Source organism: Peromyscus maniculatus, chromosome X (genome assembly GCF_049852395.1).
Source record: "Peromyscus maniculatus bairdii isolate BWxNUB_F1_BW_parent chromosome X, HU_Pman_BW_mat_3.1, whole genome shotgun sequence".
NCBI classification, from domain to species: domain Eukaryota; kingdom Metazoa; phylum Chordata; class Mammalia; order Rodentia; family Cricetidae; genus Peromyscus; species Peromyscus maniculatus.
The window spans coordinates 29,202,350-29,274,438 of NC_134875.1; positions in this window are offsets into that span (position 1 = coordinate 29,202,350).

Sequence of the window (72,089 nt, forward strand, 5' to 3'; positions counted from 1 at the left end):
ATATAAGGAAAACATCCCCCTCATGACTCTCCTCTGGTTGAGCCAGAGGGAATGTTGTTAAAAATATACCATGGACCTGATTCAGCTCATAAAGCCTTTGATGTTTCAAGTGTGACCCTGAATTCAGGCTTCTTAAGAGGAGGATGTTACCTCTCCAATGTACCCTGTGACTAGCCTAAAAGAGTCACAGTAGTTCATGATAATATTATAAATATGCATTACTGTTCTGGAGAAAATGATTTTAACCACAAGAGTCAAGGAAATATGCTAATAAATAAATGATGTCAGGTGTTAATGGGAACAGTCTAGGAAAACGGATTAAAGCAGAATCACAGAAATCCACAATGACCTCATTTCTAACAGCTGGACCAATACTGTAGGAAGTTGAGAGGAAGAAGACACAAGAAAAGGGGATAAGCAGTGCCAACTATTGAGAGAAAGCTTTTAAGTTATGTTGCTTACAGAATGATAGAATAAAAACCTGATATATCCTGCATAGGATGTAGACAAGTACAGAACATAGAATGAATTGATTCAGCTTCAGCTGGTGAGTTGACTGTGAGACTTAGATTTTACCAGAGGTAAATTTTAACCACTAAAGGCAAAACTCTCTTTCACTTTGCATGATGCTATTACTACAAATGCTGCCAACTGGGCACACTGTTCTACTTGTGGGTGTGTCTAGTTAGAAAACACCCTTTGTCGCTTGCAACACTGCTTATACTTCTAACATTAGAGCTATGAATCAAGTAGGTAATGATTACTGGTGGGAAAGTTGGAGGACAGAAGGGGAATGGGGTAAAGGAACAAAGTGGCAATTATTTTAACCATTATTAGAAACATAGGAAACAAATTTGATTGTAAAACTGTTCATGCAAATTACTGAAATAGTATAAATAAAAATAGCCCAGGCTATCTGGGACCACTTGTTTGAAACATGTGGTCATAGTTTCTTTGATGTGCCAACTTCTCACATCCATCCCAGGTCATTGAACCCATTTGGAGCAAGGCTTCCTGCAGTATGTACTCACTCATAAATGGATATTAGGAGTAAAGTACAGGATAACCAACCTGCAATCTACAGCCCCAGAGAGGCTAGATAACAAAGAGAGCCCAAAGATGGATGCATGGGTTTCCCTGGAAAGGAGAAATAGAGGAGATCTTCTGGGTAAATTGGGGCAGGGGTGAAGGGGAATGAGGAATGGGAACTTGAGGGAATGGGTTGGGCCAGCTGGGCCACAGAGGCATATTGTGGGCTTGATGGAGGATGAGAGTAATGAAAGAAACATCTTAATGGTTGGGCATTTCAGGGTTTGGAAGAAACCTGGTGCCAGACAAACTCCCAGGAATTTACAAAGATGACCTTAGCTAAGACTCCTAGCAATAGTGGAGAGGTTGCTTGAACTGGTCGTCTACTTTAATCAGACTGGTGACTACCCTAATTGTCATCAGAGTGCCTTTATCCAGTAACTGATGGAAGCAGATGCAGCCACAGCCAAGCACTGGGCTGAGCTCTGGGAGTCCTCCTGAAGAAAGGGAGAAGGGATTTTAGGAGCCAGGGGGGTCAAAGTCAAGATAGAGGAACCCACAGACACAGCTGACCTGAGCTTGTAGGAGCTCATGGACTCTGGACCAACAGTTAGCGAGCTTGCAAGGGACCAACCTAGGTCCTGTGCATGCATGTAACAGTTGTGTAGCTTGGTCTGTTTGTGAAGCTCCTAGCAATGAGAAAAGGACCTGTTCCTGGTGCTTAGCTCACTTTTGACAACCTGTTCCCCATGCTGGGTTACCTTCTCCAACTTTTATGTAGGGGGAGGATCTCAACTTACCTCAACTCGATGTGTCATGCTTTGTTTAAGCCCATGGTAGGCCTGCCCCTTTCTGAATGGTGATGGAGGAGGAATGGATGGGGAGGAGGTAGATGGGAGTTGGGGAAAGGGAACTAGGAAAGAGGAGGGAGGGGAAACTGGTTGTTATGTAAAGTAAATGAAAACTGTTAATTAAATAAAAACAAGTAAATAAAAATTTTAAAAATTAAAAATAAAAAAAAGTTGTGTACCTATATAATTCAATCCCAGCATATGGGGCCATCATGGCTTAAAGTTTGGCATCCTAGCTGCTACATTAAAAATTAAACATATGAGTGGATAAGCTTATTTCATATGCATGTAATTTATCACTCTTACAATGGGAAATGTAATCCTAAAATACAGAAACAGTTACATAAACCAAACAGAAAAATATCAATTTACAAATAATTTCCTTGATGACTAAGGATGCTAAGTATTTCTTTTAAGTATTTCTGAGCCATTATGTTTCAACTTTTGAGACCTGCCTATTTAGTTCTATACACCATTTTAATTTGTATATTTGTTTTCTGGAAGTATACTTTTTTTCATATTTTAAAAGTTAAAGATATTTCCACATTTTGTAGCTTCCTGCTTTGTCTGAGTGATGGTGTCCTTTGTCAAAAAACAGATTTTAAATTTTTTGATGTTGTATTTATTAATTGTTGATCTTAGTGCCTGGGCTATTTGTCCTATTCAGAAAGTTTTTTTTTCTGGTGCCAATGAGCACAAGACTATTTTCTAGTTTCTCTTCTATCACATTCATGTTATCTGACCTTATTTTGAGGTCTGTGATCCATTTGGAGTAAAGCTTTGTGCAGGGTGCTACAGAGTGCTAAATATGGACTTCTTTGCATTCTTCTACATTCAGTCACCCAATTAGAAATTCTTGATAAGTAAACAAAAGATATAATTTAAAAATATACAAAAGAGAAGTTTAAAAAGGGGACAATTTTGATATTTTGGGAATATTTTGAATTACCCTGATCTACCATTTGAAAGGAGGTTTCTTGTTCCTAATAATGAGGTTTTCTTAGTCTGTATTCTTTTGGGGATCATTATCAGCCCAAGTAACATGCACACACATGAGCATACACATACACACACATGAATATGTATATACATACACACACACACACACACACACACACACACACACACACATATATATATTATCTTTAATTCTATTTAAATACAAAATAATATAATTCTTTGAGGATTGATCCAAAAAATTTGTGTTATTTTTCTCTTCTGTATTGAGCTCCCTCCCTCCTTGTCAGTGTAGCTTCCTCCCCATTTTCCTTTTCAGACGTAATTTGACATGTATTCTGTTATTCCTCTCCCAAGCCTCCTCCATGGTCTCATTATACTTTCCTGATTTATGTAGTTGTTCCATGTTATATACTAATAACTGAAGATTTAGAACTAGAAACTACAGATGAGAAAGAACATACAGTATTTTGCTGGTTCTGGATTATCTCATTGTATATAAACTTTTCTAGGTCTGTCCATTTACCCGAAAATTTCATGACTTCATTTTTTTGTAGCTGATTAATAATCACTTGTATATATTTATCTCACTTTCATTACTTATTCATCTGTTGAAGAACGTGTAGGTTGTTTCCATTTTTTGGCTCTTGTCAATAGAACAGCAATGAACATTAACTAAGAACCATCCCTAGAGTAAAATGTTGAGTCCTTTGGGCATATGCCAAGAAAGATTCAACTGGGTCATATTATATATTTATTTTTAGATTTTGGAGGATTCTCCTCTCTGATTTCCAGGGCTACACAAATTTGTATTCCCACCAACAATGAATGAGGGTTTTTCTTTCTCTATAAGTTTTTTAATTATATGCTGTTGCTATTTTTTATTATCTTAGCCATTCTGACTTGGTTGAATCAAATCATAGTTATTTTAATTAGTGTTTCCTAATTACTACGTATGATGAACACTTTTTTTTGGAATATTTCTTAACCATTTTTATTTCTTCTTATGAAAACTCTGTGATTGAATCTGTTTATTTAATTTCCTGTCATTTTTTCTTTGAGTTCTTTGTATATTCAAGATATTAATACTTTGTCAGATATATAGCTGGCAAAGTTTCTTTATGATTCTATGTGTTTTGGCTTCACGTGCCCATTTGGTTACTTAGCTGTACAGAAGCGTTTTAATTTTATAATGTATCAATGTCAGTCATATATAATGTATCAGTATTAATGGGACCTTAATTCATCTGGGGTGCCTGCCACCCAGCTCCCAAATAATTACACTGAGACTTATTGTTTCTTATGAATGCCTGGCCTTAGCTTGGCTTATTTTTAGCCAACTTTTCTTAACTTAAATTATGCCACCTATCCTTTGTCTCTGGGCTTTTGCCTTCCTCTATTTCTGTGTATCTTTTCCTTTCTTCTAATTTCATGTCTGGCTGAGCATCTGGGTGGCTGGCCCCTTCTTTTCTGACTTCTCCATTCTCCCTTCCTAAATTTCTCCTCCTATCTATTCTCTTCCTGGAAGCCCCACCTATCCTTTCTCCTGCCTTGCTATTGGCCATTCAGATTTTTATTAAACCAATCAGGTGTTTTCGACAGGCAAAGTAACACAACTTCACAGACTTAAACAAATGCAACATATAAGAATGCAATATATCTTTGCATCATTAAAAAATATTCTACACCATAAACATATCTTCAACTAATATTCTACAACAATCAACTGATGAATAGATAAGTACAATGTGATGTGACTATTAATAATTTTACATTATTTCATTGTGTATATTTACCAACAATATATTAGCATGAGCTGCATTATTATTAAATTCACACTCCATTACTCTTTTTTATCTGCTTCTCACTCATGTCAACACTCTTCTTCCCAACTATATACCTCATAATCTCTTTCCCATCCCAACTTTCCATTCTCTCCCTTTTGCTTTGTGTGAACTTAAAGATCTGGTAAATCTTTTGAATTGTATGCTTTCATTTGTAAAACATTACTAGTGGAACATCCAAATCAAAGAGCTATTATAAAGATATAATGAAAATTTAATGCAAAACGTTCTAAAGCATCTGTCATATAATAAATTATAATTATAATTTTAATTACCAGAGTATTAGCTTCACACATGTTTCAGTTTATGAATATATATATATAAAAGAACATATGACATAGACTAACAAAACACATATATCCAATTACTTGTTCAAAATATTTATGGATTCTTGTCATCTTTCTGTGTATATGCACATAGTCATTCAGACTAAGATATAAGATTTAAAGTTGACTTAAATTGAAGAGCAGGCTCAGTGGTTAAGAACAATTGCTGCTTTTGTGGAAGATTTGCATTTGGTTGTCAACACTCACATGGTAGTGAAAAACAACCTGTAAATCAAATTTAAGGTGAACCCATGGCTTTTTCTGGATTCTGTGGGCACAAGGCATGCACGTGGATCACATACATATGTTCAGGAGCTCATGTAAACGTATAAGATAAAAACAAATATTTCCCTCTCATATATGGATGTTAGCTTTGATTATTTAAATATTTTTATTTAAATTGGAGTACCAATGGAAGTCAGAACAACAGGAAGGGGCCATGACTTGGGGGAACTTTCAAGGGAAGGAAGTTAGAAGATAAGTGGAATGAAGAAAGAATAGAAGGTAATAGAACAAGAATTGGTAAGTGGGTGGGGTATGGAGGAAGGGCAGGGTAGAGGAGGGAAAATGAGAAGCGATAACTAATACTAAATTCCTTTCAAAAACTCATATAGAATCCTATTACTGTATAAAACTCCTAAAATACAATCATATGTGCATATTAAAAGAGTTTATTTGGAGCTACCTTTTATTAACAGGGCAATGCCTCTCAAAGTTACCACAAACTATCAGATAAAAATCTCAGTGCCAGAGATCACTTATGTCTCTAGGAATTATTGGTCATTGGGTTCCCATAAAACCCAAATATAGTAAGTACTTGGTTATCTTCCAAATCTTCATGATACAATCCCTTTCATGAAGACAACACATACTTGCAAAATGGAGAAAGCAAGCTGGTACCAACTTGGAAGCTTCATTCCTTCTGGGTAGCTTCCATAGTGCAGAATGGTACTATGTACATCATACTGAGTTGTGAACCCTATGCACCACAATAATAACCAAAATGGCAAGAGATACCCACTGGTACAATTGTGTTTCAAATGTTACAAAAATGTCACCACTTTTAGACTAGATTTAAGGCCCACTACCTTAGAGAGAACTCATATCCAGCAATGGGGCAAAGAATCTATGGCTACGTGGGTCAATAGTCCCTAGGAGAGAACTTATTACTCTATTATGTTAAATGGACATATTGTTAAATCAAGTTCTAATGACATGTTATTATACTCATCGGCCAATGCAGTTCACAACCCTCATTGAAACTCAGCTTCTTTTTCTAGTAGATGCCAGTTGAAACGAAGACCCACAATGAGTCAACATAAAGACAATAAAAGAATACGGAGTACTCAGTCCTAAATGGGATATATGCATCACAGCTTATCTGTGTAAGGGTCATGTATTACTGCAGAAAAGTGAGAAGAAAGGTTGTGTGAGCCAGAAATAGTGGAATCTTGAAACAAAACAGTTTTATGCATATAACGGGGAAGTTACACATATAACTCACAGTGTGAGTTCATACACAAGACCATCACAAGATTAAGCCAGCTACAATCTCAACATGACAGTGGATGTTTTCTCAAATTCCTGCTACTAGCTGAGGAGTTATTGGCAACTGAAAACTGATGTGAGAAGGAAAATCAGTTAGCTTCAGGTATGCTCCAGTAAATAAGCTTATACTGATGAGCATAACAGCACCACTGAAGGAACTCAGTTTTATAAAATGAGCACACAAAGCTGGCACAGAATAGTGGCCAGGTTCAGGAAATTAAATAAGTAGTGGGAATGGGGTGGATTTGATCAAAACTTACTATATGAATGTATGAAATTCTCAAACAATTAAAAATTATCTTTACAAATTCCAAAAATGATAAATAGCTAATAAAGTATTGAAACCAAAGAAATTTGAGATATCTATATCATCCCATCACAAAGAACATTGTGAAAAGCCCAAAGAACATTGTGAAAGAGGAATAAACACAAAAAAAATCAGGCAAAAGATAAGGGGAGTGCTGTGTCTTGCACAATAGGAGTTATTGGCTGGTAATGGATAGTGGATGGAGGAGACACCAGCTTCTTCAGAAACAGAGGTACATCTAAATTGCCAATTTTTCTGTAAATATTCCTGCAAGCAATATGCATTATACTTAGTGCATCTCAACAATAGCACCAATGCATGAAAGTCAGACTTGAGAACAGTAACGGATTTATCAGGATAGAGAGAGGGATTAGAGGAGGTACTGCAAATGAATGAAATTGAAATAGATTATACACATGCATGAAAGATCTCAGAATATGTTTAAGTAAAAAAAGTAGAAGAGCAAAATGCTTGGAATCATTCGGCTCAAAAGTTTATGTGAAAGACTATTGCTACATAAAGGAAAATGTGCATTTTTGTCTTTCTTAAATAATTACATAGATATTCAATATTTGATCCAGGCATTAGAGATGAATAGGAAGGTGACATAAGGGATGGTGGGTGAGATCCCGGGGGAAGAATGTTCTTTTTTTCAGTGCTAAGCACCAAAGAGTCAGTTATTCTCACTAGGTTATGTGTCTTTAAATTGACTGTCATCCATTGCTTGTAGAAGTTTCTCCAATCAAGTGTAAGAACAACACTGATCAAGATTTAAAAATAGTTAGTACACAATTTGATAATTTGTACATTTAGGGAAAACAAAAAAAGCAATACAGGCTCTTACCTCCTACAATAATAGAGGTTAGAATGAGTCACAGTATGAAGTGTGAATGATCAGGGCTCAAATGCAACAAGAAATTTGTTGTTTGCCCCATAATGACAATGTTGCTATGATACCAGAGGGCACATCTTGTCTGGCAGGTAAATATTGTGGTAGATGAGTGTAGCAGGAATCTTAAACGTTCTTATTAATAAAATCAAACCCGAGGCCAGTTATTGGGGTCCATGCTGGTAGATCAGAGAGACAGAACAAGCCACAGCTATCTCACCTTGCCAGTTCCTCAGCTGGTCCTGTCTCCTCAGACTGGAAGCTTCTGTGTCCTCATCCCAATGGCTCTCAGCTGAACTACTGCTAGAAGCCTGAAGCTTAACCAGCCGAATGCTTAACCAGCCAAAAGCTTCTAGTTTCTGGTCCTCACGCCTTATATATCTTTCTGCTTTCTACCACCACTCCCTGGGATTAAAGGCTGGCTTTCTGGGATTAAAGGTGTGTGTCACCATGCTTGGCTATTTCCAATGTGGCTTTGAACTCACAGAGATCCAGAGGAATTTCTATCTCTGGAATGCTAGGATTAAAGGTGTGAGTACCACCATTGTCTAGCCTTTGTATCTAGTGGCTGTCTGTTCTCTGACCCCAGATAAATTTATTAGAGTACACAATATTTTGGGGAACCCAATACCACCACAGATGAGGTTCACATCTGGGTAAGACCATTAACGACATTTCTCCACCAGCATTTAGAATAGTACTTTATGTTACTATGAAAGATTGCCAGTAAGGAAGGAGCTTCCAGCTCCAGTGCAGCTTGATTTTTATGCCTTGTAACTAAAATGTGAGAGGACTCTCTTTCTAGATCAGGTAAAAATCAAGAGCAATGGTAATTGTTTATAATGTAATGGATACCTCTGTGGTCTTCTTTACCAAAAACACATAGCAGATATCCCACATTTGTTCCTGAGGCTTTCTTTTAATAACCTTTGGCCTTTGGGGGAATCATTATCTACTGATGCAGAGTAATTCCACTAAAATACTATTAAAATTATATTTATTAATTATCAAGCAGAGAAAAAAAAGTCCAAGAAGTTCAATAGGAAGAACTGTGACATACACAGTTGATACTTTGTATCTGGGTCATTTTTGAGAACTAGTGCAAAAAGTATTCTAAAAATTAGTAAGCACGATTCCATTAAAATGGTTGACTCACACTGCAATGTCTACAGTTCTCACATGATTCCCTGTAGGATGCCTATAAGCTCTACTGCCACCAGAGGAAAGATCTGTGAGAGGCCAAAAAGGAAACACAGTTCACCACAACTTATTTAACTGGGCTGGTTCAAACTAGTAGAATCTGACCCAGAGCAGTTTATTTTTGACATATTTAAACTCAGAACAACTTTGAAAATAAAAATTTCTCCTTACAATTATCACAACAAAGCCCAAGTCATGGTTATAATGAAACTGTTTTGCAAAGTACCTGTGACATCTTCAATAAGAACTTACCAGGCTGTGATGACTCCCCATGGGAGGCCTTACCCTTTTGGAGAAGGGGATGGGGGATGGGTAAGCGGTGGTAAGCTGGCCAGGAATGGGAGGAAGGATGAGAGGGGTATCTGTGGCTGGTATGTAAAATGAATAAACAAAAATTTCTTAAATAAATAAGTAATCAAAAAGAAAAAAGAATGAGTTCTATTCACTGAGAAACAATTCTCAGGATAAAGAGATTTGGAGTGAGGCTTGGCTCTACAGAATAGCAAAGACTACCAGATTATTCACATATCCATTTCCAGACTTTTGGGTGAAAACCAGGTACACACATCCATTCAGTTGAAAAGAAAAACCTCCATGTATAACATTTCTGTTTTCTGTAATGCTTATCTGTGAGTAAGTGGACCTTATGTCCTCTATAATTCCCTATGATAGATAAGTTCACCATATTCTTAATTTTCATAGGAAACAGATTCTATATCCAAGTATTTGTCAAAATTTAATTACACATTGGCAAATTAGGCAGACATGTAATACCTCGCTGTCTTAGAAAAATATTTAAAACTATTCATCACTTAGATTTCATTCATGAAATACATATATATATATATATAGTTGTTTATAGCATTTGGTTATGTTTTATCTACTATTACCACACTAAAATATACAGGTAGCTGGTTACTCAGGACCAAAGTAACTACATTAAAATCTCTTAATGACAGAGAGATTGTATGTCCATATTGTATTAACAAAAATGTATAATCAAAGTCTCAGCCTCTTACAGGGATGAGAAACTACAGGTTGTCCAATACAAAGTAGTCAACCTTGAAAAAACATATATACACAACAATACAAAGTTTCAGTAGGTTGTATTTGTATATTATTCATGTATACACATAGACAAATATATACATGTATGTAACAACAGTAATCAATGAAAAAGTAGCTATCAACTTGGGAGTTTGGGAGAACATGGGAGGGTTTTGAGAGTGTGTAGCTGAGAGGGGTTGGTGAGAGAAAGCATAGGGGGAAGTTATCTAATTAAATTTTAATTAAAATATTAAAAATAAAAATTAAAAATAAATGAGTAGATTTGCTTTGTAAAAGACTTACAGATATATAGTGTACTGAGGCAAAACAGTCTCCATTTCCTACTTAGGAGGAAGATTAGGTAGAAGTTTAAGCCATTCATATAATTTTGAGAATTAATATGTTAACATCCTCTCCTCTTTATCCTATGCTCATTCTGAAGCATCTGTAACAAAACAAAGTTTCGTTGTTCTAGTGGGATGCTCTAGTTTGTTCCATTACATATTTCTTTTTTCAATCCAGATACTCTTGGTGGCAGCTGAGGCAGATAAATCTGTCATGGAGTGTGTTTCAAATTCCATATCTTAGTCTCCTGAATCAGTGTCATTCATGATTACAGTAATAATGAGACAAAGTTGAAGTCACCTGCTCAGACCTCTCTTCCATATTAACTGCTGGGAATTGAATCTCCATGATAAAATTTTCTACATCAATGAAAATAGTCACTTTGCCAACTTTATAAATTTTAGCCCCAACTGGCAGGACCATTTGCCTCTCAGTAAGCATAAAATGACAGATATTCTCAGAATACAAACTATAATGCTTTCACCTATCACAGCTGGTTCCTATTGTAAACACAATAGAAAAAATTAATAAAAGTTGAAGGTTATGTGCAAAACGAGCCCAATAACTGATATTTTTTAGTTAACCTCTGTTATTGAAAAGACCTAAATACCCACAAAACATTTATGGATGACAATTCAAAAATTCTAGTAATACACTAAATAATTTTATATATACTTGTAACTAGTTTAACGTTTTTCAGTCTGTTATTATTTGAAAATTATCTTCTTTGATATTGCACTAATTCCCAATCTTAGTATTTATCAGTACTTTGTACAAATATTCTTTACATAAGCTCATCCCCAGTATAAAGTAATCATTATATTATTTTGCACTTTTATCTATATATACACTTGGGTATATGATAAAGAGACAGACAAATGAGAAAATATTTTTAAATATTTTAATTATACTCATAATAAATTTTATTCTTTAAATTAATTAATTAATTTGTTTATTTTACATCAGGGATGCGGTCCCCACCCCTCCTCTCCTCCCAGTCCTTCCCCTTCAGCTCCTTCTGTTTTTACCCTCCAATCCACTCCTCCTCTCTTTCTGTTCAGGAAAGGGCAGGTCTCCCATGGATATCATCAAAACATGACTTACCAAGTTGCAGTAAGACTAAGTACCTTTGATTTCTTCTAAATGCACTCTTTTACCTAATTACTAAGAGGTGCCATGTACCTCTTACATGTCAGATGCCTGCAGAGGCCAAAAGAAGGTATCAGATTCCTGGGAACCAGGGTTTACAGATACTTGAGAGCGGTCATGTGTGTGCTAATAATCAAATTAGGTCCCATGAAAGACCAGCCAGTGTTCTTTATATTGAGCTGTGTGGACTATAAGCATTAGTAATTCTGATTACCAATAATACATAGGTATTCATCAAGGAAAGAATGAAGGCACTTCACCATGGAGTCATTTAACCAAGAGTCCAGATTTGAATTCTCTAGTTCACATTCCCCATGTACCCCATCCTCTGTCTGTCTGTTGCTTGACTCTGAATCTGCCTGCATCTGTATTTTTGTCTGTTTCTGGGTGTATGTCTGTCTGTCTATTTGTCTGTCTTGTGTGTGAATACCTGAGTCTTTGTGTGTGTATCTGTTCCCAACAATGGGCTTTGCTTTATGTATGTGGAACAGCATAGAAAGCCTCTCATGGGGGAGGAATAGAATAATATACAGAGTGTAATTAAGTCACTGGCTCCAACCAATCCCAACCGACATGCAAAACAATCATAATTGTCAGCAAATGTCCATAAATGTTGCTTTCAACCTCCATGCTAGATATTGTTAGTTGCGCTCAACTTCTGTATCTGCAGCTTTCAGCAAAAGATATACATGCATTATCTGGGTCAGGGTCATGGAAAAACACAGGAATTAAGATTATACCTATATATTAGCTTAGGCTATAAAAGTTGATCACATAGGAAATCCAAGGCAAGTAAGGTTGATTGTTACATTGTTCTCTTAATGGCAGGTTAAATGTACATGTTGAAGTACACAATAGAATAATGGTCTTAAGTCCTAAATGACATCAAGGTGTATTGTTAACTATGGATCTAAAGACAAGCAAAAGTTGCAGGCTCTTAAAATGTAAATGCTAATTTCATAATATTGCTTTACCACATTGAACTGTCTCCCTAAGTTCAATTTCTGCTATTATTAACAGCTGCATTTAAAGTTTTTCTGTCATTAAAATTCTAGATTAAAGAAAATATCTTCAAACTCAAATTTTCAAGACTCGTGAATATACATTTACTTTATTTCCATTGTGAAAATTATGTATCCAGAGAAATTCTTTTCATTAATAATAATGTGTTGATAACTCTTGCCACAGTGCTTTCAGATCTCTGCAACTTACCTTATATAACTAAAATTTTGTATCTATGAATCAGCAACTCCAATTTTATCTGATTTTAGTATGAATTTAAATATTTTGATGCCTCATATATTTTGCCTTTTATAGTACTTTGTCTTTTTGTACATAAATAAGGTCACTTAATATGCTGTCTTCCAAGAACATCCCTGTAATTGAACATGACAGAAATTTAAGCCTTCTAAAATTTAACGTTAGTCCATTAAACATAGAATATACTTTCACCCACTCAGCCACTGGTAAACATTAAGCTTCTTTTCACTCTTTGTCTACTACTAATGATGCTGCAATGAACATTAGAATATCTACATCTTCTGAGATCTTAATTCAGTACTTTGGATATATACTCCAAGTTAGTAATGAAACTCAATGATAAAAATGGAATACCCAAGTAAAAGTTAGCAAAGTTCATGAATAGACACTCAAACAAAGTCAGAAAAATACAAATGGATAACAGATTTGTGAGCAGATATCTAAGTAAAAACCACAGAAATCTGAAAAAAAGATATGACAATTTTTCTTAGTCTGTTTTCTGTTGTATCAAAGTAGCATAGACTGAGTAATTTGCAATGAATAGACATTTACTCATCACAGATCTCTGAAATCTGGAAAGTCAAAAAGCAGGGCTCTATTAACTGATGAGGAATCCTTGTTGAAATCTTGGATGGTAGAGATTATTACATTTAAAGATATAGTAAATGCTGTATCTTGAGTCTCTCTCTCATTTCTTAGCCACATTTACCATTAAGGTGGCCTTAATCTCAAGTCCTCATCTAATTTTAATCTCTGTCCTAATAGTCTTACCTTTGAAGAATATTAATATAAGAACTTATAGGTTTGATTTCAAATACATGGATTATTTGAGGGCAATATTCCAAATATACCTTTCTATATTTCCACCAAATATCTTCTTTATTACAAAAATGTATTATTTTATTCCAATTACACAAAAGTTTTATTCTTTTTTTAGAGAGAAAATGATATTTAATGATAAAAGACACAATTAACAGTGAATATGTACCAGGTGAGAAAAATCTGTGCATTCTATTATAACAATGAACTTTATAAAGAAAATATTCAAAAAAGGGAATGATTTGAAGGTATCATACTCAATACAAGGAATATTAGAGAACGGGAGAAGGGGTGCATGATGGTATATACCTCTAATTCCATCATTTAGGAGGCTAATGCACCAAAATCACCATCAACTCAAGACTGTGTTGGCTTACATAGTGAGTTCAAAGCCAGCCTGAATTATATAGTGAGACTTTGTCAAGAGATTGTGTAGGAGTGGGACAAAATAAATATGAGGAAGGTTTTATGGTATATGTATTGAGCTTTGCACATTTACAAAGAATGTATCTTCTTACATGTGCATGAAGCATTCACAAACACTAATTATTATAAGTGCCTGTGCTTACTTACCAGGCCATGGTCACCTGGTATGCCAGGGGAATGAAATAAGGCCAGATTTGAGGGAGCCACAGCACAATTGAAACTGTGACAATTTTATTGAGAGAATCAGATATTTTATACCTTTATCAGAAACAGAATTTAATGGCAATTGCCAAGATTTATATAATTGCATTCGCCAGGATACAGTGAAGTTTGACAGGACAATTGGTCTTAGACAGTAATCTTATGTACCCTGTATGGTTTGCAAAAGTTTAATTGTGGCACTGAAACAGATGTCTATAGGCTAAGATGAAACATACATATGTGTGAGACTTACAGTGTAATTCATTCTAGAGAAAATCCATTCGTTTCAAGATTTTGTTGAATCAAAATCAAATCTAATATAGGACAGCCATAGAACATACTTCCCAACTCCCAAAAGGAGAACTGGGTAAAAATAAATGAATATATAAGCTGAGGGACAACCAAGGGTAATAGCAATAGCATGTAATGTTTTGAGAGTCTCTTTGATAACTTTGACCAACAACTCAAAAGAGGGTTTCTCATGACTGGTGTTAGGGTTTTCATTAGATACTCTTTGGTTCTAGGAGGGAACATTTCATCCCAGATGGAAAAATTTCATGTTTATATTTATTCGCCTCTTAAGTGTATTCTACTTATTTTTAGGAAGAGAGTTAATATGATTTTTATGACATTTTCAAACATCCTTAACTTTACTCTTTTCTCTCCATTATATATCCACCTTCAACCCATTTTCCAATTTACCCCATATTGTGTTTGTATCCTAATATTTTCCTCTCTTTTGAATCTCTCCCTCATCCCTTCAACCGCACAATGGTCTTTTTATAATTTCTTAGCTTCTGCAATTACTCGTGGATATCTATTCATATCTGAAGATTTTTAGCTAGGAGCCTCAGATGAGAGAGACCATGTGATATTTTTTTTTCTGGATCTGGGTTACTTTACTCAATATGATCTTTTCCAATTATTTTCAGTTCCTCGCAAGTTTCATGATTTTATTTTTCTTTATAGCTAAGTAGTATTCCATAGTGTATATGTACCATATTCTTATTAGTTCACCAGTAGAAGGGAAATTAGATTGTGGCCAATCCCTAGCTACTGGGAATAAGGCAGCAAGGAACATGACTGAGCAAGTATCTGTGAAGTAGTATTTCAAGTCCTTTAGGCATATGACAAAGAATGGTGTAACTGAGTCATAGGGTTCCCTTTTCTCATAATTTCCTAAAGCAGTTGTTGGTGGTTTCTTTGATAATCTTTGCCAATATGATGGGATAAGGTGAAATCACAGTGTTGTACTTTATTTTTTCCTCTTTTGAGACTTCTCTATTCAGGTTCCAGACCTACATTTGTACATACTGTTTGTTTTTTGACTCTGATTTTTGAGTTTCTTATATATCATAGATCCTAATCCTTTGTTAAATGTATAGCTGGTTTAGATTCTTCCCATTTCTTTTGTGCTTTCTCTTCATGAAGCTGATTGTTTTCCAAGCTGTTCAGAAGCTTTTAAATTTCTTGACACCTGTCAGCCTTAGCTATTAGTCAAATGGTATCCACTTCAGAATATCTTTTCCTGTACCTATATCATGTATGATATTGCCTAATTTTTCTTCTAGCAGTTTTAGCATTAGAGATTTTCATATTTAGGTCTTTGAATTAGTTTTTGTGCAAGATGATAGATATAGTTTTAAATTCACTCTTTTGCACGTCAATATCGAATTTCCCAAGGATACTTTGTTGAAGATGCTTTCTTTTCTCCTCTGTCAATTTTTGGCATCTTTGTCAAATGATAAGTTTTGTGTTCTAAGGTTGGGTCTTGTAACATGAATTTTAAAAGGTCTTATTAATTTTAAAAAAAATGGAGCCAGATATTGGGTTGAAAGTTGAATGATCAGAGAAACAGAACAAGCCAGCCACGTTTTTACCTTTGCAAAATTCTCAGCCTCAAGCAAGAGACTTCCTGTTTACTCACTCCTTATATAACTTTCCGTGCCCTGCCATCTTCCTTCCTTCCTAGTGCTGTGATTAAAGGTATGTGCCACCATGCCTGGCCCTGTTCCCAGTGTGGCCTTAAACTCACAGAGATCCAGATAGATCTCTTCCTCCTGAATGCTAGGATTAAAGGCATGTGCTATCACTGCCTGACCTCTCTGTTTAATATATTGTCTGGCTTTGTCCTCTGATCCACAGGCAAGCTTTATTAGGGTACACAATATATCCTCACAGGGTCTTCTATTTTTTTTGTCTTTCATCAGCATGTATGTGCTTTCAAAACAAATTTTCATTAATTTTTAACCTTTATTTATAAATTATAATATAATGATATAATTTATACCTTCTCTTTACACATTCCAAACCTTCTTATATGCCCCCGTTGCACTCTTTCTACTTTATGACTCATTTTTAAATTAATTGTTACATACGCATATGTAAATACATGTATATTTATAATTACAACCTCCTTCTTAGTTTGTAATATATATCTCTTTTGGTGTCAGTTTCATATTATTTTTATTACTATGTGTCTGCAATGTATTGTGAGATCTGGAATAATTATTTATCCAGCATTATTCTTTTTTGTTCAGGATTATTTTTGCTATCTGGAATATTTTGTGGTTCCATTTGCAATTTAGGATAACTTTTTTCTACTTCTGTGAAGAATGACGTTGAGATTTGGATTTGGATTTCACTGAATCTGTAAATTGTTTTTGGAAAAAATGGTGATTTCCACAAAATGATTTTACCAATACATGAACAGAGGATGTACTTCCATTTTCTAGTACCTTCCTCTATTTGTTCATCAAATGTGATCTAGATCACATAACTTTGATTTCAACAATTATCAGCCTGATATTTTTCCAAATCCTCAGTTAATACATAAATAAAATAATATTGTAATAAAGTGAGGATGTACTTCTATGTTTATTTCTCACAGCCATGTTATGATAACATTTTTATTCACTCAGTAATAAAAAATAAGAACATATTTTCTGAACATATGTTTTTCTACTTTATTTGTAAGTTAGAATAAATTTACATTCATAATCTAAACTTAACTTACAAATTGTTCTTAAATGAACAAGAGTAAGTAAAGCAAATATGTCAGATAATAATGAAAACAATGTGTGAGATTCATGAATGTATACACATTAAGTATCAGTAATATAAATTTTAAAGATTGATGCATTTTTACATATGTGTGTATCTTTCTCCCCACAAAATTCAAGGTGAACATGTTTATTGTTTCATAGATATAATTTGTCTTTTATAACAAGTTACCCATTAATTAACTAAGTGTTATTTCAATTACCATGATATTTCAGCTCTTCATAACATTTGTTTAATTATACTGCTTGTCTAATTTGTAGAGAGTTTGTGCATAGCTTCTGCTAAACAATTTAATACATTTGACTTTTTGACAAGATTATATATACCACTTATTTTCTATTATTTTGTAGTATATTATGGTTTAAAGTATCATAATATACACATACATTTATATATTATAGTTATTTATTTGTTCTCTATTGATAAGCATGTGAGCTGTTCCTAGTAGGCATTCATTATAGATGCATTTTTCACTAATTTATTTAAATTTGTGTCAGAAGATATGTGCATATCATGCATTTCCCATGGATGTGAAGTCATTTCTTTAAAAATGGGATTACTAGATTGCAGTACAGATAGGACTATTGTTAGCTTTGCATTATGAAAGAAACAGTATTTTTCATTCATGAGTATTTGTATTATTTTCACAACCCAAACCACACAATACTGATATAGAAATTATCAACAATAAAATATGAATGATACAAAAGAAAATTTTAAATATTTCTATGGCATTTTAAAAAAGATAATCAATGATTTAAAGAGAAGATAGAAAATATAAATTAGGGCTGGAGAGATGGCTCAGCTGTTAAAGGCTAGGCTCACAACCAAAAATATAAGAAAATATAAATTAATACTAATGGTTAATATAAACACACAGGTTGTCATATGAGATTCAGAAGAGACAATGCTGACAGTGGCCTATCTTTCTTAAATGGCAATATTATACAATCTGTCAAGAATCCCCACTTAATTTTTAAAAAGTCATTTATTTTAAATTATATGCATGTGACAATGTGTACATGTAAGCACCTGAGAATAGGTGATTTCAGAGGCCATAGCAATCAAGTTCTCTGGAACTGGAATTTCATGTAACTGTGAACTGCTTGACATGTGTTGTAGATACTGAACTTGAGTCCTCTGCAAGAAAAGTACACATTTTTAACTGCTGAACAATCTGGCCAGCCCCCACTTTTCTTTTGATGTTTTCAAAAAGTAATTTTAAATTTATAGAACCCATGCCAATAATCTATATTTCTGGGTGTAAATTCCTACTGTCTAAGGTAACATTTTCAAATGAGCCAAATTTCATACCAAGTCTTCTTTTTCTTTATTCTATATGTCTAAATAAAGTCTGGTTTTTCTATTTTACTAGCTGGTGTTTTTCCTTGACAATATTCTTGTAAACATCCTTACACATCCATGTTTTTTTTCTGTTTTAGAAATACCAAAGAATAGTACAGAAACTTCTAAATGGCTCACTTTAATTACTGTGTTTCCTGCTTAAGAGACAAGTCTATTCAATGGCTGTATCCTTTCCTATATACTATATTTATGTAGGTTATAATTATAAAATTGGAAGTTGAGATTTAATTCCAAAATATGTTGACTCAAAATTTCTTTTAAGGCAGGAATAGTCATCAAGTCTCTTTCCTGTCTGTACCTTTGTGAGTTTTAAAGACTTATTGATCAACATTCATTTTTTTTGTTCGTTGATGACTATCAATGTAAGCTTTACATCTCCCAAGTAACTAAGATTAGCAAAACGCTATTACTGTGCTGTTGGTTACTTATATTTTTATCAAGAATACAATGGATTGCTTAAATATTATTTAGTGCTACTCACTACACTAAGTTTATATGGTCTGGATACATTAAGTGAAAACTATGTTCATAATATTCAACTTCACTAATTAAACACTCTAAATAAGATAACTTTGATTGGCAATGGTTCACAAAATTACCAGAGTTAGAATACCAAAGGAAGCAAATGTTGAAAATACTTTAGCAAATGATACAAGTAATGCTATAAACACTCAAGAATTAAAGCTATGTTTGAAGTTCTTCAGTCTTATTCTCCAACCTTCTAAAAGCAAATATTCTGAATTTTCTGTTAAATAGAATTAATGATAATTATCTGTTTATGCTGGGAAATTTTCTTCATTCCTTGGACACCTCTTTTGATATTGGGTTCCTATTGATTTAATTTTTTATTTTCCTATCAATTCATAAGAAAGGGGTCCCTTGGCAGTAGTATCAGGATCCATCCCTGGTACATGAGCTGGCTTCCTGGAGCCCATTTTAACTATGGTGGGACACCTTGCACATCTTCAACTGAATGTACCAAGCTTTGATGACTCCCCATGGGATGCCTTAGCTTTTTGGAGGAAGGAGTGGGGAGTGGGCTTTGGGGGAATCTATGGGTAAGTGGGAGGAGGGAAGAGAGAAGGATCTGTGGTTGGTGTGTGAAATGAATAAAATTTTCCTAATAAAGAAAAAATGAACGTGCTTCAGAGTTTGTGGTAGACAATGACATGTTTATTTATTGACCGAAAAGGCATGTAAACAGGAAAAAGCCAATCATAGGAATATCTTTGCTCATCTATACTCTTAAAATATTTGCATGGATTAAAATTGTAAAATTTTGTAAAGAATATTTGCTCCAAAGACAAGATATTTAGACTTTACTAAAAAAGAGTATTTCTTTGCTTAATCAAAATATATTCTTACAAGAAAAATAGTTTTTTTTATCTTGACCAAATAATTAACATTCTATTTATGGCAAGATATGCTTATGTAATATAAATCAGGCTGAATATAAATCCAGTTTCTAAAAAGTTGAAAATTCATCAAAATAATAGTCTAAAAGTGATATAAAGATAATTTCATTCCAGATTAATTAGAAAAATAAATATACTGCATGATATTGTATGCTTTTATTTGCTTTTCAGCTGCATTTTCTTTAATTGGTTACATGGGAAAAAAAAGTACTATGTTTTCCCAGAAAGTGCAAATATCATGAAATCATGCTGTAAAAAGCCAGGGAAAAGTCAATTTTTGAAAGAACATAATATATTTTTTGCCTTCAAATAATCTCCCAGTCTATAATTACATATGTGTTAGAAAATACTACATTCCATGCATGAAATTTAGATGCTAATAATTTCATGAAGAATATATTAAAGCAAAGGCCTCCTTGCAATTTTGTATGGTTTAAAGCCTTGGTGTTTGAAATTGGCCCAGGTAAGTGTTACCTTATTGCTTGGATACACATTATCCTTTCTAAGGATGTGCAAATTTGAAGAGTTGACTTTGTCTTGACCCAACACAATGTGATAATGACTGAATTCAACAAATTCTTCTATATAGCATCAGCTAATACATGGGAATCTGCCATCATTAAAAATGTTATAGATCTAAGGAATTTCTATTGTAGTAGACAGTAGCTGACACAGAGATTAAGAGACGGCAAATAACTTAGCCATATACCAGGGCTTTCTCCCAAAACTCAAGAGTCATTGTAGAAGAAGAGGCAGAAAGAATGTAAGAGCCAGAAGCAATGGGTGACTTCAAGGAAACAGTGTAAGAAAGTAGGGCATTCATTGGCATATATATACTCAGTAGTTGTAACAACACAAAACCTGGGTAAGAATAAACCAGAACAAATGTCAACATGGAGATTGGAGTTGGGGATAAAACCACCCTTCTAGAGCTATTGGCAATTATTAGCTTCTGGGAGAGATGGGGGTGGTTTTTGCCAAGAGAGTAGACCATGGTAACTTGAAGACAATTCAGTGGATGGCCACACATTCAAGAATATTTGGGCAGCACAAATTGGACTTCCTGGATTTAAAGAAACACGGCATATTGATTTAGAATTACTATACACTGTGCAATATTTTGCTTTCTACTGAGTGCCATTAACTAACTAAACTAGAATAAAAGAAATAATAAAATATCTAGTAATTGATGTGATTTATTTGACGAGTTTTACAAATGATATATATATATATATATATATATATATATATATATATATATATATATATATATCTTCTGATTAAAACATTTGTAATGAATGAAGGACTCATAAGTAGTCCATATAAAATGTGTAGTGGTATTGCATTCCCCAAAATATTGTGCACCCTAATAAATTTATCTGGGGTCAGAGAACAGAACAGTCACTAGATACAGAGGCTAGAAAATGGTGGCACTCACACCTTTAATCTTAGCCTTCTGGAGGCATGGATCTCTGTGAGTTCAAGACCACACTGGAAATAGCCAGGCATGGTGAATCACGCCTTTAATCCTAGGAAGTGAGCCTTTAATCTGCAGAAAGCAGAAAGGGATATAAGGCGTGAGGACCAGGAACCAGTGCTGGTTAAGCTTTTAGGCTGTTGAGCAACAGTTCAGCAGAGATTCATTTTGGATGAGAACTCAGAGGATTCCAGTCTGAGGAAACAGGATCAGCTGAGGAACTGGCAAGCTGAGGCAGCTGTGGCTTGTTCTGCTTCTCTGATCTTCTAGCATTCACCCAAATACCTGGCTCTTAGGTTTGTTTTTATTAATAAGAACTTTTAAGATTCCTGCTACAAAAATGTCTTTGATAAAGTGCATAGAGTTCACAAGGAAATTTTTTTATTTAGTAAATCAAAGAGAAAATTCTGCCTTTACAGTAATCTAACAGAGTCTTATGTTAAATATATGGAAGATTTATACCCATGGTTTTCTTGCTAGAATTGTTCCAACTACATGTATATCAACAGATTTTTAAGTAATGAGTAAAGCATTGTGAATGTTCCTTCATGCACTATCCATTTTATTGGTATTTATACATTTCACAGAGAGCAGTCACCTAGAAAAGAACAGAGAGAGGCAACATATCACATTCCCTGTGAAGTTAGGAAACAGTGAGTGAATAAAAAGTGGGGCAATGGCACAAAGTCTCAAGACTTTCCCCCAATTACAAACTTCTGCCAGTTAGATAATTCCTCCTAATGTTCCTACAACCTCTCTAAACGGTGCCAGAAATTGGGACCCAGTGTAAAAAAGAATGATCTCATGGAAGATAAGCTACAATATGGAACAACTGACCTATATTTGTATACATATATCAAACATTATTATTTTATTTCATATAAGTACTTTAGGTAATAGTTTCAATTTAAATAATATTTCTTTATCATGACGACTAGAGGAAATTAAAACTAAATTGCTTGATGGCTTGAGAAGAACGCTCAATGTTTTACTAAATTTGACAGATGCATATTTCTTATTAGATAAAATTATATAAAAGAAGAATAAGCTTAGACATCAACCTGTGCCTTGATATGCTACAGTTCAAATTTATAGTATTTGGAAATACTTTGTTCTTCCCCTGTATTTTGAACTGCCTGCTGATGAGTTCTGTTCATTCCCTCACTATTATGAACCATCTTCATCTGACTGTTCTGACAGTAATCTGTCTGTGAATCTGGGTTTTGTTATTCCCAAAAGATCTAGTTTGAGGCTTATAATGTTATGCCTGCCTTTGAGGCTAGTATTCAGCTTCTTTGTAATCTTTTAGGATGCTTCGATATATATTTCATATATTATAAAGAAGAATGTTCACTATCTGTACTCTCCTATACTGCCAATTTCAGAGTAATAGATCTTGTTTTCTGCCACATCCTTTCCTGGATCTTAATATAGCACTTTTTATGTGTCAATTCTGTAAGTTTAGCCTGGGAGCTGCTGTCAACATTTGAGTTTCAAAAGCATGTACATTGAAGAGAAGCCATAATAGTTTCTGCATATAACTAATTGCATTGGTGATTTCCTCTTGACATTGAGACTAATCACTGCTACTTTGAGTACATCATTACCATGGCCATGGCATTTCCAGAAGTAATTTCACAACACTCTTCCTCATTGTCTCACTCTTAAATACAGAGGTCCACAGACAAATACCATGACAAGCTCTAAGAGTCCACTCAAAGAGAGAGAAGAGGGATGCTATGAGCAAGGGCAACAAGATCATGATGGGGAAACCTGCAGAGATGACCAAACCAAACAAGTGGGAATTAATGAAATTTAGATCAACAGCTCTGGAGCCTCCATGGGACTGGACTAATCCCTCTGCATAAGCAAGACAGTTGTGTAGCTTTATCTGCTGAAGGGGGCCCCTGGTAATAGGATCAGAATCCACACCTGGTGTGTGAGCAGGCTTTTTGGATCCCACTACCTATAGTGGGACACCAAACACAGCCTTGAGGCAGGAGGAAGTGCTTGGACTTGACTCAATTAAATATACCTCCCTGTGGGAGGACTTACCTTCTTGTAGTAGGGAATAGGTTGGGAAGAGGAGGCTGGAGGGGTGGAAGGAAGGAAGATAGGGATCTGTGATTGGTATGTAAAATGAATTAAAAAATTCTTAATAAAAAAGAGTAAAAAAAAATCCTTTCTACACCCATTCCTATGATACTGTCTGGCTTTTGATGGGATGGAGGATTTGAAAAGGATGTCCCATTTAACGCTGAGATCTCAGTCATTCTCCTTACTTCAATCAGTTATGAGTCTCTGTATTAACTTCTGACAACTTTAAAAAGAAAGGTCTTTGACCAAGGTTGAGAGATCCACAAATCTATGGATATGAACATAAAAGAAAAAGTAGTTTGGCAACCTGCCTAATTAGCAAAACATCACCAATGGATTCTCCCTAGAGCCTATCAACTCCTTGGCCGAAGGCCTTTTGCCAGGTTTACATTATCAGACATAAATTTTATCCTTTGAAGCAGGCATCAAATTGAAGCAGGAATTATTTTCATAAGTGCATAAAGTTTATGCTACTATTTCCTTACAAATTTTACATTCCCATGTCAATTACATTTTTTGAGACAGAGTCTCACAATATAGGCAAGACTGGACTCATAATCTGCTTCAGCTTCATATCTGTTAAGATTATAGTTATTATAGGTATAGAGCATGTGTGTGTGTGTGTGTGTGTGTGTACATATTACTTAATTATTCTATTGAAGAATTGTAAGGTAGATACTTAACATATTTTGAACTCTGTTGCCAAGGTTTGGTAACAGTTATACTGTGAAGGATGACAGAACGTATTCCACAATTGTGACAGATGGTGTGATTAAGAAATTTTTAAAATCCTACAAAAGTAGACAAAAAAGTTAAATTCTTGAGCTGTATGGTGTTTCTAGGCATCAGCAGCCATTAATTGGAGAAATATCTGTACTTCTTTAGCATTAATTACTTAGTCAATTTCTCACAGAAACACTTGACAGGTCCCTCTTGACAGATTACTTTTGAAACTTTCAAGTAAGAGAATTCTCTTAATATGTTCTACTTGACTTTTGATGAGGAAAAGAATCCTGTTAATGAAAATCACATTTTAAGCCATGTGCTAATTAAATAATCTCACTGAAATACAGTATCTTTTTAGGTGATTTACTGAGGATATACTGTACATATGGAATAGGATGTGAGAGAAGAAGATACTATATTTTTTGGGGGTGAGAATATGAGACTAACATATCTTCAAAGGAGTGAGCTATTCAACAAGTCATCCATGATCACATTTCAATAAGGTTTCATCATCACCCTATATGATTTATTATACAGTTTTATTAAATTGTAAGAAACAATTCTGTCTCATAAAAGGAGGAGGCCTAATGTCTCAAATGAGCTCAACAATATTTTTTTTGTATAATTTTTATTTTGTTTCATATTTCTTTGTTTAGGGTTTTTCTTTTTTTCTTTTTTTGGCTTACTGATTTTTTGCTTGTATATTATATTTCTGCTTTTGTGTTTTCATGGGCTGTGTGTGTGTGTGTGTGTGTGTGTGTGTGTGTGTGTAGACATGCATGTACACATTTTCTGTGTTGATATTTCTTTCTTTTGCTAAAATTCTGATTTTTATTTTTGGCATATTTTCTGTCTCTGAAGAGAAAGAAAAAGCTCATGGAGTTGAGTAGGTAAGGTGCTGTCAAGGATCTATGGGGAATCTGAGAAGGGGAAACCATGATCGTATGAAATATTTTCTTCAATAAAACAATGCATGCCAGCGCGGGACTAGACAGGTGGCTCAGCAATTAAAAACACTCTTGGCTCTTGCAGGAGAACTGGTTTTCATTCCCAGTGCCTACATCTGGCTGGTCACAACTGTCTGTTAGTCCAGTTTGATGAGAGCTGATGCCTCTTTCTGGCTCACTTCTCATGACATCCACTCAAAAATCCTTTCTTTCTCTCTCTCTCTCTTCCTGTCATACACACAGACACACACAGACACAGACACACACACACAGAGACAGAGAGAGAGAGAATTGAGAATAAAATATGCAAATAATAGTTTTACAACTTTTAGAATTTAATTTAGTATTTTATTTCTTGGTTCAAAATATGTATTATAAAATTTTAAGGTTGAATTTTTGACCATTTCTTTTCATTGAATATATTGGAGTGCAATTTTAATATTTTTTATTTTGTAATAATTAAAGTAACTGGTGACTAATATTTCTTTTAAAAATGTTAAAGTTATCTTACCAGGTTTTATTATTGTAATTCTGTGATAGATTATGTTAACAGATAAGTTATAACATCTAGAAAAATGAATTACATTTTAAAATACATTTATACTCTATGATTTAGGTTTGAGACATATATTACTCTCCAAGCACTGCCATAGCAAAATTCCATAGTTCAAAAATTTATAGATATGACTGAAGTGATTGGTCAGATAGTTTTCTTTTGAGGTCTTTCTTTTACCTTGAACATGTCCATTTTATCGCTATGTGTTCATGTGGAATGTTTTTTGTTTCTGTTGGTTTTTAGTCATTAATTTTATATAACACCTCCGTACTGAAATATGGATTACATCAAAGTCTCATTTTAATTCAGTTTCATATTTAAGAATTTTCTCTTCCACTGAAAAAAATTATGGTGACAAATGTAAGGATTTCTGAACATTTGAGGAGATATATTTCAGAAAAACAAACACTAACACTACTAAAATGTTGAGTTATTTTTCAAAGATATTGATAATTGGAAGTTAAATTCTTAAAAAAACACTTCATCACTGTTGATCTTATTATACTTCTCTAGATCACCAAATCTGGAGTGTATCTTATCTTACAGCATCAAGATATTTTTTTGTTTTGAAGTGAATAATAGCAATAAACCAATTATCATTTTTGCATATTTTTTCTTTGATGGAGGATATAGAACAAGTGGGAATCTCTTAAGGCATAAGACAGCAAGAAAATCTGTTATGAATATGATGAAACTGTACTAATTAGCAAATATCCTCTATAGTAAGTTTCAATTTTTGTTGATAATTAGTCAAAAGTTTAGAAGAACTATTTCATAATGGAGTCTAAAGAATCTATGTTTTTCTTGTCCAGGTATTGTTTTGACCAGCCATGTTGATGAGCCTTCATAAGTGCAGCTTCTCTGATGTATTTCTCAAAAGTATTCCTTGTGGTGGTATTGTGTTCCCCAAAATATTGTGTACCTTAATAAACTTATCTGGGGTCAGAGAACAGAAAAGCCACTAGTTAGGCAGTGATAGCACACACCTTTAATCCTAGCATTCCAGAGGCAGAAATCCATCTGGGATCTCTGTGAGTTCAAGGCCACATTGGAAAAAGCCAAGCATGGTGACACACGCCTTTAATCCCAGGAAGCAAGCCTTTAATCCTAGGGAGTGATGGTAGAAAGCAGAGGTATATAAGGCGTGAGGACCAGAAACTAGAAGCATTTGGCTGGTTAAGCATTTGGCTGGTTAAGCATGTGGCTGGTTAAGCATTTGGCTGGTTCAGACTTTCGAGCAGCAGTTCAGCTGAGAGCCATTGGGATGAGGACTCAGAGGCTTCCAACCTGAGGAAACAGGACCAGCTGAGGAATTGGTAAGGTGAGATAGCTGTGGCTTGTTCTGTCTCTCTGATCTTCCAGTGTTCACCCCAATAACTGGCCTCAGGTTTGATTTTATTAATAAGAACTTTGAAGATTGCTGCTACAATTCCTGTTCTGGGTTTTAGTTTCTTTCCATCCCTTCTTTTGGTATTATTCTTGAGCCTTAGGAGCAGGAGTTGTGATGTAGATGTGTCACTCCTGGCTCAGCACCACAAGTTTAATTGCTTTCTACATTTTCATCAGTTGTGGCTTTCTACAAAGGTCTCTGGTGTAAGAAGATGTTTTGTTAATTAGTAAGGCTGATATTTATCTATGCCTATGAAACATGATAAAAGCATAAGTAAGAATTATATAAGTTCAGTAAAATAATTATGGCCACTTCTTGTCCAAGTCAATAATGAAAATCTCTCCTTCCATAATGGATTTGTCCACTTATTATTTCACTTGTCTTTAGCTGGAGTTTTCTCTGTCCACCTGGGTCCTGCAGCCGCTCAGACCCAAGTAAACACACAGAGACTTATATTACTTATAAATTGTATGGCCATGGCAGGCTTCTTGCTATCTAGTTCTTATATCTTAAATTAACTCATTTCTATTAATCTATACCTTGCCATGTGGCTCGCAGCTTACCGGTATGTTTACATCTTGCTTCTCATGGCAGCAGCAGCTGGCAGTGTCTCCTGATGCTTCCTTTCACTTCCCAGCATTCTCCTCTCTGCTTATCCCACCTATTCTATACTTGCTGCCTGGCTACTGGCCATTCAGCATTTTATTTGTCAATCAATCAGAGCAACACATTCACAGGATACAGAAACACATCCACATCCCTAGCACTTGTCAACTAGTAACAATGACCAGAAATTCTTATAGATTCAGGGATTTCAAGAGTATTTGTACAAAACGAATTACTTTTATTCAGTAATAAAGCTGAATGAAACATGCCATTTCTGAGGAAATGGATATTACTTGACACTATATTGATTGAAATAAGCCTAACTTGGAAAGATAAATATTACATGTTTCCTATCAGTTATGGATCTTATACTTTCTATAGTTAAATAAAATTATTTACACATAAGATATAAAAACAGAAGGAAGACTAGGAGGATAAAGGATATTAGTGGAACAGGGAAATGAGGAAGAAAGCAGTGCAGTACTGACTGGTTTAATAACAACTTGAAACAAACTAGAGTTATCAGAGGGGAGAAAATATCAATTGAGAAAATGTCTACATAATATCTGGCTGTAGGCAAGCCTGTGGGGCATTTTATTATTATTATTATTAATTAGTGATGAGCTAAGGAGGGTCAAGTCTATTGTGGATGGTGCCATCCAATGACTGGTGATGCTGGGTTTCGTAAGAAAGAGGGCTGAGCAAGCCATGAGAAGCAAGCCAGTAAGCATCATTCCTCCAAGGCCTTTGAATCAGCCCCTTGCTCCAGGTTCCTTCCCTGTTTCCTCTGATGATGAACTGTGATGTTGAGGCATATGCTGAATAAACCCTTTCCACCCTAAGTTACTTTGGTCATAGTATTTTGTCACAGCAATAGAAACACTAATTAAGTTAACAGATAGATTTGTTTATTAACATTCAAGTATGATTTGATTTGGGGTGAAAATGGGCTTAATTCTTTCTAGTTGAACTTGGCATGTAACTCAGAGAAGGAATATCTTCCTAATATTTAGTAAGAGCTTGAGTTGATTCTCTGAATATTTCTGCTTCTTGTTTCTTCTGATGACCTCATAGCTGCTCCTTGAATCTGTGTTCACAGGGTCACAGATGATTGACCATATGGAGAGTCTTTCAATAGCTGAGCCATGTCACAACAATGGGAACACAAGCAAAGGAGACCACCCTATGGATCTTTTTAGTCGATTTGGAAAACAATTCCTCCAATAAAAGATTTCAAAACATATCAGGACAACCCAGATATTTGTTACTTGAAAATTTACATGTCACTTAATATTAATTAGTGAATTATTCATTAAGATATACCCAAGAGAATACAATAATTGGACCAAGTCTTTGGATATATGTGACACCCTTCTATCCTTATTTTTAGAGCTTCCTTGTGGTCTAATAGAACTGGCCTTTTCTAGGTCCTATGACCTAACTGCGTTCTAATTCTCAAGCACAAAACTAAGTATTTATGGGACTTGTTCCAGGGTACAATGTTATAAACTTGGTGTCATATGTTTTTGTATGGTAACAGAATAGTAAAGAGCAGAGACAATCTTTTAGTCAGATTGTCCTTTAAATCAATAGAGAGAAATTGACAGAGAGAAAAAGAGAATCATAAAACAGGCTGCATTTCAATAAAAAGGACTGACTTTTTTTTGTAAGAATGGAACAGTTACTTGACAATATATTAATAAGGTTTAAACTTGTAATCCCTTGCGAGGCAAGAAATATTTCATTAAATATTTTCATAGTTTTGATTAAATATTTTGTAAAACACTGTAGAAATACCTTGTGTGAAAGCATGATATATAATCTTCCCATATTTATTAAATCCAAGCACAGTGAATTCTGCTCACAAGACAACTGCATTATTTAAAGAAAAATCAATAGAAGTAAATGTATCTTTACTCAAAAAACAAATTATTCTCATGAATCACATTTATGATTACTATAATAATGATAGTGTATGAGTATCATCATATTTGTTACTCTGCTTCATTTTATTAACTTTTAATACTTTCATAATACATAATTTATTTAATTTATTTATAGATTCTCTGTTAAAACATAAGATATGCTATTTCTCAGGTATTTTTTGCTCACTGTTGAATCAAAACTCTTAGAGAAATTCCTGGTTCATAGTTATCCTTCACTCTATCTTACATGAATGACAGAAGAATAAAAACAATTATTGAAAATGAAGTTGAAAATTTTTAAATCCTGTTGTAAAATTTCATATTTAAACTTAATATTCATTGACATTTTAAAAAAGTCAATCCATATCTAAAAAATAATTCATTAAAATATAAGAAACAATTTAGATAATATAAATTTAAATTAATACAAAATTTGATACAAATGTAATATAAAAATTGATATAATGCAATGAAGATTCATATATATATAATTTTCAAAGTCATTTAAAATTAGTAATAAACTAATATATAACAGAAATGAACAATGCTATCAAATAATAAAACCTTATTGATATTTGCATGACATTTTATTTCGTGTCAGAAAGAATGCATTATTTTTAGATTTATATTGGAAAGTAATGAAAATGAATAATCTATAAGACCCTAAAGCTAATTTCATTGTCTATAAAATGATTAAAATTATAGACTCTATTATACATCATTATAAATAATTTTAGTTAGAAAAGAATAATCAAAAGATATTTGGAAAAACTTAACAAACATTTGGAAAACTGGCAAGTTGATTCTCAATAGCCTATGTTTATTGGCATTCCCATTGCTGTGACAAATACAATAGAGCCAAATGCAACGTAGAAAGAAAAGGCCTTATTTCATCTTACACTCCAGGTACCAGTCCATCACTGTAGGAAATTAGGACAAGAAATCAAGGAGATCAGTAACCTGGAGGAAGAAGTTGAAGCCAAGACCATTGAGGAGTCCTGCTCACTTACTTGTTCCCCATGGTTTGTTTGCCTTCTATTCTCATAAAAATTTTTGTTACCTGCCCGGGGTGATACATTCAAGGTGTGCTGGGCCCACCAAGGAAATGCTCCACAGAATTGCCTATGGGTCAAACCAGTGAAAGCATGCTTTAAGATGAAATTTTCTCTTCACAGATGATTCTGGATTTTGTCACATCAAAGAAAATTCTAACCAGAACACCAGGAATCCACAGAATTACCATAAACAAATTAAGGAATATAATTGTTTGAAAGAAATTGATATTAATGTTAATCATTATAGTTAAAACACAAAATAGCGGGGCTGGAGAGATAGCTCAGCGGTTAAGAGCACTGGCTGCTCTCCCAGAGGTTCTGAGTTCAATTCCCAGCACCCACATGGTGGCCCACAGCCATCTGTAGTGAAATCTGATGCCATCTTCTGGTGGGCAGTATACATAATAAATAAATCTTTAAAAAAAAAAAACCTAAAAAAAAAAAAACACAAAATAGCAACATTTGTGGATTAGAGCCAAAATAAAACACTATGAAGAGCTTCTTTATATTAGAAAAATATACTACTATAAGACAAATGGCCTAGTATTTGCATAAGGCTAGAAAATGAATCAAAGTATAACACAAAGTTATATAGATTAAAATAAGCAAGTAAATCACAAAGTGAATATAAATATAATAGAAAATAGACAAATAAAAGAAAATAATGATGAAGAAAACACAATTTTTAGAAGATAACAGTAGAACTCAACAGTGTCCTTAAATGATTACATACAATACATACATATGACAAAATATAGAGATAGAAAATTGAGAGAACTAGAAACAGAAGTATAAGCCCTACAAGAATTAAAATATGATAGAAAGCTTAATTGAAATCAGCAAATGAGTTACAAAAGAGTACTGAGTTTATATAAGAAGGACAAATCTTGAATACACACACACACACACACACACACACACACACTCACAACCATAATATATATGTGAGAAATATATAAAAAAAATCATTCAAAGAACAAAATCTGAGAATATAATTAATTTTGTAATGAATGTATCACAGAAATGAGGGGAACAGTGCCTGTTAAAACAATTCAGAAAATAAATTCAAACATACGAAAATAATAAAATATACTAAAAGAGAAATAAAGCATAACAAAGTGTTCTGCATGATAGTAGATTTAATGCTTTTTCTAACTGAATGACAAAGACATTGAAAAGATTATACATTCAAAGCCACTGGTTTTTAGTAAATTTATATCTTTTGTTAATATAGTGAACTTGCAACTTTGTGTATTCACCTTGTCAATTTTTTGAAATGTTAGCTTGATACATTTTTTAGTTCTTTAAATGTACATGCTCTTAGATCCTTGGAAATATTATAATTAACTTATGAAATTATATTTCTGTGAATCAGATTATCCTAAGACTCACTTTTGTTTGTCATACTAGTGATTGCTTCTTTAGTGATTTTTGTGAACTGCATCTTTAAACTTTGTATTTGTGTGCAGCCATGGAAATCTTTGATTTACAACATTACACTTAGCATGTAATTATGCAAACAATTTCATTTGTATGTTCAAAATTAATGAGAGTATCACCACAAAGAAGGTAATAGACATTTCAAAAGGAAAAACATGGTCATCCCTTGGGATTTTCCTTCTAGTAACTTCACAAAGTCTTTAAATTATGAACATCCTCACTTTCCTGCCCTTGTGGGAGGTTGTGTATGAGTTGGGTCATTTAGACAATATTCATTTGTACATTTCACTATTTGTCTTAATCTTTATTGCAAGATTCACCAATGGCTCAACATTAGTGCAAGACTATTGGGGAAAATTATAAAGGCCACTCCACGTAGTTAAAAGGAAGATTTATTTAGTGGATAACTTACAAATGAAGGAATGGATAGGTCGTGGGGGTCTGGGGAAGGCGTATAGCAATCCAGCGGTGTTCTCTGGAGCTCTGCACAATCAATCTCCACCATCCAGGGTCCAGGCGCAGAGAGCGCCCAGAGCGAGCGCTTGCCCATCCAGCTCTCAGGTTTCCAGCACCTCCCCTCGCCCCACCTCGTAGGCGTGACAGTTGCCAGAGTCTCAATGGGGGTTGGAGCTTCCAGATCCAAGCTGGAATGGCTACCCACTACATCTCCCCCTTTTTGTCTAAATAAGAAGGTTCTAAACTAATGCAAGACTATATACAAAGGAATGGTTATCAAATATTGTCCAGAAATAATGAGGGATAATGACCTAGATAAGATGTAACTACAACCAATGCAAACAATATCAAGCAAGAAACACATTCTAAAATCCAGAGAAGTATAGAGCATAAGTAAACGGCATGTTATAAAGATCATTCAAAGGTGTCCTATCCTAAAGAACCTGAATCTAATACTTAATATGTTCTATCTAAGATATTATATATACTAAGTTGTAACTATAACTGCTAGTCTTCAATCCCATCAAAGACCTGAGAAGGAATGGATAGGTATAAGATATGATGGTAAATCATTGTATATACTAGTAAACAAACTTGGTAAAATAGCAACCTTAGACAATTTGCACTGTAATTTGTACTGTTACAGATTCTTATATGTTGATACAAATGTAAACTATTTTTATACTCCTGTTTAAGATAATTTGTATATTGATACAAATACAGAACTATATTTGTTATAATGTACATATATTTCTACTCTTATTTGAAACATTTTTATATTGATACAAATGTAAATTTATATCTGTCATACTTTATATATGTTCTACTTCTGTTAGGATATTTGGTATATTGATATATATTTAAGATTATTGTCATATTGCATATCGCACTATATATTCCTACCTCTGTTATAAATATCTTGTGTATTGTCACAATTTTGAAGTCATCGTTCTTCACCATACATTTGCTTATAGACTGTTTACCTTATTTACGTGAAGCCTTAGTTCTTAGGTTATTTCGGTAGATAAGATTTATAGATTTATAGTCGCCTATGCCTGTCATCTCTATAGTTACGTTAGTTAGGTTATCCAGATTTACAGATACATAGGTCAGATGGACAGGTAATCTTCAAACACTTCATAGACCTAGAGAATATGGCATTTAAATAACTTAGAATTCTGTTGACGTGAGGCACAATTGCTCCTGGCTGCACCAATTGATCCCGAGAGAATGTTGGGCTTCTAAGACATTTCCATTTGGAAGTTTGTCTTTTTGGCACAAAATGGCCTACAGGGCAAAGAACTGCCCTTGCCTTGATGGCTGACAGTACAAATGCAATGCTGTCCTTTCTGGACAAGCGGGACACAAGGAAAGTGACCACTGTACTCTGCCAAGACAGGGTAAGATGGTCTTTCAGAAATCCTGCTTCTGAAAATGGTCTGTCAGATACTCTAGGCCTGTAGCCAATCTGAATGCACCAACAATGCTGAAAAACATTAGGTGACTGTCCAGGCTGCCAGCTGTCTTGGTCTATTCTTGCAAGATTCCCGAAAGTTGCTTGCATCCATCTACCATTTCTCAGGTACCATTATGTTCCTTCTCAGGTCTTTGATGTGGTTGAAAACTAGATAGTTGTAATTTCCTCAGTTATGATAAAAGATAAGTTAGATATAAAACCTTAAACTCACAAATATAAGATAGATAGGACATCTTTAATATTGTAACTATAATTCTTCCTCGGTAATTGTTTTGTTATATATAATTTTACCATGTTAAAGTTAAAACCTTCCTTTTTAAAAAAAGAAAAAGAAAAAAGGGCAAGTGCTGTGGATATTGTTCTATATAAATAAAACACTGGTGGCCAGTGACGAGGCAGGAAGTAGGTGGGACAAGGAGAGAGGAGAATTCTGGGAAGCGGAAGGCTGAGGGGAGAGACACTGCAGCCACCGCCAGGAGAGGCAACCTGTAAAGACGCCGGTAAGCCACCATCCACGTGGCAAGGTATAGATTTATAAAAATGGGTTAATTTAAGATAAAAGAACAGTTAGCAGGAAGCCTGCCACGGCCATACAGTTTATAAGTGATATAAGCGTCTGAGTGATTATTTTATAAGTGGATTGTGGGACTGCGGGAATTGGGGAACCTGGAGAGAAGCCCTCCAGCTACAAATGCTGGCGACCTTGGCTGGCGGCAGCTGGAGGCAGATGGCGGGATGGCCGGGAGCCGGGTGCGGATACCTCACTCGCAGTGGTTTTTCACTGGTCTCGGGGCTAAGCTAGGGAGCTGAGACCGGACTAGCTGCTCCCCTTTTCGGGAATGGACTGGTTATATGGAACTTTGCAGGCGGGTTTAGGTACCCGCCAGCCGGGGAACAGGCTGAGGGCAGGAGCCGCCCAGACCTTTGGAATTTGCCCCACGTTGGGCACCAGATATTGGGGAAAATTATAAAGGCCACTCCACGTAGTTAAAAGGAAGATTTATTTAGTGGATGACTTACAAATGAAGGAATGGATAGGTCGCGGGGGTCTGAGGAAGGCGTATAGCAATCCAGCGGTGTTCTCTGGAGCTCTGCACAATCAATCTCCACCATCCAGGGTCCAGGCGCAGAGAGCGCCCAGAGCGAGCGCTTGCCCATCCAGCTCTCAGGTTTCCAGCACCTCCCCTTGCCCCGCCTCGTAGGCGTGACAGTTGCCAGAGTCTCAATGGGGGTTGGAGCTTCCAGATCCAAGCTGGAATGGCTACCCACTACACAAGACCTCAAAACAATTTCACATCTCCATTTAGCATGTGCATATCCCTGGATTTGAGATTCTCTATTAGAAGTTTTTAAGTCCTTATATACATCTCAATCTTAAGCAATTCTTTCCTAGTTTAACATTGTCTCATGTATCAGTGACCAAAATATTTTACTATAAATGTGTCAATAAATACTCATCACATAGTCCTTTATCACTGCATGTGTTCTGAGTCAGATAAAATAACACAAGAATGTATATTCATATGTTGCTCTAGGGACTCACCAACAGACAAAGTAAAGAGTCTTCTTTGGAAATGATCTTTGTTTCTTTGATCTTGTACTGGAAACACTTTCTGTTCTTTTAGTTTTGTTAATGAGTTGAGTAGAATAGAGAATAACAAAATTACATTTTAAATATTCTAGTGTGAGAGCATGTCTTCTATATATGAAACCCTCATTAAGACTTGTATGACTGTAACATCACTTCACATACCAATTTTGATGGGAAACATCTCACAAGGTATCACCTCCAGATGAAGGGCTGTAGGCAATTTTTGGCTATTGAAAGAGGGAAATACAATATTTTCTTTTCTTACTTTTTTTAAATGAACAGTATAAGTATAATTAGAAATATACATATAGCATTTTCTAACAATATCAATTTCAATATATATAATTTGTACAATCCAATGTAAAGTATTTAAAACTAGTAATTGTCTTTTTTTATTTATTTTACAATACTATTCAGTTCTACATAATAGCCACAGATTCCCTTGTTTTCTCCCTTCCTGCCCCCCACCCCTTCCCCCCCAGCACACCCCCATTCCCACCTCCTCCAGATCAAGGTCTCCCCCGAGGACTGGGATCAACCTGAAGAATGGATAAATAAATTGTGGCACATATACACAATGGAATACTACTCAGCAGAGAAAACCAATGACATCATGAGGTTTGCAGGCAAATGGATGGATCTAGAAAAAAATCACCCTGAGTCAGGTAACCCAGACTCAGAATGACAAATATGGTATGTACTCACTCATAGGATGATGCTAGATGTGGAACAAGGATGACTGGACTGCTACTCACATCACCAGTGAAGCTACCTGGAAAACGGGACCTCAAGAAAGACACGGAGAAATGGATGAGATTTACATGAACAGCCTAGAGATGAGTGGGAGCAATGAAGGGCGAGGGTCGAGGGAAAGAGAGTGGGAGATCCTAGCTGGATCAAGAAAAGAGAGGGAAAACAAGGAATAGGAGACCATGGTAAATGAAGACCACATGAGAAAAGGAAGAAACAAAGAGCTAAAGAGGCCCACAGAAATCCACAAAGATACCCCTACAAAAGACTGCTGGCAATGGTCAAGAGACAGCCGGGACTGACCTACTCTGGTGATGGCATGGCCAAACACCCTAATAGTTGTGCCATAAACCCCATCCAAGGACTGAGGAATCTGGATGCAGACATCCACGGCTAGGCCCCTGGTAGAGCGCTGGGAGTCTAATTAGTGAGAAAGAGGAGGGTTTATATGAGCGCGAATTGTTGAAACCAAGGTTGGATAAAGCACAGGGACAAATAACCAAATGAATGGAAACACATGAACTATGAACCAAAGGCTGAGGGGCCCCCAACTGGATCAGGCCCTCTGAATAGGTGAGACAGTTGATTGGCTTGATCTGTTTGGGAGGCATCTAGGCAGTATTACCAGGTCCTGGGCTCGCTGCATGAGTTAGCTGTTTGAAACCTGGGGCTTATACAGGGACACTTGGCTCAATCTGAGAGGAGGGGACTGAACCTGCCTGGACTGAGACTATCAGGTCAAAATACAATATTTTCTGTTAACAAGCCCCCAATAGGTGATCCAATCTCATGTGTTTATATCTAAACACATGTGCATAGAAAGAGGAACATTAAATGGATTCAGATGTGTGTGTGTGTGTGTGTGTGTATGAATATAAAACAATAATAATTAAAAGAAAAGTCATGAATTTGAGAAGGAATGGCAGGCTTGAGAGGAATTATAGGGGAAGAGAGATGAGGAAGTGATGTAAATATAATATTCATGAAATTCCCAAAGAAAATTTAAATTAAGATTTTCTAGTGCTCAAACTTTTGAATAGTATTCAACCATTTTTTTCTTTTTCTTTTTTCTTCTGTATTTTTTTTTCATTTTACATACCAACCACAGATCCCCCTCTCATCCCTCCTCTTGCTCTCCCCCCTTCTTCCCGTCCTTATCCCCTCCTCTAATAGGGTACATTCTGTCATGGGGGAACAGCTAAGACTGGTACATTCAGTTGAGGCAGGACCAAGTCCCTCCCTGCTTTATCAGGAGTAAGCAAGGTGTCTGACCATAGGTAATGGGATCCAGAAAGCCTGCTCATGTACCAGAGACAGATCCTGATCACACCACCAGGGGCCGCTCAAACAGACCTAGCTACACAATGGTCTCCTGTATGCAGAGGGTGTAGTCCAGTCTCCTGCAGGTTCCACAGCTGTAGGTCTAAAATTTTGTGAGTTCCTTTGAGCTTAGTTCAGTTGTCTCTGTAGATTTTCCCATCATGATCTTGAACCCCCACCCCCCCTTGCTCATATAATTCCTCTTCCCTCTCTTCAACTGGACTCCCAGAACTCGGGCTGGTATATAGTTGTGGATCTCTGCCTCTGCTTCAATCAGTTACTGGATGAACGGTTTATATTGACAGTTAGGGTATTCACCAACCTGATTACCAGGGCAAACCAGTACAGGCACCCTCACCACTGTTGCTAGTAGTCTAATCTGGGGTCATCCTTGTAGATTCCTAGGAATTTCCCTAGCACCAGGTTTCTCCCTTACCCCATAATGTCTTCGTATATCAAGATACCTCTTTCATTACTCTCTCATTCCATCCCACCCCCAGCTCCACTGTCCTGTTCCCTCATGTTCTCATCCCGCATTTCCTACCTGCTATTGCCCCTCATCTCCAGATTACTCAAGAGGCTCTCCTCTGTTTCCCCTTCCCAAGGTGATCTGTATATCCCTCTTAGGATCCTCTTTCTTCCCTAGCTTCTCTGGATCTGTGGGTTGTAGTCTGATTATCTTTTTTTTTTTTTTTTTTTTTTTTTTTACTTTACTAGTATCTACTTATGAGTGAGTACATAGCATGTTTGTCTCTCTGAGTTTGGGTTACCTCACTCAGGATGCCATTTTCTAGTTCCATCCATTTACATGAAAATTTCCTGATGTCATTGTTTTTTTACAGCTGAGTAATAATCCACTGTGAATATGTGCCACATTTCTTTGTCCATTCTTCAGTTGAGGGGCATCTAGGTTGCTTACTAAATATAACACCAGTAGCACACACTGAGAGCAACAACTAATAAATGGGACCTCCTGAAACTAAGAAGCTTCTGTAATGTGAAGGACACAGTAAATAAGACAAAATGACAGCTTACAGAATGGGGAGTGATCTTCACCAACCCCACATTTGACAGAGGGCTGATCTCCAAAATATGTAAAGAACTCAAGAAACTAGACAGCAAAATGCCAAATAATCCAACTAAAAGTGAGGTAAAGATCTAAATAGAGAATTCTCAACAGAAGAGTCCCAAATGGCAGAAAGACATTTAGGAAAAATGACTCTGAGATACCATATTACAGCTGTCAGAATAGCTAACATCAAAAACACTGATGACAACTTATGTTGGAGAGGATGCGGAGCAAGGGGAACACTCCTCCACTGTTGGTGGGAGTACAAACTTGTACAGCCACATTGGAAATCAGCATGGCAGTTTCTCAGAAAATTGGGAATCAATCTAACCTCAAGACCTATGATAGCACTCTTGGGCATATACACAAGGGTTGCTCAATCATATCAAAAGGACACTTGCTCAACTATGTTCATAGCAACATTATTTGTAAAATGACATTTATAGACTTAACATTTTCTTTTTTTAGTATTTTAAAATTTATTTCATTTGATTTTTTCATACAGTATGTTATAGTCATATTATTTTGTCTTCCCAAATTCCTACCCAGAGTTTCCCCACCTCTGAACCCACTAAACTTCTTCCCTTCTCCCTTCTCTCAAAGAAAGACAAAAATCAAGACAAAAAAAATGTGGTACATATACACAATGTAGTATTACTCAGCTGTTAAAAACAATGACATAATGAAATTTGCTGGCCAATGAATGGAACTAAAAAACATCATTCCTGTGTGAGGTACCCCAAATCCAGAAAGACAAACATGGCATGTACTCATTCATAAGTGGATATTAGCCATTAACTAAAGGAGAACCAATTTAAATTTTTGGAATTAATTTTTATTTGGCATAACAATTATACATCTCTATGGCATCAAGTATACTCATATTTATGCATTATGAAGTGCCAAATTCAATACTTTGGTTTTTATTAGCTCTACCATTTATCTTGGCACTGTGATGAGAACTAGAAAAGATTGCTAAGGCAAACCTGATAGGACAAACTTTTACTACATGTAGTAGGTCTTTCTTGTCTGATTTTCTTTTGGGGACCACCAGCCCCTAAATAATGACTTATTATTAATCGTGAAACCCGGCTTTTAGCTTAGGGCTTATTTACAACTACCTCTTATAACAAATTAACTTGTTTTTATTAATCTAAATTCTGTCATGTGGCTCTTTTCTCTTTTCCACTCTTTATGGCTGACTCCCTGGTGTTTCCCTCATGCCTAGATTCTAATCCTCCATTCCCCTCTCTCCCTAGAATTCTAGGCTATTCTTTCCTGCCTAGCTATTGACCATTCAGCTGTTTATTAAGTCATCAGAAAGCTCCTTGGCAAAGGCACACATTCACAATGTGCAAAAAGATTATTGCACAAGAAATACTAGCATTTAGGAGAAGTAAGCAAATCTCTGAGTTTGAGGCCAGCCTGGTCTACATAAGTCCCAAGACATCCAGGGCCATGTAGAGATGCACCATCTAAAAAATACTTAATCAAGCAAAAAAATAAAAAAATTAAATTCTTCTGTAGGTTTTTATAAATTGCATCTATTTATATCTGAGAAGCATTGAACTACAACATATTCGTGTAATATAGCTGCAACTTTCATGATGTATATTCTATAACATTTGGAAATCAAAATTTTGCTGTTTGTCTTTATGAGCTCTTTTGTTTTGGATCTACATTTGAGATAAATGGTATGATGCATGCCTTATGCATCCTGCTTATCTTAATAGACATTATAATCTCTATGCCCATTCATATTATGGTAAAAACTTTGTAATCTGCCAGGTGGCAATGGCACACACCTTTAATCCCAGCACTCAGGAGTCAGAGCCAGGCAGATCTCGGTGAGTTCTGGGCCAGCCTGGTCTACAAAGGGAGATTCAGGACAGGCACCAAAACTCCACCGAGAAACTCTATCTCAAAACACCAAAAAAAAGTTATAATCTGTGTAACTAAATAGTATCACACTGTATATAACTGCCATTATTTCCTTTATCTGTTCATAAATTGGTGGACAAAGAGATTCACTCAAACTTGTATTTGAATAGTGCTGTTATCCCCTAACATGTTGGTTTCTTTTCCTTTGAATTTATGCATTGTAGAGGATTGCTAATTCATATAGTAGTTCCATTTTCATATTTTTAAAATAAAATCAATTCTGTTTTTATAGTGGCTCTACTGATTTTAATTTTCATTAACAATGTTCAAGAATCCATATTTCTACCATAATTTGATTTTTTTCCTTTGTTCATTTTAAGAAATTTTAATTAAAATATAAACATATCATTTCTTTTTGCCTTTTTACCTAAAATCTCTCATATGTCTCCTTCCTCTAACCTCTCACTAGTTCCTCTAAGATTAAATACATTTTTTATTTTGTTACACACACACACATACACACACACACACACACACACACACACACACACACACACACTTTGTCTATGAGTTGGTTGAACATTTTTTCTCATAGCTGTTGAGATTTTTATGTATTTTTAAACAGTTTTTCATACAGTTGATTTTGCATTTTAACTGAATTGTTCTATTGTCTTTAATGTATTATTTATGTTCATTAATATTGGTTCAATTGCATTATTTCTAAATACTTTATTCTATTCATTTTGTAGGATGTCTTTTCACTCTTTTGAGTTTCTTAGGCTGTACAAAATATTCCATTTTGATGTTCAATTTGTCTTGATTTACTTTTGTTATTTGAGCTTTTTAATTCTTCAAATAGTACTTTCACAGACATTTGCTTTATATAACTTTAAATACTATTTCACAGAAGTTTTAATGATTAGTGTTTTAAAATTTAATGTTGGTCCATATTTGGTGTATGGTAAAAAAAATCATAATAGTAGTTATTATAGATATGAACACCCAGATTTTCATCGTTTGCAAAATATATTGTTATTAAAGAATATACAGTTTTGATATCATTTATATATTTTTCTCCTTATTGCATTTATTTAAATGCTAATTTGAATTACAGTTACAATCTCTAGTCATCACCATAACTTCAAAGAACTTATTTTTGAAACTGTGTACTCTTTTTTCACCTAAGGATTTTCTGTTAGATTCCAAACTTTATTTGTCAGTACTCTTTGTGGAAATATGGTATAGCGCACCAATATTACCGTGTTAAAGAAACTTATGTACCACAGTATAATTCAGAACTGTCAACGAATGTGAAACTTGATGTGCAATTTAAGGCATCTTCCCATGTTCAACTATCAAGACCCAGGAGGATCTAGAGTAACTGTGGTTACTGTCTCTCCAAAGTTCAGAATCATTTATTTTGTGTCTGAAGACATTCCTGCTCCATTACTTGACAAGCTCATCAGTCTCATTTTTTTCTAATCATTCCTATTCCAGGGTTATATCCTGTAATTTCTTCCAAAATATCTTATTCTCTGGCCATTTCTTTTGTCTCTAATTTTAGTATCCTTCACTTAATTTACAAGTATTTTTTTTAATAAGGCTCACTACCAGTTCAGATAAATTACTTCAAGTTAGGGTCCTTTTACACGATAGCACTCTTTTGTCACATGTCTGGGCAGTGTAGTATTTTAAGACAGAGGTTTTAATAATTGAAGCATAGCAATTGTCTTTTGATTATGATGACATTAATTTGGTACACCGTTTTGAGTAGTTTGGGTATTTTCATAAGAATATTCAAATGATTGACAAACATACTTTCATGTTTTAGATTTTTGATAACTTTTAAGTATGCTTAGAATTTCAGAATTCTTTTTCTCTTACTTGTACATATTAAACATAAGATAGCTTTTTTGACAATATAATGTTATTGAAATGGCTAACAAATTGGTCATCCCAGGTGCAAAATTGATATGAGAAGGATATATGTACCATTACAGCTATATAACAACAATGGTCCTTTCCTTATTCATATTTAGATATTCCATGTGTGTTGTCATGTAATATGATAAATATATTGATATGTATGTAAAATTTTATAAATGTAAACACACAACACCACAAAACTGAATAAGTAAAATGAGTACCTATGATCTAAACCTTCATATATTTTGGTACCAATTGGTGGTTCCTGGAATGGATTTCATCTTGTGGACAAGGTCTTACTGATGACTGCCATAACATTTGGGCCACTATTGCACTATTTCAGGCAAATCATAATTGTCACTCCCACATTTGGGTAAAAAGACTGTTAAAGACTTTTCTCTCTTGGTAGTGTGCTTATCAGCTTTCAGCACTTTCAAAGCTGGACATCATAGATAAAGGACCTGTAGTCCTGGGAGATATATCATTACTATTCTGCAAAGTAGATATAGCAATAAATTGCCCCTCAACATTATCTTCATACTTAAAAATTAATGAATCTTTTAAAAAACATCAGAAAAGTCTCTTTTTTTGCAGTTGCTGGTTATTAATACAAAACCTACAGTTGGTCAAGATGCAGAGAATAAGATATTATGGAGTGCTTAGTTACACAAAAGGACAGGTATAACATATCTCCTGCCTCCAAAGCTCAATGATCATAACAGAAGAGAAGACAGAAAGACTGTAAGATCCAGAAGTAGTGAACATCTTCAGAGAAACACTATTTATTGCATAAAGATGGTGTAATTTTACAAATGAACTCATGACAGCTGGGACTGTACATACAAGAACTGCACACGATCAAACCAGCCAAAATCTAAGCATGGATAAAGAAGGAAACATGAATCCCAACAACTATTTGGGGAATTATTTCCAAGTGATGGCTGCTAGGGAAGTGAGAATCGGATTCCAGCATCGATATGAGCCCTGAGAGGTTATCCAGCATCTAGTAGACTATCACACATGCATGTAGCTCTAAATGGACACAATGTATATTAGCACAAAGAAAGAAGATACATAAACAGTGTAGGAAAATTGGTGGAAAAGAGTGCACATGAAGTTGTGGGAGGGACCAGAGAAGTATTGGAGGGAAGATAATTGAAGTTAGATTCTATCAAAATAATTACATGCATGTATAGATTTTGCATATATTTAAAATCAGAAGAATATAAAATGGGTAAATATCATAATAAATATCTGTATTTATATATTTGTTTGAATATTTGGAAAGTACCACGAAAGATAATTAATTAAGTGAAGTACCTAGAGTTCTTTTATTATTTTATTATTTGCTTATAAAATTCATATAACATTCTAATAATTTAAAAATTTCAAAGAATGGGTAGTTAGAAATTAATATGCATATTAAACTATAGGTAAAATGAAAAGGTTAACTTTCTGAATTAACTAGGTTTCATTTATTTTTAGAGCAGTTAACTGAAATTTACCTATGGATATATAATGAATTTTTACAAATTACTCTGAAGAAAAACAATACATTTTAATGACTACTCCTTATGACTGTCATCAATAAGAAAGTGAAAGTATATCTACAATAAAACATTGCATGGTATGGGGTTTTTCACTCACTTCATACAATATTTGAAAATAAAATATGCAGGAGCAAAAAAAGGGGGAAATGAAAGAGAAGAAATAACCATTACCATTCATGATGAAAATATAGTATTTAAAATTATTTAGTACTAAGAACAAACATTGGAATAATTTAGTAGATTGCTTTAGTCATGCATTTTAAGTTTCTTGGGAAATTATTCACTTGATGTTGGCTATTTCAAAACCACATTTGGTTGTTAGTGTTAGTATGTGTACTTATGTTTCAAGTGAATCGTCCCACATACTCTATTGACAAACAACGCTCTTAATCCTGTGGTTTTCACTTATAGCTTTACCATTATTTCACTGGATAATTTCCACTAGTCATTAAAATAGTACTTGCAAATGTCTTTGGTAGCTATTCTTTTGTTATTTAGAAATTCTCTTATTCCTTGCTGTGTAAAAATGGCAATTACTGTGATTAAATGAGATGCAAAAACTCACTCCTGGTAGGTTGGGTGGCATTCAGTATGCTTTCATGCAGAGTAAACGAGACTGGTGGGCTGTCTACTGAACATTATTTCTCAGTATCTTCAGAAAGAATGAATACTGCTTGAACCATATACAGCAGCGCTCCTTCCCCTCCTCAGACAGGGAGAAAAGAGACTTTTTTTCCTGTTGGCTGACAATTTTGAATAGGTTTAAGATGATTAGTCACTCTTACAGCTGTTCCAGTATCCTCTTTGTGTACTTAAGTACAGATATTTATTTTTGTATTATATGATGAACAACATTGTCCATATAATAGATTGGAAAACATATTTACAAGAGGAAGAAGCACCAGAAAATGAAAGTTTTTTTGAAGCATTTGCAATATCTTATCTAGAGTACTAATCTAGATGTATTTTCCACTGCACTTTCTTTGTCAGTGTATACATATGTGTATTTATATGTTTAATGGTTGTGTTTACAGAGAAGAAGGAAATAAAAGATGAAAATGAAAGGGAAAGCTGGAATGAGTTACGTTTTATTCTTTTATTTTCAGAATTTTGCTACTTTTATATGCTGCTATGGCTTTAAATTCCATTCAATGAGATGGGACAGCCTGACATTTAGTCACTCATGCAAATAATACCTCAAAGACAATAAAATAAACACATGATAGTGATATTTTACAATGTTTTTTATCTAAAATTCAGAAATTTAGGCTTTCTACTTTTAACAAAGACACACAGTACAAAGGCTAATATGACTACATAATTTACACATGCCCATTTTTAAGACTTCCATGAATGCTTGCGAAAGATTCCAAAGGGTGGTTCACTATAGTTTTTGAACCAGGGATATAGGAAATGTGGTAGCTTTTACCAATGATCCACATCTAGGTCAAGATTTAAAACTCCATTAAACAGAAAATAAACAGTAATGGTTACTCATCATTTGATTACATCAAAGAAGTTATATTGTTAATCAAAACCATTACATGTTCCTCCTGAAATTAATATATTTTATGCACAAAAGAGGCATTGAAAAAGAGCTTATGTTGTTAAAATAAAGAATAAGAACCATTATATAGACAAAATTTCAAAGTTTCACATGGCACTTTGTTGCTGGAGGGCTTCTCTCCAGGTTCCCCAAGCCCTGCAGTCCCACAACCCACGTATAAAATAATCACTCAGATACTTATGTTACTTATAAACTGTATGGCTGTGGCAGGCTTCTAGCTAACTGTTCTTATATCTTAAATTAACCCATTTCTATAAATCCATACCTTGCCACGTGGCTTGTGGCTTACTGGCATCTTTACATGCTGCTTGTCCTGGCGGTGGCTGACAGTGTCTCCCCCTCCTTTTTCCTGTTTCCCCAATTCTCCTCTCTCCTTGTCCCAACTATACTTCCTGCCTGGTCACTGGCCAATCAGTGTTTTATTTATATAGAGTGATATCCACAGCAGTACTTACTTCTGAATCAATGTATGCTACAGCAGTAGAGATTCTGGACATCATTAAGCAGAAAACATGGGGGCATGGAAATTCTCTTTAATTTGCTCTCAGAATTGTTCTTGTAGTAGAACTATATCTAGATGGTTGAATTTCATGGCTCAGTTAAAATTTTGACATTATTACAATAGCTTAAATTTCAGTAGCACATAAATCTACATCTCAGATTAATTTTAGTTTTCTTCTTGGAGAGAATTTTACCTTGCCATTGTCAAATGCAATACAGTAACATTTACCCATGATTTTCTACAACTTGTTCTCCCCTTCTATAATTTGCAAGGCACCTTCATAAAAGGAAATAGCTGTTGTTGGAGCCACTCTACTTTTGCTTACAGGAAATTTTTGTTATTACTGTGAAAGGAATTCCCCACCAACATGCTATCTAGAAAAGCATCAATATGATTTGGTGCACAGTATATTTTTCATAGGACATCATCATCAATGACCAAATAATAAAATATTTCACCCTAATTGAATATTTTTTATGGCCATAGCATTTCCATTGGAACCTATAAGCTTCCAAATATTAATGAATCTCTTCATACTAGAATAAGTTTATTTCCTCAGAATAGACTAAGAAGGTCATTTTCACCTAATGCTTTTAATTTACTTTGATGAAGTTTCATTTTTCTGTTTACCTTTTAATTAAGATCATCATTTGTACAGCTTATTTGTCCACACAAAACATTTCAACTATTTCTTCACTATTACCTAAACTAAGAAAAATAAATGCCAAGCATTTTTTCAATTTCCTTTCTCTTCCTCTTTTCATACTTCCTATGTACCCTTTTCTCCCTCCCAAACTGACAACTTTCATTTTTATTGTTATCATTCAATATATGTATAAGTGCATAAATATATATAATACAACTTGCTGAGTTTATATATTATTGCTAATGTGTGTGTGTGTGTGTGTGTGTGTGTGTGTGTGTGTGTGTGTGTGTGAGATATCAAGGCTGACCAATAACCAAACTAACCAATCAAGGGCTTTTCCCTGGAGAATATTAAGTCTCCCTATCCCAGCAGCCATTCATTGCTTGTATTTGCTCATTTAGAAGAAGGTCCCTATAAGGTTCCCCCTTCCACTGCTGTTGTTGTTCAGATCCTATTTAGGCAGTCATATTGTTTAGGTATTCTAGACGTAGCTTCCCTTTCTAATATTCATTTTAAATATAGCATGACTCAAAAATTAATGTTCAAAGGCTAGAGAGATGACTTTATAGTTAACAGTACTTTCTATGCAAGCATGAAGACCTGAGATAGAATTCTTACTATCTATATAAAAAGCTGTACATAGCTGATTGTGACTGTAACCTCAGTACTGGGGCATTAGGTAGAGACATGAGGATCTTGAGGACATGCTGGCAAATCAGCCTATGCAAGCTAGTAGTTTAGGCTGAAAACATAAAATGGAATTTCCAAACATCCTTAGTGTTATTTACATTATTATATTTTTATTTAAAATATGTTATATATGTAATATGTATATGTATTTCCACATTTGTGGGATAAACTTTATCATGGTCATATGCTGAAGTTATATCATTTAGAGGAAAATGCTATCCAAATGAGCCACAGATTATCCAACAAAAACCCAAGGGCTAAGCATGGAAAAACTCTCTTGAGGTTGCTGGTCAAGAGAGGAGAGTAGATTCTGAAAATAATATAAGTTATTTCCTTTGCCCTTATTTTCTTGGGGTTGCTGGTCAGGAGATTACAGCAGACTCTGAAAATAATATAGGTTATTTCCTTTGCCCTTATTTACCTGTCAGAAATTTAAGTACAGACTCTCTTGCTGAAGACATCATACATATACAAACAGGATATTGAGGAATAGAGCTTAAACTTATTAGGAAGCCTTCTTCGAGTACAAGCTTGTCTGAAGATCAAAGTGTGGAGCTAAGTCACTAGTTATCTATAGAGGACAGGCAGTGGTAGCCCACACCTTTAATCCCAGCACTTGCAAGGCAGAGACTGACATATCTCTGTGAGTCCAAGGCCACCCTGGGCTACACAAGATTGATCCAGTCTAAAAGAGAAAAAGCCAGGCAGTTGTGGCACACACCTTTGATGCCAGCAGTTAGGATGTCACACCTTTAATCTCAGCACTAGGGAGGTGGAGACCGGAAGTGATATGGCTGGGTGGAGAGAGGAATATTAGGCAGGAGGAGATAGGAGCTCTTCCCCTTTCTGGCTGAGGATACCATAGAGGTAAGAAGTCTCTCTAGTGTCTGGCTCTTTTATTGATCTTTCAGCAATTAACCCTAAATCTGGCTCTGGGTTTTTACTATTAAGACGAATTAGAATTTGTGCTACACAAGCTCTCCTAGTATCAGGAGGGGCTATTCAAGCTGACAAGGGACAAAAGCAATTAGTAGTCTAACCCAGCTGTGTAGCCTATGTACTGAAACATGCCCAACATGTAAAAACATCCCAAGTGATGCAATGGTGGCACTTCTATCTTGCGGGTAACCAAAAGTTATCTTAGACTTAAAGTCCACTCATTAGGAGGAAACTCATGCCTAGTACTGTAAACTTATCCAACTATATATGCCTGGTAAGGTCATGACCCCTTGAAGGGAACCTCCTACTGCCACTTTTAAAGCCATTCTAATTTCTAACTACATTGTAAATATTTTTCCATGTACCACAGACAAATGTAGTACTCAGTTCTCAAAGAAACTTCTCTTTGCAGCAGACATACCATTACAGACAACCACAACTGGTCAAAATACACAGAACATTTGATCATGGGATGCTAAGACCCAACTGATATATCTATCACACAACCCTTTTGTTCAAATTTAAGATGGTCTTTTAAAAAAAAAGAGCCAAATATCAGGGTGAAATCAGAAAAATCAGGAGAGCAGAACAGTCAACTGCTAGTTCTTATCTCCACAAAATCCTCAACCCAAAGAGAGGGAGTTCCTGTTTCCTTGTGCCTTATATACCTTTCTTTGCCTAGACATCACTTCCTGGGATTAAAGGCATGTGTGCTTCCCAGTACTGGGATTAAAGGTGTGTGCCACCACTGCCTGGCTGTTTCCAGTGTGGCCTTGAACTCACAGAGATCCAGACGGATCTCCGCCTCCCGAGTGATAGGATTAAGCGTGTGTGCTGTCACTGCCTAATCTAGTGACCGGCTCTGTCCTCTGATCGTCAGGCAAGTTTATTAGGGTACACAATATATCACCACACAACCCCTAAACCTAAGGCTCAGGGAACATCTCAGAGGAAGATATAGAAAAATTTTAAGTGCCAGAAGACTAGGGCATCTGCTGTGAGATACTATCATATCATATATATGTATTTTATCCATCTCTCTGATCCTTTTAATATTCTGTAATACTTTTCTTAATATTTTCACATATATTCCCTAATACCAGATAAAATAAATATGTGACACTTCTCTTTGTGAAATTATCATATTGTAATAAGAACTATGATTTCCCAGTTCATCTATTTACCTCTCAAACATAACTATTCTACATTATAGGTGAATGATACTACATTTTTAATGTAACATTCTATTTATATATTCATTTATTGATGAGAACCTAGGTTAACTCTATAACTTGCCTTTGACAAATAATATCAAAACACTCTTTTTTAAATTTTGACTTTGATATCTTTGAGCAGATACTCAGGAGTGTTATACCTGGACAAGATGAGATTTTGCATTATTAGATTTTAGAGAACATTTTAACAGTTTTATAAATTAGGTGTACCATATTTTAATCAACTCTATAGTGTATAAGTGTTTCTTTCCCACTCTACTATTTTAGGAATCCATTTGTGATTCTTTTATTGATGATAGCTATTCTGACTGGGATATAGTTTTGTATGTAATTTCTTTCATGGCTAAAGTTCAATTTTTTTCATGTATCTTTTTGCCATTGATATCACTTCTTTTAAAAAGTAGATTTCAGTTAACCATTTATTGATTTTCTGAATTTTTAATATATTATGCCTGTTAATATTTTTTGTGTAAACAAGTGACAAAGATTTTTCTTACATTCTTTAAGATTCTTAACTGTTTTATATTCTTTGCTGTTTAAAATTTTCAAATTAACACATTGTATATTGTCAGTTTTTGATACTATTTCCTGTACTTTTTGAGTTCTCTACAGAACAGAAATTTTTATTTATCTTTTTCTATTTGTACACCTTTTTATTCATTTGTTTTGCCTTCTTGTTTCATGTCGGGTACATTACCAAGGAAAAGTGATGTGAATTCATACCTGTCTTCTTGCTAATATTAGAGGAAATCTCTTTCATTCTTCTACATTCACTGCAGTTTTGGAGGGATTTTTATAAAGCCCCTATTATGTTCAGGTATTGTCCCTCTGTACCTAGCAATTTGAAGTTATTTTGAAAGTCTGTATGTTTGTTGAAACTTGTGACTTTTCCTGTATCTTTCAAAATGTTTATATTATTTTTATCTTTACATTTGCAGGTTCACTTATGTCCTGCATGTTTTTCATTGCATAAACAAAAGCAACTGGATTATGATTTGTGCTCATTTCAAGATGGTAAGAATTAAATTAGAAAGTATTTTATTGAGGATTTAAGGGTCTATATTTGAAAATAGTGTGTAGTTTTTTTGTCTTTTTGTTATTTTGTATGTGTGTGTTTATCCTGTTTTAGTGTCAGGGTAATCCTGGTTTCATGGAATGAGCTGAACAGATTTTGCATGCTATGTAATAAAATAAGGAAGAATAGAGTCACTTCATAAGATATTTATCATATATTTCATTTTTGTTAGACATTTTTTTACTACTTCATTGTTTATTATTTATTTGCCTTTTAAAATAACATTTTTGTCTAATTGTGGTGTGGCATGTATATTTGAAAATATATTCATTATTCATTTTATCTAGATTGTCCAGTTCATTAAATGTCCTAGGATTTTTATTGACAATTTCTTATATTAACTGCTTTAATGTTGCTGCGATGAAACAAAATAACCAAAATTAATTCATAGAAAGAAGAGCCTGTTTTGGCTTAGGGTTCCAGAGAGACAAGACTCCATCCTGGCTAGGAGGTGTGATTTCAGGCTGACATGAAAGCCAGGACAGAAAGCTAAGAGCTCATATCTTGAATGACAAATATGAAGAGGCAAGAGCAAATCATGAATGACTAGAGATTTTAGACTCTCAAAGCCTTCCTCCTATGAGAAACTTCCATCATCCTGGCCACACTTCCTAAAGTTCTTCCAACACTAGCAAATGGGAATCCAGTGTTCACATATTGGAGCCTATGTTGGATGTTTCTTATTCAAATCACCACATTTCACTCCCTAGTCCTTAAAGAATCATAGCTATGTCATAATGAAAAATGTGTTTATTCCAACTTCAAATGTCCCATTGTCTTCCACAGTCTCCACACTGTTTGAAAGTAAATGTCTCTTCTGAGGCTCTAGGGGATAACTTAGTTTTATCCCTCACTAAAATCGAGAAGTAAATTACATAATTGCAACATATAAGATTGTAGAATACACATTATCATTCCAGCATAGAGGAATGTAGATATAGTGTGGAAATAATGGACAAAAAACAAGATCAAAATCAAGCAAGGGAAACTTCAAATCTTGTGGGTCAATCTCTGGTATCTGGGAATTCATCTTAAAAGGGTTTAGATTTATTGACTCCTCCATATTTGTTGCCCACAACATGTTTGTCAATTTTGAGCTGTTTCTATTTCCTGCATATACCCTTCATTGACAGATACTTTGGCCTTGGCATATCCAAAATTTGGGGGGGGGGCTTTACTGCATCTCAGGCTTACCTTTCACAACTTTAGGCAATAGCCTTCCAGGGCCTTCACAAGGGAGCTCCCTGCAACATGAAAACTGACTTCAAAGGCTCCCTGAAACATAGGAAGATGTCCATAAGCCCTAAATTCTTGCTTCCCTTGTGCCTCTGAAGTCATCAGAACATGGATGGAACTACAAAGTTCCACTGACAACCTGAGGTAGATATGGGCCCCCTTTAACTATAGTAGTATAAACTTTTAAACTAGATTGCTTTTTAGTAGCCGAACATTATACTGTCTCTTACAAGTTGGAAGTGTAACTGGGTAGCAACTTGTGGAAGGTACCTGCTCACTGTGAGTCATTCCTCTATTGGACTGGTCATCCTGGATGTTATAAGAAAGCAGGCAGAGAAAGTCATGTAAGTAGTACTCCTCTGTGGCCTACACATCAATTTATGTAGATAGATTCCTACCTTGAGTTCCTACCTTGACTTCCCTGGCAGATCGACATGAGACTTGTACTATGAAATAAGCCCTTACTTCTCCAAGTTGCTTTTATCATAGTGACTTATCATAACCATATAACCCTAACTAAGACAGTAAATAATACTAACTGCTACAAATACTCATGACCAAATCCACATTAAAGGAGGGAGGGATTGATAATACTTATTCTTAATGCTGGCCCACATATGGATGAACTGCTATTTCAAAATTTAATTTGCAGCATTGATTTATCCTAGCCTATCTATAAAAAAAATCATTTGAAATTTTGAAACAAATCACAAATTTATCAAATGCTATATCTATCTTAGATATCATGCAATCCTCGTTCACTTGTTTCCTTATGGAGATTAGTGTGAGCTAAAAGGATCCAGGACAATGTTCTATAAAGGATAGTTACCATGTTTATGAAGATGGTGATATTCATGCTATCATTGAATATTCTTCATTTTCTACTCAGAGAGATAGGTAAAAAGGTAAACTAATTAATTAATTTTCATATTATAATACATACTAAACATAGGGAAGAAAATGGTTTTTAGAATGTAAATCAAATAAAAAGACAAAAACATTTTGACACAATGTTTCTGTTTTGACATGTAAGCAACACAGAAATCATTACTACATTGTGATAAGTAAATACAGCTAAATACAATGAACCTACACAGAGATCTAGAGTAGACACCAGAATAAAAACGTATTAAGAATGAAAAAAGAAAATCTCAATTTGGAGTTGACAAATGCTAGAGGCAAAACATGGAAAGCTATGAAACTTAAAAAAAATCTAGGAAAAATGAAATTAGGTGTTACACTTTGTGCTCTACTTGGTTTTCAGTTTAATGGTCCAAAAAAACTTTTGTGTATATATATGATAGAAATAAAAATTCACTCTCTTAAATAAGCCTTCCATAATTCACCCTACTCAATAAGTAGCATTTTCTACATCTTAATAAGATCTACATTCAGAATTATATATTTTGTCATCATACACATAGTTCCTTTATCAGGTATAACATGTTAAGTTTTTAACTAAAAAAATGAACAGCTTACTCAATTGGACACATGAAGTTTAAAAAGATATGTTTAAAATTGAAACAGACATGATAGGAATGATGAGCATATAATTAAATACATTTAAAATAAGCTTAATATGGTAAATGCTCTAATGTAAAATGTAGACAATAGGGAACAACAAAATAGTAGTATGGGCAGAGACAAAAGATTGCAAGAAATAATATTTTTATTAAGGAATTTTTTTATTCACTTTACATACCAACCCCAGATCCGTCTCTCTTCCCTCCTCCTAACCCTCCAGGTTCCCCCCAAAGCACCCCCCATTCCCTTCTCCAATAAGGTATGACCTCCCATGGGGAGTCAGCAGAGCCAGGTAAATTCAGTAGAGCCAAGTCCCTCCCCCTCCATCTAGGCTGTCCAAGGTGTTCCACTATAGGTAGTGGGCTCCAAAATGCCAGCTCATGCACCAGGCATGAATTCTGATCCTACTGCCAGGAGAGACTCTTAAGTAGATCAAGCTACACAATTGTCTCGCTTATGCAGAGAGCCTGATCTAATCCCACGGAGGCTCCACAGCTAAGGTTGACCCCAGCTTAGACTATTAACAATAGTGGAGAGGATCCCTGAACTGGATTACCCCAGTAATCAGATTGGTGAATACTCTAACAGTCATCGTAGAGCCTTCATCTAGTAACTAATGGAAGCAGATGCAGAGATCCACAGCCAAGTGCCAGGCTGAGCTCTGGGAGCCAGTCAAAGAGACAGAAAATGAATTATATGAACAAGGGGCATCAAGATCATGATGTGGAAACCTACAGAGACACATTAACTGTAAGAAAGAATATTATTTATGAGTACTATAACAGAAAGGAAAAATATCTTTTATAGTCTTAGTGGCTAAATGAAGAGTAAACTTGAGGACTTGTTAATAGAAGCTTGTAAAATTATAAGTATAAGCAAAATGAAAATTAGAATGAAAACAGTAGAAAATAATATATAAGTACCATGTGACAACTAGAGCAGATGCAACAAGATAAAGAAGAATAACATAAGAAGACAAAACTCTGAAGTATTAAGGACTGAACATTTTTATAAAATTATTAGCAGACATGAAAACATACATTCAAGACACTGAGATCCCATCGACATGACAAAAAATAGCAACAAGCCCACAAATCTCAGGAACAAAACTCCAAAAAACAAACCTCTCAAATCTGTATGTAGGCATATAATGAGCCTATGTAATATTGTCTCACAATTATTCAAAATTGGAAGTGTTCCTTGGCCATAAGACATAGGAAAATCAAGCCAAAACTAGGATAGAGGCTTTGCACTTTCTGGCTGCCTCATAGTTTCTGAAAGTGATATGCAGGGTAATGGGGAAGAATTGCCATCCACAGTCTTACCTGTGCAACTTATGTGTATCAATACTGATCGTCATGCAAGAGGAATCCAATGGTTCAATAGCAACAAGTCTATCATGAGAATAACCAATTACTTTGTAATTGCACTTCCTGCACTCTCTGTAACACAGAATTCCTACTTGTACTGTAAACCTTGTAAAAAGCACATGGGTAAAAAATGTTATTGTCCCTAGTAGGGGAGATACTTTTTTGATAAATGAACATAATACAAGAAACAAATTCCCTTCTGAATAATTATGTTTATCATTATAAAATAGTACAGCTGTCTGCTTTTGTCAGAGAGCCATCTTTTTTTTTACAGTATTTAGCAGTGAAATCAGAAATGCAAAATTGGTTAAAGAGAACCCATGATTGTTGAAGACCTTGACTTAAATAGAAAATTTAAAATATCCTCTATAAGGCTCATGTAACAAAAACCCAGAGAAGAGAAGGAAGAGCATTGTTGGCACAGCTGTTGCATTCTTGAACTCATAGCATCTATACAAGATTTGGCATATCATCACTCTGTGATGGAAGGGAAGAGGCTCATGAGACCCCTATCTTTATGTGAGGACTTATACCCAGGACATAATAGTTCATGTTGGATGGAGTGGCATTCCCTTCAGTGGCTCACATACTCTTGCTAACAAACTTTCATTGATGTTTCTAAAATCAACACTAAAGAAACTCATTGGGTCATATGGAAATATATGAATGTAGAAAGCAATCTATTTGAGAAGTATATGGATATTAAAAAATGTTGGAAGGTGGGCCGGGCGGTGGTGGCGCACGCCTTTAATCCCAGCACTCGGGAGGCAGAGCCAGGCGGACCTCCGTGAGTTCGAGGCCAGCCTGGGCTACCAAGTGAGTTCCAGGAAAGGCGCAAAGCTACACAGAGAAACCCTGTCTCGAAAAAACTAAAAAAAAAAAAAAAAAAAAAAATGTTGGAAGGAGCATGATAAGATTAAAGAAGGTGAATATGATTGAAATATACTTTGAAACTTTGAAATTTAATAGTAAAACACATTGTTTGGAGTGATTAATACAGGCTAATAAAATCTGGAATAATTCACATTTCTTCACATTCACGTTTCTTACAGATAAAACAAATAATTATATGTTTCTCAGAAAATGTGCAATCAAGTGGAAAGTAGAATTAACAATACACACACACACACACACACACACACACACACACACATCCATAATACCAACACTTGGTAGCCTAAAGCATTATGATGTTTGCTATATGTTCAAGGCAAATCTGGGCTACAAGGTGAATTCTTGGTAGTCTAACCTTTAGGGTGAGACTATGTCTGGAAAAAAATTACACACACAGAAAGGGAAAAATAAAGAAATCTTAATTAGTTTTCAGTATACATAGCTTTGAAGAAATGATTTAAAAAAACATTCTTAACAAAAAGAGCTATAGGTTAAATTCAAAAGTTCACTTGAAGAAAGGTAGAGTATAAGCCATGTCTAGAGATACCAGAGAACATCATGTCTCATCATTTAAATAATATTTATTGTATTATTTTCAATTCTGTGTATGGGTTTGTGGATATATGAACATGAATGTAGGTGCCCACAGATTCCAGAAGACAGTGTAAGATGGCCTGGAGCTGAAGTGATAAATAGATACGAGTTGCTTGACCTGGATGCAGAAAACAAACAAGTTTTCTTAACTGCTGAGCCATCTCTTTAGCCACAAAGCATTGCATTACTCAGTTGTCTAATAGATTAGTTTATTTACAATAGCAACATTATCAAGTTATTACATAAGTGTAGTCTATGATAACACTTAAACTTTAGATATTAGTGAGATTGTATGGTGTGGGTATGAATTATGCAGGGAATAGTATAAATGATCTATTAAGAAAGAGAAATAACCCAATACAACTTCAAGGAGAGCTATATTAAGTATATTACTTAGAGATTTCAACACCCTCAATAATAAATTAATAAATTCTAAAGGCAGAAATTAAGTTAGTAACTTAGATGAACATCACTATTAAACAACCAGAAATGATTGTTATACATAATCTAATTCATGTTTAAGCAGCAGGGTACACACTTCTCTCCAAGTAGAAAGCAGTACAAATTGAACGTGGTTGTAAAAAAAGGAGAGGAAAAAAGTTGGGTGGATGGGGAATCAGTGTGTAAATCTAAGAGGATTGGAGTTGAGAGATGGACTAAATATGAACAAAATACAATGCATGAACATTCTCACAGAACTAACATTTTTTAAACTACATCTCTTAATTTGCTCAACACTTATGCCATTTACAAAATTAAATAATTGTTTTAAAAGCCCCACTTTGAGTAGTGAGTGCAAACTATTCTAGATTTTAAGTCTTAATCATGTTGTGTGTGTTGTTCAACATCAACATATTTGAAACAGCATGTTTCTCATAGTTGTATAGAGGCCAGGGAATCCAAGATCAAGGATTATTTTCTCTTAGGAGAATGTCCCCTGCTTCCCATATGGCCACTTGTTTTTTTCTGGCAGAAGGACTACACAGTGCTAAAAAATGGCAAGGGAATCAGAAAGGTAAATGGTACAATCTTATGTTCTCAAATAGTTCAAACACAAGAGTTTAAAAACAAGTGGAATGGTGCATCATTGTATTCCCAAGCAATTTTGATATACATTAATCCATTCATAAATAAAAATGTACATGATATAATCATGTCCTCAAAGTCTCAATACTTAAGTCATTAGTACATAATTTGACTATCTGATATTGTTTACCCACAGTCAATCTTGGTCCAAAAATAATAAATTAAAATTTAATTTTAATAAATACTTTGTAAATTTAAAACTGGAGTGCAGTTTCATATTGTTTTATTTCATTTCACAAACATATAAAACCATTTGTCACATAAATCCTCATTTAATATGCTATATATCCATTACTCATCTAGAAGTCATGTCAATTATCAGATAGAGTACTACACTCTTGAAATACTAGTGTTCAAACAATTTTTATTTGACTTAATAGTATATCCAATGCACCAACTCTAGGTGTTTTTTTCTGGATGTCCATATATGGCAAAGAAAATCAATAGAGTGCTTCCCATACATGAGTGAACAATTTCAAACTTAATAAAAAGAACAAATATATTCTGAAGTGGCAATGATATAAAGCACAGTGAATTTTCTGTCAGTGAATTTTAAAATAGAAACAACTTTCAAATGGCAAAAGCTATGGCTGTGCTGTCACAAGTGATCATTTATGGTGATAAAAGTGTAAAATTATGCTTATCCACAGCATCTCTGATTTAATATAGCTACACTAAGGAGCATCTTGTCCACAGAGTAGAGAAAACTTCTACTATTTATACACAGGAGAGAACTAATTGACTCTTTTGGGCCATTTCATATTTCAATCTAAAAATTATTCTTTAGTAAGTTCATACATATTTATCAAGTATTTTGATAATATTATGCCCCATTATCTTCTCTAATCCCATTCCACTACTCCTGTCAACACCCTTTCTTTCTCAATAAGTTGTCCTCCTACGTTTATATCTTCTTTTTTGTGAGCAACTGCATTTAATTATAGTTGCTTGTGTGAGGGTGAGTGTGGAGGCAGTTATTTATTTGAGCAAAGGTGCCTTACCAATGGCCAGACTTCATAGAAATATTATTTCCCCTCCTCCAGAAAGCATTAACTGCCTATGGCTCCTCAAGATGTTTACATATTTTGCAAACTAAGTACAAGAACCGTAATGACATAGTAATATAAATAATGAAAGCAGTGATTTCAAGTCTGTCTGATTAATTGACCTTGAAAATGCAGAGAAAGAACAAACTATACTTTAAAGCTTTTCTTTTAGCACTATGTAAATAATCATTATTTTAGAGAGCCTGCAAATAAAATAAGATATTCAGGACCAATTTCAATATTTTCTTATTCTTTGGAATCTGAGTAGAGAATATTAAAATTGATTTCTAAGCTATCTTCTTTGCAAAAGCCATTCTGACAGAGATAATATGACACTCCAACACCTTAATAGAAAATATTGTTTGACAATAGTAATAAACACATACATAATCAAGCATCTACAAATAGCAAATGTATTCATTTTAATATGTATCATTTAGCTTACTTCTATATAACACTAAGAGTTTTAGCATTAGCTATGTAGTTCATGATACCTAATTATAGAACTCAATATTAATTTTCAACTTCCCATGATAATGCCACAAAATTCCTCTCTAATTTCTTACTTTTAATACCAATTGCACATTGGTAGAAAATGTCCATCTTGGAATATCTATAGTAAGGTCTGCTTTCCTTGCATTGACATGTGAGTAGAAGTGATCTGTGTTATTTCCTAGCCAAGATGAAATATACACTAAAGCAATTTACCCCTTTTATTTTTAATTTTTGAGCACATGGTAGGCAATGCCCTGGATAACACTGCAAATCAATTTTGGAGAATTAACTAACGGACTTTTAACAATTTTAGACAGTGGAATGAGAATGAAATGAATTAATGCTGTATTGATCCATTTTATAGCTCAGGCTAATCACACTTTACACTTTTATTTCAGTGTACCTGAAATATTTTGCTTTCCTTAAACTTATAATCACACATCACTACATTTTTATCATTAATAAACTGAATGAATGTTCCTTTCATACATACTATATTGTATAATTTCTAACTTCAGTTTCACTGCACATTTATGCTATGTAGATAACATATTCACTTGTCAAAAGGTACAATGTAAAACTATCTGTTTTACTTATGTCTTTCCATTTTTAATGTGTAATGCTAATCATTTGGGTATACATAAATATTTAATGAAAACACTCATTGAGAAATTATCCCAGTAAACTACTTTGTAAGTAGTGAGGACTTGGTAAACTATAGAGCTATTTGTAAGAAAAACATTCATTAGGCGTTGGTAATGGGTTAAATATCTGGTACAGGGTGGCACTTAATGTACTGCCTCTGAAACAAGATTGTTTATTTATACTACATTATTTAACAACAGACTCTCTTACTTTAAAGATTCATTTATATTTATGATACAGCTTAATTATTATTTCTTTGTCTTCTGATCAAACAGATATTTCCATGATGAGAAAAAGGATATTTCTATCAAGATTTAACATTCAAAGTATAAGTAATATAAAGAATTCCCTGAAATTATTTGAGGGAAACCTGGATCCATGTTTGACTTAGCCAGTTACAGCAGTTCCCATAACTCATATATTGATAAATAAAAAAATGTTCAAAATTAATACCATCTTCCTAAAAAATAAATAGTCACACATAATCTGTAAATTTTAAAGCTGTTGATTTACTTTCTAAATCAATTGGGATTATATATTTACAAAATTAACTGTGTATAATAAAATTTAAGCAATTTTTATATTTGTAACTGAGTTTTACCTTGTGCAAGTTAAGCAGTAAGGAGACCATACCAAATTTTTTTCCATATTGAGAAAAATTGATATTGCTATAGTTAAGAAATGTTTTATTTAAGGCAAATTTTCATGAAGTAAGGATATAGCATATAGTTGATTTAGATTTATATTAACTAACATTGATTCATCTAATAATTCATATGGACAGCTGATTACACTTATTTAGTTGTTTTATTGTTGGATTATTCTAAAAATGGGACAATGGTCATTATGCAAAACAGCTTATATTTGCACACTCAGTAATAAATTATTATGTACATCCTACACTCAACAAATTTTACCTGAAGATAGCATTCATGGGGATTGAGAAGAGTTGAAAAATTCCTCTCTTCTTGTCTCCTCCTCCACAAAGAACTACAATAAAAGATTAATTGGCTACATTATTTTAGACTTGTGGAATTAGAAACCAAAATGGAAAAGATAACCTACCTGTATGACATACAAGCCTGGTAAAGCAGCATAAGGCAAGGGCTATAGACTACTTCCAGCCATGACCACAGTTCTATGGCCAAGATGCTCATGTGGGACACATTCTTCCTTTTTAGTACCTAAATATGTCTTTATTTAAAAAAATTTGAAAGTAGATTCTTCTTTCATACAATACGTCGAAATCACAGTCACCCCTCCCTCCACTCCTCCTGGCTCTATTTCCCCTCCACTTCTCTCCCTCAGATCCACTCCACCTGTTTCCTCTTCAGGTAAGAGCAGGCTTCTAAGAGATGACAGCCAAACAGGACAAAACAAGATACAATAATACAAGGCAAAAGCCCATATATCTTCACATAGAGGCTGGACAAGGCAGTCCAAAAGGAGAAAAAGAGTTTCAAGAGCAAGCAAGAGAGTCAGAGATACGCCTGCTCATACTGTTGGAAGTCCCACAAAAACACCAGCTAAAAGCCATAACGCATATGCACAGGACGTGGTGCCAACTCTTGCCGACCCTGAGCTTGTAGATTCTGTGTCTGTGAGCCCATATGAGCCCAGCTTAGGTGATTCAGTGGGCCATGTTCCCCCCAGTGTCACACCTCCATCTCCTGTGACTCCTGGAATCTTTCCTCTCCCTCTTCCATGGGATTCCCCATCTCCAATGGGAGGGATCAGATGGAGACCTTCAATTTAGACTCTCTCTGCATATTGTCTGGCTGTGGTTCTCTGCACCCCACTTCCATCTGCTGTCTGAGGTAGCTACTCTGATGAGTACTGGACATGGCATTGTTCCTAGGTCTCTGGGCGATCCAGTCTCTGGTTCCTGGCCATCCAGGTGCTGTAGGGCACATGCTCTGTGTCATGGCATGGGCCTCAAGTTAAACCCAAAATGGTTGACTACTCACACAAGTTCTGTGCCACCATAGCTGCAGTATATCTTGCAGGCAGGACAGATTGTAGGTGGAGGGTTTTGTAGCTGAGTTGGTGTCCAGGTTTCTTTTTCTGAGTCCTACAGAGTACCTTCTCACACCAAAGAATCTAGAAAGTAGGAGTGAAGGCTCGAAGCTCACACCAGCTGGATGTCTCTATGTTCAATGAGCTGTATGGAAGTTGTCCTCAGCAATAAGACCCAGCTGTCTTTTTTTCAGAGAGCGACTTTTGTCCTAGCATAAGCCTGGGTTGTTTAGGGATCTTTAAAGAATGTAGACAATCTACCTGCAGATGAAAATATTCTAGCAACAAAAGGCAAAGGACTGGGGTCTGCAGGTATTTTTGTTATTGTTGTTCTTTTTTTATAACTCGTTGCTTTGGAGGGGGGACCCACCTCCCACATAAATACACAGAGACTTATTCTTTCTTATGAATGCACAGCCTTAGCTTGGCTTATTTTTAGCCAATTTTCAATTTAAATTACCCCATCTACCTTTTGCCTCTGAGATTTGACTTTTCTCTATGTCTGTATATCTTTTCTTTTTATTCTATGTCTGGCTGTGTGGCTGGGTGGCTGGCCCCCAGCATCCTTATCTCTTTTCCCCCGCCCTCCTCTACTCTTCTCCTTTTCCTATTTATTCTTTCTACCTGGCATCCCCACTTATCCTTTCTCTTGCCTAGCTAATGACTGTTCAGCTCTTTATTAGACCAATAAGGTTGTTTAGGCAGGTGAAGTAACACAGTTTTACAGAGTTAAACAAATACAACATAAAAGAATGCAACACATCTTTGCATCATTAAACAAATATTCCAAAGCATATTTGCTAAAAGAATGTAACATATTTTAACTAACATTCCACAACAGTAATCCCATTTGACAGCTTTCTGAAATCCACACAATATATTTTCTTCAGGGAAACATTTGGCATCATCACTCCCACAATGTCTAAATTTCACGCTGTTATAGGACAAGGAGTGTCCTTGTGCTGAAACTGTGTTGTTCCTTGCTGTTGAACTGCTGTTGGGCCCAAAATCTAAGGGAACTCTATAGGAGCTCTAATGAATATAATAAAAAAAATTCTCATGATAATTATTCTCCCTTTTTTTGCTACACTCAGTATTCACAATCCCACATTTGATTTCTGTGGATCTTGTGAAGATGTTATTTTACATGAAGAGCGAATATGGATACTTTTATTAATGTAGAAGCACTAGAGTGAGTTATATCTTATCGTCTTACCTTGTCTGTTTTACACACGACAATCATTCCAATGATTGTAAGTATAATCATCTCCTACCATAAATACATAATGCTACCTAATTAAACTTAAACTGAAATAAAAATATTTTAGATAATTTCATCCAGTCTTTTATACTTACTTTCTTCTTTTTGAAATAATTGTTGGGAACTTTCTTTCCCACTCTCTAGACACTGAAAAACAAACTATTAAACAACAAATAAAATTTTTCATAATTGAGGGCCTGGAGAGATGGCTCAGAGGTTACGAGCAATGACTGCTCTTCTAGAGGTCCTGAGTTCAATTCACAGAAACCACATGGTGGCTCACAACCATCTGTAATGAGACTTGGTGTCCTCTTCTGGCCTGCAGTCATACATGCTGTATACATAATAAATAAATAATTCTTTTCTAAGAAGTGTTCATAATTAAATTTGTAATGTAATTGGAAGACCAAATTCATAAGTATATAAATATATAAAGAAATACCACTGGGTATAGAATATATTGAAGTGTCATTTGTGGCATTTAGGCAAACAAGTTGGAATAAGAATTAAGGGATTTGAATACGAATTCAGTTGCAACACTCTCCAAAGGTCATACAACTATCTTTAAACATAGGTAGAACATGAGTTACGGAGAAAGCAGATTCGAGTTATTCATGGAGGCATTATTCCTGAAATAGGAGAAGTAACTATGTGTCAGTATAATTAGAGTCAAAAAATAAAAGAAAGTAGTAGAGGGTAAGATGGCTTGGATAATAGTACAGGTGAAAAAAAACATGAAAGAAATGTGGAATTCTATGCAAAATCAAAGGGACAACTAAAACTATAGTAGAAATACAAATAATTTGTCTTAAGGAGGGATGTGGACTCATACATATCTTCGGATACAAAACTGGTATTAAAACTACCCGATTATGGGAAAGCTGACGTGTACAGAAAAAATATTGTCAAGGGTGTTGGCAGATGATGTTTATATATATGGACAAAATTGGAGTTTGTTATAGAAAGATAGAATTAGACAATACTGAGACCTAAAGCATCTTTGAGACATTTTGATATGCAAATTTGTGCAAAAAGAAAAAAATACAGTTTACAAATAACATCGATTCTCCTTTTTACATGCTTGTATAGCAGAAGCCACAAGAAGAAAACAACAACAAAGAATGTAAGAGAAAATGCTGTTTCTTCTTTTATTATCTTTTTACCATGGTTTTATATCTAATTTATCTTTTATCATAACCAAGGAAAATTGTAACTATCTAATCTTCAACTACATCAAAGACCCCAGAAGAATATAATATTACCTAAGTAAACAGGAAGTGAATTGTAAGCAACTTCCAAAAATCCAGAATGACAGAGACATCTGGCTACCTAGACAGTCACCCAAAGTTCCTATGCAATGTTGGGGCAACCATCTTCAGCCAATACACCTAGTCTTTCAATCACTATTCTCTGTGTCCTGTAGAATGTCTGGCAGTTTCTTCTGTAAAGCAGGAACCTGCAGGACCATTTTGCCTTGCAAAATTCAGTGGTCACCTTCCTATGGGTCCTGCACATCCATTCGATACAATATTTTGTCAAGCAGTCCACACAAGAACAGTTTCTTACCCAAATGGCTATTTTTCCCCCCCAAAAAAGATAAACTCCATATGGAGTGTCTTCGATGCACATCTTTCTCCCTGAAGTAAATCAGTCCTGCCAGGAGCAAATGTGTATCATTGTCCAGGAAAGTCTAAGTTTTTAAAACATTTTAAATGCCATATTCTGTAGGTCTTTGAAGTGTTTGAAGATTACCTACCTAATTGATTTATATCTATGTATACCTAGAAAACTTAACATGGCTATAAGTTTGACTATCATACATGACTAATTATTAATATGTATTATTAATTATACATTACAATTTCAATGAGCTGCACAAACATAATACCTTAAACAAGAGTAGAAACATACATATAGTATTACAAAATTAACTTTAAATTTGTATCAGTAAACTAAAATCTATACCAATGTAAAACATTTTAAACAAGTTGCTTTTTAAAAGTAGGTTCAACAATCCACCCTTTTATCCTACCATATCTATATCCTATATTTCCAAATCATATCTCCCTTTCTTCTTTTAGAAAAATATTGACTATGACCAATAACAGTTTGTAACCAACAATCTAAACAAAGACAAGCATCCATAGTCCATTTTTTTGGGAATATGGGAGTAGTGTTCTAGGCTACTTCCTGCTGATAGGGGTTGCTGGTAGTCTTATGGGGGTCCTGAGAAAATTTGAGATAATGATCAAGTCCTGGGAAGACCAGCTATAACCTTTGTTGATAGGTACCATCTGTTAAGGTTCAGGAGGTCTAGCTTGATCAAATCTGATCCATCTTAACTTGGAACAAATCCATAGTGTCCTGCTCCTTTTGGAAACAAAAACAGAGCCTCCTTTCCAAAGCAACACATCCTTAGATCCAAATTTTGAAGTCAAGATAACTTTAAAACATACATATTGGTTTAACTCATCAGTCTTTACAATCAAATGTCTCTCTGCAGTTAAAAATCCCAAAGACAATATAAGATTGTTTTGTTTAGTAATAAGGGCAGGATATCCACTAAATACTGTAGTTCTTAACATGAAATCTGAAAAAAGAAAAAATAAGAACAGAAACTTGAAATAAGAAAAAATGCCTTTATGAATCACAATATTCTGCACCTAGAAAATGCTAATGGACCTGGAGAAAATATTAAAACTAATGATTAAATTAAATATTATGATATATACAAAATGTTTATTAAAATTTATCTTTTATAGCTCTATATATTAGTAATTAAAACCTAGAAATAGAAATAATCTTCAAAATAGTAAAAAGTATAAAAATATGTAAAATAGTTATGAATCACAAACAAAATGTCACTATAAAGGAACATTTTAAATTTCAATTCCATTGTAAAAGCCAAGGGTAAAATTGAGATTGCAGTATTGATATGATTGCAATTTTCTTCAAATTGCTTTATCAATTGCATTAAACACTAATAAAAAGAAAGCTTGAGTTTTTCTGTGGAAAGAATTGACAGAGTTATATATAAATCTTATTTTATCTTATTCTTAAAATAGCTAAAAGAGTTACAAAATAGAACAAGTTCAGCAAACTTGCATTGTCATAATAAAAATGATCTATGTTTTTCTTCCAATTTGACAGAATCAGGAATTTTCATACATACTCCTCAGCAAAACTATTGAAAATAATTTAATGGAAAGTGCTTAAAGTCTCTTCAACTGTATTGTCTAAAGTATCACTACAATAGAATAAAAACAGATGAGAAGCCTTCAAGTGGCAGTGTGCAAAATGAAAACAAGCATACATAGTGATGTACAAATCAAAATAACCCTTAAGGTTTTCATAGTCTCATTAAAAAGTTAACATCCACTTGTTTGAATCGAAAACTAGAGAATACACACACACACACACACACACACACACACACACACACACACACACACACACCTATGCCAGTGTTAGTGGTAAGGTCAGCATACTTGAGGCCATGTTACTTATACTCCCAGATACACCCTAGACTGGACAGCCAATGAATAATATAGCTCAAAGTGTGAGACTAAAAGGAAAAAATCTTCCTGTGTGTGTCCATTTTATTTTTAAAAGTCAGCTTCCATAACAATCTAGGCTCCTCTAGAGAATCTAGATCCACTCTAGCCCCATGTCCTCACATGTCATAAATCCTCACCTTTGGCTCTCTTCATACTTCAAATGTACCTGTTCCTTGCAATCTTTTAATAACATGAAAAGAATGAACTGTTCTCTAGTCATGGTTGCTGTGGGATGGTTTATATGTCAAATTGTTTTGATCGGTCAATAAATAAAACACTGATTGGCCACTGGCCAGGCAGGAAGTAGGTGGGACAAGGAGAGCGGAGAATTCTGGGAAGCAGAAGGCTGAGGCAGAGAGACACTGCAGCCGCCGCCATGACCAGCAGCATGTGAAGACACCGGTAAGCCACCAGCCACGTGGCAAGGTATAGATTTATGGAAATGGATTAATTTAAACTATAAGAACAGTTAGCAAGAAGCCTGCCACGGCCATACAGTTTGTAAGCAATATAAGTCTCTGTGTTTACTTGGTTGGGTCTGAGCGGCTGTGGGACTGGCGGGTGACAAAGATTTGTCCTGACTGTGGGCAAGCCAGGAAAACTCTAGCTACACATGGTTGCAGATACTACCTCATAGCAAACATATATAATGGTTCTACACTCGCCATTGCATTAGGCTTTGCTCCAATGACCACTCCATATGTGTCCTTCATTAAATATTTTGGTCATTGTCAATATTTCTGGGCTGATAAACCATATCTCTAGCTGGGAGGGCTCCCATCAGCTATGACTTGTGACTTATTCACCAATCGGAAAAACAATTCTGAATGAAAACCAAAAGCTGATGTCATTGAACATTGCCAGTGGTCTGCACAGCCATTCAGGACATACACTTCAGTGGTTGTGTTACCTAATTTCTATAATTGCTATAATAAAATACTATGACCAAGACAACTTATAGAATGAAGTGTTTATTGGGGGTTTACAGTTCAAGAGGTTTAGGAGTTCATCACCATCATGTCAGGGAACGTGTCAGCAGACCGGTAGGCATAAAGATTGAGCATCTCAAAGATCACATCCAAGTATACAAGCAAGAAACAGAGAACACACTGGGAAATGCAGGAGTCTTTGAAACCATAATCCCACCACATTGACCTAACTTCTCCTACAAGGCCACATCTCTTAATCCTTCCAAACAACTACCAACAGGGGACCAAGTTTTCAAATGCCAGAAAATTATGGGGGAGGGGCAGGCATCTCATTCAAACTAACATAGTGGCCAAGGAGAATCTCTTTAATCATCATCAAAATTAACCTTAGTTGATCAATCTTCACAAAGGTAGCAATGTTGAACCATTAACAGTGATGGAACTACTGTAGCCTACTGAGTCAACTCCTGACACACTTATATGATGGATTTTTCCCCACAGAGCAAGAAGCATGGAAAATCCATGAAAATAACTGTTTGTAACGAGTCTGGTAGAAGATCCACCTCAACTCCCCTCCCCATATCTTTCCCTAAACCTGCCCCTTCAAAGACTGTCAAACACAGCTCCTCCCCCAGAAACACTCAAGGCCACTCTCACAGGGCACATAAGTGGCATCCCTGAAAACATACACGTGGTTCTTCCAGTCTTATATTCCTGTCTCTTCTCTGTGGGGCCAGAAAATCACCTGGGAGCACTTTACCCATTATACCTAGGCTTTCCAATTTGGTCTGATTCCATTTGCTGCATCAGCAGAGAGGCTTTAGAAGTCCTAAAATTTATCAATAACTTCATCAATAACTGCACTGCTATCATGTGAGATAATAGTAACCATAGAGACATATCACCTCCCTCTTAGTCAGTTATCCTTTGGAAAAAAAAGAAGAGTGAAGGCTAAGTAATTTATACAGAAAAGTAATTGACTTAGCACACAGACATACAGCCTAGAAATTGAAAACTGCTAATTTTCTATTAGCCTGAAATGGAGTTCTTTATCATACCTCTAACCACAAGGCTCAGGAATCTATGAAGAAGGAGATAAGGGCTTTGATAATGGCCCAGAACAAAAGTCTATGCCATGTACTAAGCACCTTAACTATTGAAATAGTGAAACAGACTGGAATGTGAGAATGTGAGAGCTCAGGTTAACTATGATCAGGCTAAGTGTTATAGTGTCTGAGAATGAGGAATACAAGAACCCATTACTCCTTGAGGAAAATGTTACAAAACTTGCGATGCGATAACTCAGAAGAATCAGTCTCCAATGGACTTGCTGATATAAGCCATTGGGTATCTTTAATCATCAGGGTGAATTCCTGTCAAATATCAGGAGCTATTGCTGAGAAAATGGTTCACAGGTAGGTTGTATTTGATGCCTATTTCACCAGGAGAGTTAGAACTGTGTACACAGGACAGTTAAGAAAGGAAGAAAACTTAGGCTTGATTTATGGCTAGGCAATTATTTTCATGGGGTATATAAAGTACACAGGGAGGGATATTTCTTTCCCATCTCTGGGTGAATTTTAACACTTTTGTATTGCCAATGGAGTGGCAAAGGCTACCTTGTTGGCCCAGAGTTGCCATAGTGATGCACTAGCTTTAGGATCAACAAGGTAGCCTTTGTCATGCCTTTTCTTTAGTCATTCAAAAAATAAAAGCATGTATCTCTAATTGCCTTCACAGCTTCTTTGTCCATTGTATATAGGAGGGCTACTGATTTTTTTGATTTGATCTTGTATCCTGCTATGTTGCTGAAGGTGTTTATAAGCTTTATCAATTCCTGGGTGGAATCTTTGGGGTCACTCAAGTATACTATCATGTCGTCTGCAAATAGGGAAAGCTTGACTTCTTCCTTTCCAATTTGAATCCCCTTAATCTCCTTATGTTGTCTTATTGCTCTGGCTAGAACTTCAAGTACTATATTGAATAAGTATGGGGAGAGTGGACAGCCTTGTCTCGTTCCTGATTTGAGTGGAATTGCTTTGAGTTTCTCTCCATTTAATTTGATGTTGGCTGTTGGTTTGCTATATATTGCCTTTATTATGTTTAGGTATGTTCCCTGTATTCCTGATCGCTCCAAGACTTTTATCATGAAGGGGTGCCAAAAATGACATAAAATACCTTGGGGTAACACTAACCAAGCAAGTGAAGGACCTATATGACAAGAACTTTAAGTCCCTGAAAAAAGAAATTGAAGAAGATCTCAGAAAATGGAAAGATCTCCCATGCTCATGGATAGGCAGGGTTAACATAGTAAAAATGGCAATCTTACCAAAAGCAATTTACAGATTCAATGCAATCCCCATCAAAATACCAACACAATTCTTCACAGATCTGGAAAGAACAATACTCAACTTCATATGGAAAAACAAAAAACCCAGGATAGCTAAAAGAAACCTGTACAATAAAACAACTTCTGGAGGCATCACAATCCCCGACTTCAAGCTCTACTATAGAGCTACAGTAATAAAAACAGCCTGGTATTGGCATAAAAACCGACATGTGGACCAATGGAATCGAATTGAAGACCCTGACATTAACCCACACACCTATGGACATATAATTTTTGACAAAGAAGCCAAAAGTGTACAATGGAAAAAAGAAAGCATCTTCAACAAATGGTGCTGGCATAACTGGATATCAGCGTGTAGAAGGCTGTAAATAGATCCATATCTGTCACCGTGCACAAAACTTAAGTCCAAGTGGATCAAAGACCTCAACATAAATCCAGCTACTCTGAACCTGCTAGAAGAGAAAGTAGGAAATAGTCTTGAACGCCTTGGCATAGGAGATCACTTCCTAAATATAACACCAGTAGCACAGACACTGAGACAAACAATCAATCAATGGGACCTCTTGAAACTGAGAAGCTTTTGTAGAGCAAAGGATACGGTCAACAAGGCAAAGCGACAGCCTACAGAATGGGAAAAGATCTTCACCAACCCCACATCTGACAGAGGACTGATATCCAGAATATATAAGGAACTCAAGAAATTAGACATCAAAAGGACCAACAGTCCAATTGAGAAATGGGCTTTAGAACTAAACAGAGAATTCTCAACAGAGGAATCCCAAATGGCTGAAAGACATTTAAGGAATTGCTCAACTTCCCTAATCATCAGGGAAATGCAAATCAAGACAACTCTGAGATACCACCTTACGCCTGTCAGAGTGGCTAAGATCAAAAACACTGAAGACACTTTATGCTGGAGAGGATGTGGAAATAGGGGAACTCTCCTCCACTGCTGGTGGGAATGCAAGCTTGTACAACCACTTTGGAAATCAATATGGCGCTTTCTTAGAAAATTGGGAATCAATCTCCCCCAAGATCCAGCTATACCACTCCTGGGCATATACCCAAGAAATGCTCAATCATACCACAAGAGCACTTGCTCAGCTATGTTCATATCAGCATTGTTTGTAATAGCCAAAACCTGGAAACAACCTAGATGCCCTTCAACTGAAGAATGGATAAATAAATTGTGGTACATATACACAATGGAATACTACTCAGCAGAGAAAAACAATGACATCACACGGTTTGCAGGCAAATGGATGGATCTAGAAAAAATTATCCTGAGTGAGGTAACCCAGACTCAGAAAGACAAATATAGTATGTACTCACTCATAGGAAGATGCTAGATGTGGAACAAGGATGACTAGACTGCTACTCACATCACCAGTGAGGCTACCTGGAAAACGGGACCCCAAAAAAAGACATGGAGAAATGGACGTCTCGCGACCATTGCCAGCAGTCTTTTGAGGGGGTATCTTTGTGGATCTCCGTGGGCCTCCCTAGCTCTCTGCTTCCTCCCCTTCTCACCTTCTCATGTGGTCTTCATTTACCATGGTCTCCTATTCCTTGTTCTCCCTCTCTTTTCTTGATCCAGCTAGGATCTTTCCCTCGACTGTCGCCCTTCATTGTTCCCACTCATGACCAGGCTATTCATGTAGATCTCATCCATGAGTTGGCTGTTTGAATCCTGGGACTTATGCAGGGACACTTGGCTCGGTCTGGGAGGGGGGAATGGACCTGCCTGGACTGAGTCTACCAGGTCAACCCCGGTCCTCGGGGGAGACCTTGATCTGGAGGAGGTGGGAATGGGGGGTGGGCTGGGGGGAGGGGAGGGCGAGAGGGGGAGAACAGGGGATTCTGTGGCTATTATGTTGAACTGAATGGTGTTGTAAAATAATAATAATAATAATAAAAAAAGAAAGAAAAAAAAAAGAAGAAGAAAAAAAAGAAAAAAAATAAAAGCATGTAATTTACTTGGAATGGATGTTGGTGAGACTTCAGAGATTATAAAAACATTTATTGCATAATACTAAACATTGGTTGACTACAAAAGCATTTGGAAAAATCTTAACAATAGAAGTTAAGGAGTTTAAAGGAAGTCACATTTGTGAGTGCTAAAGGACAGTACAAGTACCTATGACGTGGTTGG